The 71,935-nt window shown below is 40.3% G+C and overlaps 1 protein-coding gene across 2 annotated transcripts; it reads right to left on the bottom strand.

Moving 5' to 3' along the window:
* Positions 1 to 31,380: 31,380 nt before the first annotated feature.
* On the bottom strand, positions 31,381 to 48,437 carry LOC114053094 (arylacetamide deacetylase-like). 2 transcript variants are annotated; one of them, XM_027875976.1, is made up of 5 exons: positions 48,259 to 48,437; positions 40,120 to 40,342; positions 37,609 to 37,678; positions 32,398 to 32,569; positions 31,381 to 32,008 (listed from the first exon to the last, which is right to left on the bottom strand). In XM_027875976.1, exons 1-5 carry the CDS (start codon positions 48,394 to 48,396, stop codon positions 31,466 to 31,468), a joined length of 1,146 nt encoding a protein of 381 aa, XP_027731777.1. In that variant the 5' UTR covers positions 48,397 to 48,437; the 3' UTR covers positions 31,381 to 31,465. The 2 variants fall into 2 exon arrangements, with proteins under 2 accessions (XP_027731777.1, XP_027731775.1); XM_027875974.1 differs by having other exon boundaries at positions 31,381 to 32,074; positions 48,259 to 48,436.
* Positions 48,438 to 71,935: the final 23,498 nt, after the last annotated feature.

The following is a 71,935-nucleotide window of genomic DNA, read 5'->3' as shown; positions in this document are numbered from 1 at the left end:
AAGAAGAAGAAGAAGAAGAAGAAGAAGAAGAAGAAGAAGAAGAAGAAAGAAAGAAACAATGAAGGAAGGAATGAAAAAGCATTTGGCAAATACTGAGCAAAACTCATTTCTGGAGATAAAAATGAAAAAGAAAAGTCAGTTCCAGTCCTCAAGGAGTTTGAACATTGTAATAGGGAAGTCAACATACATAGGGCAGTGGGGAGGCCCTTTTTTCAGTCTGGAAATTTACTGAGATTGTAAATTGGGCCTTAAAGGAGTTGATTGACTCACCCTATCCAGGAACAATGGCAAAGTTGATTTGATCAGGGTTCTAGAACTGGAAGGGGGAAAGAGAGGACATGCTTTTATAGTGGCAAACCAATTGACAAAGGCTATGGAGGAAATAGTGGACGGTAGAGAACAGAATGAAGCCTGGCTGATCTTTCCTGGAATAAGTGAAACGGAAGTGGTGGGCGGAGAATGGTCTCTTTTGGACTAGATCACTTCTAGGGTCCCTTTCCAACTCTGAATCTACCATTCTATGATCTGTGCAGCTACCTACCTCATAGGGCTGCCCTAAAGGAAGGACATTGTCAACCGTAAAGTACTATAGAGGTGTAGGTAACACAAAAAAATGCTAATTTTTTTTTCTGTTCCTAGGCCAAGCCAACTGATTTTGGAAAGTTACTTAGGAAGTAATTATAGTTAAATGTTAATTGTTTGGAGAAAAGAAAGGAAACAAGCATTTATTACTAAGTGCCAGGAAGTGGGGATGGAAATGCAAACAAAAAAAAGTGTTTACCCTCAAAGATATATTCTAATGGGGCAGACAACACACAAGGGAGCTGTAAGGAGAAGGAGGGAAGATACCCAGCACTAATTGTGAAGTCTGGAAAGGAGCAGAGCCAGGAGAGGAAAGAAGCTCCTTCTCCTGGCACCATTTTCCCTATCCGTTCAGGTTACTATTCCCTATTCTCTTTGCCTCTGTGTTCCCTTCCCCTGTGTCCAATGAAACTCATTCAGAGACATTAAGCATAAGCATCCAGAAGAGGGAAGTGATGACTTGGTCTATCCGTGTCTAGGGTTCTCTTTTGGGTGCCACATTTTAAGGACATTGATAATCTCAACAATGTCTGGAGAACAGCTGTCAGGATGGTGAAGGACCTAGAAATGATGCTATCAGAGGATTCCTTGAAGGAACTGAGGCTGTTTGTCCTGGAGCAGAAAAGGTTAAGGGGCACAGAAGAGCTACTTTCTTGTTTTGACTGTCACCAGGAGATGGGATTCACTTTGTCATGCCTAGCCCCAGAGGGTATAGCTAGCAGATGAAAGACCACAGTGACTGGAATTTTTTATGCCTGAGGCCATCCCCACAAAGCACACCCAAAACACGAAAAAGTATCTCCTTCCAAGAGTAGGGAAGGAGTCTGCCCTGAGAGAGAGATGGAGACCTCAGTACACCAATCCAGGGCCACTGTGAGGTAGGGTTGGAGGGAGCATGGCAGAGCAGGAGCTCACCTTAGAGTTATACTTGGTAGTTTCCTATATTAGATTATTATTCTTACTAAGTAAATGCTTAAACTCTATTGTTTTTATGTTGCTGAAGAGTTTCAAGTGCTCTCAGCATCCTCTAAATTAGATACCCTCTCAATTTGGTTCCCTGGAGACAAAGCCCAAGTCACCCCACTTTAGTTATAATTGGGTGGATATTGAAGAGAGTCTGATCGGTCAATCATTAAGTGTTTATCAGCTGCTTTCTCCCTCACCAGTGTTTGCTTGTCATCCCCCATTAGATTGTGAGCACCAGAGACTCTCTTCTGCCTTTCTTTGTGTCCTCAGCACTCAGCACAGTGCCTGGCACCTAGGAGGTACTTGACAAATGTTTGTGGCCATACTGACCACTATGTGCCAGGCACCATACTAAGTGCTAGGGAAACAAAGAGTGGTAAGAGATGGTCTTTGCCCTCAAGGAATTCACAATTTAATGGGGGAGGCAACAAGTGGGCAAATGTGTGTACAAACAAAATAAATACAGAATAAAAAGGAAATAATTAACTGGGGGAAGGCACTAGAATTAAGAGGGCTTGAGAAAGGCTTCCTGTAGAAGGTTAGATTTTAGTGGGGACTTGTGAGATAAGGAGGGAGAGTCTTCTAGGCATGGGAGACAGCCAGAGACAATGCCCAGTGCTGAGCATGGAGTCTCTTGTTCTTGGAACACCCAAGGAGGCCAATGTCACTGGATGGAAGAGTATGTGGTGAGGAGTAAGGTGTAAAAAGATTGGAAAGATGTGGGGAGGAGGGAAGGAGATCTGGGCTATAAAGGCTTTGGTGATAGTTGTCCTTCATGCTCAAAGAGGAATGACAAACAGAGGATTTTATATTTGCTCCTGGAGGTGTCCAGAGAGACATTTGAGAGAGGTTGTAAAGGTGAAGTCAAAAGGCCTCAACAACAGATTGGATATGGGAGAGGGGAGTGAAATAGTGAAGAATCAAGGGTGACACCTGTATCTGAATCTGAGGGAGTGGGAGGATAGTGTTGCCCTTTACGGTAATAGAAGGTAGGGGTGTGCGTGTGCGTGTGTGCGTGTGTGCGTGTGTGCGCGCGTGTGCGTGTGTGTGTGTGTGTGTGTGTGTGTGTGTGGGTGTGTTGGGGGGAGTGTTAGGGGAAAAGATAATGTGTTAGTTTCGGACATGTTGAATTTCAGACATCTACTGGACATTCAGTTTGAGATGTCTGAAAGGCAATTGGAGAAGTGAGATTGGAGGTCAGCAGAGAGTTTCAGGCAAGATTGGAAGATTGAAGGTCATCAGCATAGGCGTGGTAATCAAATCCATGGAAGCTGATGAGATCACAAATGGTGACAGAGACAGAACCCTTTGGGACAGCTCTAGTTAGATGGCCTGATCTGGAGGAGAATCCAGAAAAGGAGAGAGAAGGCTCAGTCAAATAGTCAGGAAGAAAACCAGCAGAGTGGTGTCCCAAAAACCTAGAGAGAAGAGAATATCAAGGAGTGATCAGAGAGAGAGGTGGAGAATAAAGAGTGAGAAAATCCATTGGATTTGACAATTAGATCATCAGTAACTTTGAGAGAATGGGCTTGGTGGAATGATGAGGTCGGAAGCCACATTGTAACATCAAATTAACCTTCCTAAAGCATGAGACAGGTGACCCAGTCACCCCCTCTTCAGTAAAATCTAGTGCCTCGCTGTTATCTTCAGGATCAAATATAAAATGCTCTGTTTGACTTTTGAAGCCCTTCATGGGCTGACCTCTTCCTGCCTGTCCAGTTTTCATGTACTTTAACTCCCTTGCGCACACTCAATGATCCAGTGACATTGGCTTCCTTGCTGTTCTTGAACAAGACATTCTATCACTTGACTCCATGCTTTTTTTCCCTGGCTGTACCCCTTGCCTGGAATGTTCTCCCTTCTTGTCTCTGCCTCCTGGGTACCTTCAGGTCTCAGCTCCCACTCTACCTTCTTCAAGAAGCCTTCCCTATTCCCCTTTAATGCTAGTTCCTGCCTCTGAAATTGCCTTCAATTTACCCTGTATATGTCTCGTACGCTTATTGTGGTTTGTATGCTGTCTCCACAATTAGAATGTGAACTCCTGGCAGGAACTATTGCTTTTGTATACTGAGCACTTAGCACCATGCTTGGCACATAGTAAGTGCTTAATAAGTACTTGTTAAGATAACCAGTGTTTGTGAAATTAGGCCCATTTTGTTGTAATAATATGCTCTAATCCAATAAACTAAGGAGACTTAAAAAAAAATACTTGTTAAGGGGCAGCTGGAATCAGGAGGACCTGAGTTCAAATTCAGCCTCAGACACTGTGTGACCCTGGGCAAGTCACTTAACTCTGATTGCCTCTAGGCAAGAAAAAAAAAAAAGGAAAGGAAAAGAAAAAAAAAATACTTGTTGACTTGACTAGAGAGTACTCAATATTCCTACACATAGATCATTCCCTGACTGCCCAGGCAAGGACTAAATAGCTGTGCTAAGCATCTGAGATCTGACGGCTGTCAAGCCTCCTGAAGTTAGTCTAGGAGAAAAATGGAACATCGCTCAAAATATTAAAGTATGAAATCTTCTGTTCATAGTTCATGAGCCTCTACTCTGGTGGGGGAAAAGGGGGGAAGGGACCTGCGGCCTCGAGGCCACATGTGGGCCTCTAGGTCCCAAAGTGGGGCCCGTTGACTGAATCCAAACTTCACAGAACAAACCCCCTTAATAAAATGATTTGTTCTGTAAAACTTGGACTCAGTCAAAGGCCACACCCAAGGACCTAGAAGGCCACATGTGGCCTGAGGCTGAAGGTTCCCCACTCCTGCCCTACTCTATCTGGGTTCCATTCTCTCAGTTCACTGCTCACTATATCAATAGTTGCAGGAGCTTACCATGTTGTTATCACATGCTTTAGTATAGATGGAGCAAATTAAAGAGAGAAATCCACATAATACTCCTATATGCAGCATTCAGGACTAGTTGTCTCTTTGCCTTCTTCCTCCCAGGTGCCCTCCCCAATCTTTAGTTGAGTCCGGGAGAGGAATACCAAACAAATGCACCTATGGCTTGTAGAAAAGGAGAAAGTGAGACGGACCTCTACCCCTCATCTCAGGACCATAGAAACAGGAGAAAATGGGGAAGATGAGCAGGGGAAGCCATTTGTTCAGCTCACCACCTGATGGAATTTATGCTAGCTGGCAGGCTCAGTAACTCTAGGCCTTTTCTGTCCTGGCTCCCAGTTCTCATCTGTGCCAGAGGATCAGGTCCTCTTCTAGCTGTGCTGGTGTCTGGCCATCTTGAGTTTTGCTCCAGACTTGTACGTTTTCCTGGCTGCACTGGCTTTCACACTCTCGTGGTACTATAGCTTCTGGTAGGTGCTGGTTCAGCTAATTATGCCTTTCCTTGTGCTCTGCTTACTAACCAATCCCATCTTTCTTCCGGAAAGGTGAATCCAAGGGCAGTGGAATGAAGACCAGAAGTGAAAAGGGTTCAGATAGTATTCCTGTACCCGTGGGGTGGTTTTTTGTTTGTTTGTTTGTTTTTTAACCTGAAAAGGGATCTGTATTACAAAAATACCTGCCAAGAGCTGCTTAAAGGCCTCCAGTAAGGATGAAACCCACCACCTTCAAAGGTACCCCTTCCACTCTGGGACACTTTCATTGTTAGGAAAATTTTCCTTGCCATCCCACTGAAATTGACCTTTTCCACTTCCACAGTGCTCCCAGTTCTATCCTCTGGGTCCTACTCCCTCTTCCACATAACCCCTTTTGGACATTTACTTAACACAGTGCCTGGCACATAGTAAATACTTGTTGGCTGACTGATTGGAACATAGCTACATGTTCTCACTGACTCTTATGTTTTCCAGTCTAAACATTCCCAGTTTCAACTGATCCTTGAAAGAGCCCTGGATTAAAATCTTGTCTGTGATACCAGGTTAAGTCATGGGCAAGTCCCTGCAACAATCTGGACCTGATTCCTCTTCCATAAAATGGAGATCATCCTGCCTTAGGACCAGCCTCTTGGGGCTGTTGTAAGAATCTCATTAAATAAAGAATGTAAACATTACAAATCTAAAACCCGGCTAAGTGTCTTGTTATTTGACTGACCGTGGCTAACAGAAGGCCTTTACGATTTCCTCACCCAGAAAAAAAGGAATGTTCTCATTCGTTTAATTCAACAAGCATTCATCAATTATATTGCTATTATAGCATTTTTCTTTTTTTAGTTTTATTTTGATAATTAATTAATTTATTTTTAGTTTTCAACATTCACTTCCATAAGATTTTGTTTTAAATTTTCTCTCCCTCCCATTCCTCTCCCCCCTTCCCCCAAGATGGCATGCAATCTGATATAGGCTCTACTTATGCATTCATATTAAGCTTATTTTCTCATTAGTTATGATGTAAAGAACAATTAGAACTAATGGGAGGAACCACGGGAATGAAGCAATAAAACCAAACAACAAAGGAAAAGGAGAGCAAATAGTCTGCTTCCACCTGAATTCAGACTCCATAGTTCTTTCTCTGGATGTGGCTAGCATTTTCCATCATGAGTCTTTTGGAGCTGTCTTAGATTCTTGCATTGCTGTGAAGAGCTAAGTCTGTCAAAGTCAATCATCCCATAATGTGGCTTTTACTATATACCATGTTCTTGTGGTTCTGCTCATTTCAGTCTGCATCAGTTCATGTAAGTCTTCCCAGGTTTTTCTGAAATCTGCTTGCTCATCATTTCTTATAGCACAATAAGTATTCCGTTACATTCATATACTACAACTTGTTTAGCCGTTCCCCAACTGATGGGCATCCTCTCAATTTCCATTTCTTTGCCACCACAAAAAGAACTGCTGTAAATATTTTTGTACCTGGGAGTCTTTTCCCCATTTTTATGATCTCTTTGGAATGAAGCCCTAGAAGTGCTATTGCTGGGTCAAAGGATAGGCACATTTTTATAGCCCTTTGGGTATAGTTCTAAACTGCTCTCTAGAATAGTTGGATCATTTCACAACTCCACCAACAATGCATTAGTGTAACAATTTTCCCACATTTTCTCCAGCATTTATCATTGTCCTGTTTTGTCATGTTAGCCAATCTGATAGATGTGATGTGGTACTTCAGAGTTGTTTTGATTTGCATTTCTCTAATCAATAGTGATTAGAACATTTTTTCATATGACTATAGATAAGTTTATTTTCTTCCTAACAGAAAACTGCCTGTTCATATCCTTTGACCATTTATCAATTGGGGAATGACTTGTATTCTTATAAATTTGACTCAGTTCTCTATATGTTTTAGAAATGAGGCCTTTATCAGAGACACTGGTTGTAAAAATATGATAGCATTTTTCATCATGGGTCCTTTGGAATTGTCTGGGATCATTGTGTTGATCAGAGTAGCTAAATCTTTTACCACTGATCGTTCTTACAACATTGCTCTTACTGTAATGTTCTCCTGGTTCTGCTCACTTCACTTTCTGGGGACATCTTTAGATGAAAGATTAAGGTCCCACATCCCACTTGTAGGTTTTGTCCTTAAATGGAGAGGTCTGCCAATATGGTCTTTTGGTCTTGAGCCACTTTGAGAGTGCTGAAACTTGTTGAGAAATAGGGCTGATGGGACTGAGAGAAGATCGTGGTAAATTAGCCACAGATCGGAATGTTAAGATTTAACTACTTCCCTCCTCCCCTCCCCACTATGCCTTTCAGTGAATTCTATTCCATCTTAGTTTCTCTTCCACTGAGAGCTGTTGACAGAGGGGGTGCCAGGACCACAGCCTCAATGAAGGTCTTGGGATCCTCACGACCAAACCACATCACTCTCAGCTTGTGACTGAATTAGTATTTGAACCTAATATAAACTTAGCCCTAGCACACATGTAAATACAGCAAAAGTTAATGAAATTGACTGGTTCCTTAAAAATAAGGTATAATTTGAAGCAACTGCTATTTCCCAGGAGACAAAATGGAATTTCTCCACCCCACCTCCACCCCTCTCCCCTCTCTAGGTCTCTTCATTCCAAATGGAGATCCGGATGACAACGCATCTGGTAACATGAACTCCCCAGGTCATAAAATAGCCACCAGTTCCTACAAAAGTTACAAAAGACTTTCTCTTTCTCCCTATGGAAATAAAGCAAGAAAAGTGTCAAGTTTAAAGAAACAAAGTCACAGAGGAGGGTATATTGTGACAGCCACAGAATGGAAATACATTTCTTTATTTACAAAAGCTAAAGATTTAGCTGGGGTGGTGGATCAAAGGTGAGCCTGGAGCTACCCTCTCAAATTTTTGCTCTTTGGCACTGCGTTTGTACCCATTCCCTTGGCTTTGATAACTATCCGTTTGTCAATCTTGAATTTTTCATTAAGCTCCTACGGTGGGCCACACTGTATCACTTAATTTCTCCCTTAGTCCCAGTTCTTTGAAGTTTATGCAAGTGAATGTTACTTGGCAAAGACTGTTAAAGATAACAATTTGTCAGCCTCCCAAGCAGTGAATTCTCCACTTCTAATCCATTGTTTGAAAAACCAGTTGCAAGTTGTCTCAAAACAAATCTACGTCAGTTACTTTCTACCTTAATGAGGCAAGTTGGTTGCATGGAGAATTAGAACAGATTTTGGACTTTGCGAAAAGCTTTTTTTTCTTTTTAGGCAATTGGGATTAAGTGACTTGCCCAGGGTCACACAGCTAGTAAGTATCAAATGTTTGGTCTGAGGTCACATTTGAATTCAGGTTCTCCTGACTTCAGGGCCTGTGCTCTATCCACTACATCACCTAGCTGCCCCGAAGCTTTTCAATAGTTCCTTGAGACTCGTGAACCATTATGTCTAAGCTTAGAGATCTGAATAGCAAGGTGGACAGTGGGGTGGTGTATACCAAGAGGAAGATCATTGGTTCCCAAAAGAGTCAGAGAGATCAATCATCAGTTCGTCTCTCTTCCCTGGTTAAGTTCATTACATCAATTCATTCCCATAGGTGTCCAGGGCATTTGGTGAATGGTGTTCTGGGGATTCAGGTATTGAGTGCATCAGTAAAGTTCTTTTTGACTCTAAAGGGATGACCAGGATCCAAGTCTCCTTCTCTTCTTCCTTTTTCTCTTCCTCTTCCTCTTCCTCCTCTTTCTTTCTTCTTCTCTTCTTTCTCTTTCTTCTCTTCCTCCTCTCCCTCCACTGTGGGATCATATGGGTGGTTCAGGAGGTCTGAATTTTGAAAACAAGGAGTAAGAACTACCCCCAGCTATGATATATTTGAGGATAGGGGTGATCATGGACCTTGTGTGTCTTATGTCTGGGAAGAATCCTGTCTTTTGTAGGGCTGTGCAGATAGGATACTCATTTTTCTAGTTACTGAAGTTTCTTTTGTTCTTATCTTTATTTTTATATTTCCTATGAGTCTCTGACCAAGGTCATGTCCTCTTTGAAGTTCCTGACTATGATTGTGCTCCTATTTTCATGCAAGGCCAAGTCCAGAGTGGTTATTGTTCCCGTAGCCAGGGTCACATTGCCTTCAGTGTCCATGCCCATGGCCTGCACCATGATCTTGTCCTTTTCCTGGTGTCCTTTCCCTTTCTATAGAATGATAGATAGAATATAGATAGATAGAATGATAGTGGTGCATTAGAAGTTTGTAGCTCACTTGACAACTAATACCTTCTCCTCCTTTGGCTTTCGTGACAGTGCTCTCTTAGGGCTCCCTTTTGGATCTGCTTAGATTTAGATCTGCCACCCACAGTCTGCTTAACCATGCCAGACTAAAGGAGAAGGTAGCCTCTGCAGAGCTGCAGTTGGTCTTAGGGCCCTTTTCAGCATGGCGCCTCATGCCTCTAAATTGTCCCAAGTCACACAGGTAGGCTCACAGGATCTCAGATCTAGAGCTGAATGGGGCTTCAGACTTCAGATAGCCTGCCCCACCCTCTCCATTTTGTTTTATTTTTATATTTTATTTATTTATTTTTAATTTTCAACATTCACTTCCATAAGATTTTGAGTTCCAAATTCTCTCTCTATCTCGCCCCTCTCTTCACCCCAACACGGCATGCAAGTTGATATAGGCTCTACATGTATATTCATATTAACCTATTTTCACTTAGTCATGTTGTAAAAAAGAATTAGAGCTAATGGGTGAAACCATGAGAAAGAAGAAACAAAAAAAAAGAAAGAAAGAAAAAGAGAGAGAGCAAATAACATGCTTCAATCTGCATTCAGACTCCATAGTTCTTTTTCTGGATATGGATAGCATTTTTCCATCATAAATCTTTTGGAGTTGTCTTAGATCTTTGCATTGCTAAGAAGAGATAAGTCTGTCAAAGTCAGTCATGGCACAATGTGACTGTTACTGTGTACAATGTTCTCCTGGTTCTGCTTACTTCACTCAGCAACAGTTCATATAAATCTTTCCAGATTTTTCTGAAATCCGCCTGCTCATCATTTCTTATAGCACAACAATATTCCATCACATTCATATACCACAACTTGTTCAGCCATTCCCCAATTGATGGGCATCCCCTCAATTTCTAATTCTTGGCCACCACAAAAAGAGCTGCTGTAAATATTTTTGTACATGTGGGTCCTTTTTCTGTTTTTATGATCTCTTTGGGATACAGACCTAGAAGTGTCATTGTTAGGTTAAAGGGTATGCACATTTTATAGCTCTTTAGGTATAGTTCCAAATTGCTCTCCAAAATGGTTGGATCAGTTCACAGCTCCATCAACAATGCACTAGTGTTCCAATTTTCCCACATCTTCTCCAACATTTATCATTGTCCTGTTTTGTCATGTTAGCCAGTCTGATAGGTGTGATGTGATACTTCAGAGTTGTTTTGATTTGCATTTCTCTAATCAATAGTGATTTAGAGCATTTTTTCAGATGACTATAAATAGTTTTAATTTTTTCATCTGAAAACTGCCTGTTCATATCCTTTGACCATTTATCAATTGGGGAATGACTTGTAGTCTTATAAATTTGACTCAATTCTCTATATATTCTCCCCTCATTTTATAAAGGAGGAAACTGAGGACCAGGGAGATAAAGCCCGAAGTCACACAGAGTTAGAAATAGACTGAGGTTAGAGTCCAAATCTTGGCTCTTTCCATGCCTGGCTCACGTGCTGTTCCTGACTGTCTTGCTTGTTAGAGTTCTTCTCTCCCTACCCCACCCCTCAATTTGTCTGCGTATATGTATCTCCTTGGTAGAATATAAGCTTCTTGAGGGCAGGGACTTTTTTTTTTGTCTCTGCATCCCCATCCCTGGTCAGAATGACTTGAACATTCTAGTCACTTAATAGGTAGTTGTTGGAGTAGATTGAATTAAATTTCCATGATACCACACTACCAGATGGAGTTTTCTTGTGATGGTTCTAAGGTCTAGACTAGAGGCAGTCTGAACTCAGGAAGATCTAAATTAAAATCTGGCTTTTGTTTACTAACTAGCTATGTGATCCTGGGCAAGTCACTTAACTTCTGTCTGCCTCAGTTTCCTCAACTGTAAAATAGGGATAATTAAAGTACTTACCTTTTAGGGTTGTTGTGAGGATCAAAGGAGGTGTTTGTAAAGTATTTATTGTGGTGCTTGGTACATAGTAGGTGCTTAGTAAATGCTTTCCCCCTTCCCCTCCTTAACTTTTTTGTATTACAGACTTTCTTGCAACCTATTAACCCCCCCCAATAATGTTTTTAAATGTATAAAATAAAACACGTGGGATTGCAAAACAAACCAATTATACCAAAATTCAATTGTCAAATTAAAAAAAAAACTCAAGTTTGTGGACCCCCAGTTAAGAACTTCTGGTCTAAAGTGAATGTGGACATTTGGGTCATGGATTCTAGTCTCCCTCAGAAACATGTAGAAAAGCAATCCCATAATGACCAAGTTCCTTAAATGCCCAATCTTCAGAAAACTTGTTTTCGTTAGAGCATTCATTGTTTCTGATAGCAAATTCAGTGATGTATTTAATTAGTTTCAGTCACTACCTTCAAAGTAAATTAGATGTGTTTTAGGCTTTTTTGTTCTTATCTCATGAATTTTACGCTATGGATTTGTAAAACCTCAAATAGAAAATTATCTACAGGCCAAAAGAGGCTTGCCCAGAAAACAAATATTAGTATGTGAGAAGAGGCTCGATAGAATGGGTGAATGTCCGACTCTTGCCTTTATCTGCTATTCACATTGTGACCATAGGGACAAGGAGAGGAAAATGAAACAGGGTGAGATCCCCAGGTCTGTGTCTTATCAGACACCAGCCAGCTCGGATGTCACCCGTGAAAGTAAAAGAATTCACTGCAAGAGCCAAAGAAGAAATATGAGAAGGCATCTCTCATCCCTTCCTTCTTTGAGAAGTGGGGGACTATGGGTATGGAATGCTGCATGTAATGTCAGACTTTTTTGGATGTGTTAGTTTTGATGAACTGGGTTTTTACTTTTTGTTATAATGGTTATCTCCCTGGCAGAGGAAAGTGAGTGGGTTTATTGGGAGATGTAAAAAAAAAAGATGTTGAAATTTTATTTAAAAAATTTTCAAAAGATGACATGGAATATCCTTATATCATCATCCTCTACATAGCACTTAAATATATCATCTCATGTGACCCCTGGACCCCACCCCCACCCTGACTCTATGAGGTGGGAACACCTATTTTATCTCCACTTTATAGATGAGAAAACACAATTTAAGAAGGATTAAATGACATTCCCAGGTCAAGAGCTAGTAAGTGTTTGAGGCAGGATCTGAATCCAGGTCTGAATCCAAGTCCAGAGTTCTACTCACTGTGCCATATATATAGATACATCTATATCTGCCTAACTACCTATTGATAGATATAAAGATAGAGATCCAGATATAGACATACGTCAATACAGATATTTACATATGTATTCTATATATATAGTGACCACACATATGTAGTCATTTCTCCTCCCCTCATTTGTGTAGTTTATGTATGTGTACACATACACACACAAAACGCACATGACTTCTCTGAAGCAGGATATACATACATGTCTATGTGTGTATATATACATATATGCATATCTGGATGTATATATGGATAATAGTAGCAACTACTTCCCAGGGTTTTTATGAGGATCAAATGTGATAATAATTGTAAAGGGTTTAGCACAGTGCCTGGTCCCTAGTTGTGCTTGTCTGTCCTTTGTTTTCAAAGAGGACCAGTGCCATCACGGGTTATGTCTGACTTGCTCATGAATTGGATTTAAGTGAGGCAGAGTTGCACGAAGTCTCTTCCTGAGTCATTGAAGTCAAGGGGCAAGACAAAAGTCAAAGTGACTGGTGGTGGCCTCCAAAGCAGTGGATGAGCTTGGCATCTTTGATGTCTGTCTGACCAAGCACTAAGTGCTCCATAGCACCTGCTTCAGCCACCTTCGTGGTCATTGGAACAGATTGTTCTCATCAGCCCATTCTACTGAGGAAGTCTCCACATGCTTGGGGTAGACATCCCCCTACCTCACTGACAGGTGTGAGGCCTATTGGGTACTCTCAACCTGGTTTAGCCCATCTGCCAAGATGGTTTTTACCAGGGTGTGACCATGAATATGATACAGCTTCTTGGAGCCACAGTTGAGAGTTGGGTGATAGGTGGATATCAAAGGTGGGATGAGCATCCCTGAAAAGGGCTCGGCAATCCCTCACACCGGAGGTGCTAGTTTTCTCTGAATACCCCATACACCCCTTGGTACACAGTGAGTACTACATAAAGGTTAGCTATTATTACTATTACCTGTAAAATAAAGTCATTGAACTAAATGGATTTCTAAGGTCCCTCCCAGCTCTAAATCTGGGATCCTTTGATCATAAGGCATCAACCATTTCTGATAGTAGATGTAATATTTCACCCTCATAGTCCCATATCTCTGCAAAGACTAGAGTGAGGTGCATTTTCTCAACTCTTCTCCAAGGTCATAACTTGCCTCTTAAAAAACAGATATACCAAGAATGAGATGCAGACAAGCAGAAAAGCTTGAAAACTAGCATATTGAATTTATTATACATATTTTAAAGCCAGTGGTTTTATAATAGGATTTTTATTTTCATATACAATCTTCTTTTTTTTTTTTCATTCTTCATTACTTTCTGTCTAGACTTTCTCCACTATGCCACAGCAGGCCTCTAGCCCTGGAAGGTCATTCTGCCTGTGTGGCCCCTTCCTCTTAATGGTCAGTTCCTCTGAGACCTCCAGCTATGTTCACTTCCTCATTTCTCTCCAGGTTCTGCTCCTGTTTCTCTGGACTTTCTCCGCTATACCCCAACATGGTCCCCCCTCTCCTACTCTGCAGCTCCATTTTATGTGTTCTCTTCCTCAATTAGAATATAACCTCCTTGAGGGCAAGGGTATCTTTCTTTTTGCTTGTATTTGTATCCCCAGCACTTAGCACAGTGCCTGGCACATCCTGAACACTTAATAAATTCTTCTGTTTTATTCTATATATGGAAATGTTTGTGTCAATTGTAGTTTGTCAAGTACAGAATAACAAAAAATAAATATTTCAAAATACCGAATTCAGAGGATTTTAATCTCCCAACATAACTTTGATCATGGTTTATAGTTGACCTTGAAACTTGTTCTATGATAAGTGCTTTTAGGTTGAACTGCCAACTAATACCTTTGGTACTCAGTGCACAGCACTTAGGTAAGAAGATCGAATTCATTATGACATCTTCTTTTGGAGATCATGGGAAAAGCCTCCCCTGGATGGCTGGTCTGGAGAGAGCCTAGCAGTAGGGAATACTTCTCTAGCCAGGCCTGGTAATACATTTCTATGGTTCCTGCTTTGGGGAAGGCTAAAGTTAGTGGATTTCTTAAACTCTAGAGTTCTGAGCTACAGTGGTCTAAGCCTATTGGGTGTCCACTAAATCTGGCACCATTGTGATGAGCCATTGTGTAGAAAGGCACCAGATTGCCTGATGGGCACATTGACCTAGGCTGGAAATGGAGTAGGTCAGAATTCCCATGATCAGTAGTAGGGTCAGGCAGGTGAGTGGACACTGTACTTCCAGACCGGGCAGGATAAGGAAACCCAGTATGCCCCCCACCAAAAAAAAAAAATCTCTCCCCGCCACTGTAAAGTATTTTAAGAGTTGATAAGTGAGGCAGCAATGTGCAGGTGCCATTTACAGTTGATTCTGACGGTCAAAGTTAAAAAAAGATATCTTTGGATGAAAAGGGGAGAGTAGACTATTGCTTCTTTTGGTTAATGGTTGTCAGATTTATTTGTTGGGTCAATGTTGGCCCAAATCCCTTTGCAGTAGGTCTGGAGGCTGGCAATTCTTCGGCTCAGCCTTGTAGGATCCAGAGCTCCTTCCAAAGCGTGGGTCAGTGGCAGTGTGCCACACGAAGCCTCTCTGGATCCCCAATCGTGTACAGTGTTCTCCCTCTCCTGAAATCCCTCCGTGGTTTATTTTCTATTGCCTTGTTTGTGTACCAGTCACACCTTCTGTATCCTCCCTCTCCCCCACTGTCTGTGTCTGTCTTTTGATTCCTCAGGACCCCAGCACAGTGCCTGTCACGTAGCAGTCTTGGATTGTGTGTAGGTGGAGGTACCACATAGGAATGTCTTAGCAGCCTGCTCAGTTCAGTTTAGAGGGGAGGCGGGGAGCCAAAGGTGGGAGCCCTGACTTTCAGGCCCACCCACTGAGACTTGAGCATCTGAACATAGATTTTGATGAGGAAGGGAACTCCAAAGGCTTCGAGTTCTACGTATTCCTTTCACAGAGCAGGGAAGCGAGGCCAGGGGGGTCAAGGAACATGGCTGAGGGGACATAAGTAGTAAGGAGCCATTCTGGGGTTTGAATCCAGGTGCCCTGTGATTGTCAGATGCTTAACACAGTGCCTGGCACATAATAGGCACTCAATAGGTGCTTATTCCATTCCACTTCGTCTCCCTAGGCCTCAGTTTCCCCATCTGTAAAATGAAAGACTAAGGTTCCTTCCAGATCTAAATTTATAATCTTATGATCAGGTTCCAATGGATGGGGCATGAGCCCCACAGTCAAGATTCCTTCCTTTGGTTCTCTGCTTCTGCTGTGAGACCTTGGCCTCCATGTCCATTCTGATGGAGGAGAGAAATAACTTTTCCTGGATCAATATAAATGCAACTCTTGTATAAGGGGACCTCTTAGTGCCCATGGAGAAACCACAGCCATGATAAGCAACAGAAGCCTCTTCAAGTGAAGTAAAATAAAATCTCAAACATTCAGAACCCAAATTAACGATGAAGCCATGAAGGGAATGGCTGAGGTCAATAGGCCAATAGACCTTCTGGACAAATAGAACAGGGTTGTAACTACTCTGTTAAACTTCATATATATTTAAACCCAAGGTATATGTAATACATTAACAGTGTCATATGCAATCCTTCTTTTTTGTTCTTTGCATAAGGAAATGTTTCTTTGTTGATATTTGTCAGATTCATAATAATAAACATTTTTAAAAGTATATAAAAATTTTCATTAACATTTTTAAATTTAAATTTTTCCTTTAAAGAAAGGAAAAAGTATCAAAGAAACCTTAAAACCAAAGTTCCCATTTTTGTATACAATTCTCTTTTCTGTTCTTTGAATATTGAAATGTTCATGGTTGTTAAGTTCATGATAAAAATAGAAAATTTATATAAAAACAAGACTCATTCCCAAACCTGAGACTCCACTTTTAGCATAATGCCAGTCTTGAAATAGAAGTTGAGATTCTTTTTGCAACTCAGTTTCTCAAGAGAATAGCTCAAAGGCTCCTTCAGCTCTGGGCTTTTCGCAAACATCTTCAGGGGGCAGCCAGCATGAGCCAGAGGAAGAGGAAGTATGGAGTCCTCCCTGGGAGATGAAAGTTTAGATCAGAATAGGAGATTTCAGATAAAAATAGGCACCTGATGGACAGCTAGAATTCACCAACTTTGGAAAGACCATAGAGCAGGGCTGAGAGCAAAAAGCAGAGTAGATCAAGTTTGTCTGGGAGGGGGTCTGCTGGTAGCTTTAACTAAACCTTTTTTCCACTCGCATCTCAGTGAATTTAGCCTCCACTCCTTCTGTGTCTTTATCATCTTTGTATGTCCAGCACAATGTCTAGAGCATTGCAGGTGATTTATAGATCCTTGGGCAATGATGTTCTGTTTAAGTGCTAATGAGATTGGGCTAGATGCCACTGAGGTCCCTTCGGACCTTGAGATGCTGAGTCTGTAAATGGATACAGATTGATTTTAACCATCTTATAATGAATTGATGTGTCGCCCCTCCCAGGATTATTTGCATTTTAAAGGAGGGCCAGGTAGGAAGACCTGATATTTAGGTTAAAGGAATACATCTGTATGGTAAGATAACAAATGCTTGGGTGGACACCTAGAATCAGGTCACCGATTTTAGGCTGAGAGGGACATCTAGTCTAGTCTTATTTTACACAGAAACGGCAGTCCAGAGAAGTAAGTTTCTTGCTAAAGGTTGTAAGAGTATAGCTCTAGAATGGAAGGAGATCTCAGAGGTTGAGTTAAACCCTCTTATTTTACAGAGGAGGAGAATGAGGCCCGGAGACAGAAGTGATTCCCCCAAGATTGTCATGAACACAGATCCTCCAACTCCACGTCTGGCACTTTTTCCAATCCAGAATCCAGAATTTCCCACTTGGAGGGGACCCCTCTAGCTCTTTGGTACCACTCATGCCTGAAATGAATCTCCTCTTTAACTTTATAGGTGTATAACCCTCATCCAGTCTTTGCTTGAACAACCCCGATGAGAATAACCTACACTGTCTTTGTGCAGCTCACTTCACTTATAGACAGTCCAAACGGTCAAGGAGTTTTTCTCTTGTTGTTGTTTCAGTCCTGTCTGACCCTCTGTGACCCCATGTAGGGATTTCTTGGCAGAGATAATAGAGTGGTTTGCCATTTCCTTTTCCAGCCCATTTTATAGATGAAGAAACTGAGTCAAACGGGTTTAAATAACTTGCCCAGGGTCACACAGCTAGTGTCTGAGGCTGAATTTGAACTCAGGTCTTCTGAATAACTCAACAACAACAACACATTTGGCCTTTTTGCAAATTCTGCCCATTGCTCCTGATTCTGCCTCTGGGACTGAGCAGAACAAAGCTAATCCTTCCATCTCACAATGCTGCAAATATGCTCTAAAAATGGCCGTGTCTTAGCTTCTCTGGGTTAAATATCTCCCAGTTTCTTCAGCTGATCCACGCAGGGCACAAACTTGAGTCCCTTCAGTATTCTGATTGCCTTCCTGCTGATGAAGGTCCTTTATAAAATACATATTGCACCCATGACAGAACACAGTACTCCAGAAGGGGCCTGACCAAAGCAGAGTATGCTAGACTATCATTTCCTTATTCCTAGATGTCACGTTTCTCTTACAATTCCATTCACTTTCCCATTGGGCTGCCTTGTCATACTGTTGGTTCATATTGAGCTTGCAGTCCACTAAGACCCCTAGATCTTTTTCTCCTCCAGATGTATTACTCTTTAGCTACACCTCCCCCATGCTGCTGATTGTTCAAGCTCATGTGAAGAACTTTACGTTTATCTCTACTCAGTTTATCTTAGGTTCAGCCCAAGTCTCATCAAACCTTTTATTTGTCAACCCACAGGTGAAAATGAACAGCCTGGCTGTGGGCAAAACTGATCTACTGGGATTTTTTTCCCCACCCCCTTTTATCCATACTAAAAGCAAAATGATGTTAAGGATTCAACACAGGGTACTGGACTTCATGATGGGAGGGAAGGATTTAAGAGACTGAGGGGAGGGGAGGAGACTCAGAGAAAGTGCTCATCCTCTCATCACTGCTGCAGCTGTGCCCAGGAGCTTCCTTCAGCCTCGAGGGAGAGCCGAGAGGCTCTGGGAACAGGCCTGAGAACCACCAGACAAGCCAGAGAGGGATGAGTGAAGGAATATGGTCAGAATGTGGGGAGCTACAGTGGAGGTAACTCAACCAAACTGATTAAAAAAAAAAAAGTTGTTATGCTAACCATTTTTTCTTCTTCCAGGCTCCCAAAGCCTTTCTTTCCAGATAAAAAACTCTTTAGAAACTAACCATTACACACTAGAATACCAAAAACCCATTCTCAGAGATGCTGGCACCCGAGGCCTGGAAGGATGATTTGCAACAGCCGGTCAAGTGACATTTATTAAGCACCTACTATGCTCCAGGCAATCAACATTTATTAAATGCCTACTTCTTGCTGGATGAGAGCTTAGAGTTCATCTCTAATCCACCCTCCTCACTTTACAGATGAGGAAAATGAGGCCCAGAGACGTGCAGTGATTTGGAGAATACAACTTTTGGGGTTTTAGGGGTTCTAGATATCATCCATTCCAACCCCCTCATTCTACAACGAGGAAAAACTGGGATCTACGGTGTTGACTTGACAATTTGACAATCCAGTGTTGGAAGGGACGTTGAAAGTTGTCTAGTCAAACTTTCTCATTTTACACATGAAGAAACCAAGGCCTAGAATGATAGAGTGATGTGCCCAGGGTCATACAAGTAGTAAGTGTCAGAGACTGGATTTGAACCCAGGTCCTCTGCCTCTAAAATCCATCTCGTACTGGTTCTCAGATGTTCATGGCTCTCATAAAGGATTTCAGCTCCGTTGTGGACTCCGTGGCTTGTCCGGCCTTTGTAGGTAACATTGTCTCTTTGAGATAACGTCCTCAGAGATTCACACAGGGGATGTAGCTTATTCCTGAGTCAAGGACTGACTGTCTAAGTTGGTATTACCGGGGTTTGTTCTTTGGAAGTATCAGAATTCACATGGACACTTTATTATGTTGGCAAGGTGGCTCTTTCATCTTGTGGCCTCCTCTTATAAAAACTATCAATGAAAGAGCCGTAACATTTGGTCATCAATGAACTGTCAGTGGGCTGGGAAAGTGTCACAGTTTTACTCGAAGGTAGAAATTGTCACCTGAAATTCTTCCAATGCATTATCTTGGCACTCACCTATATCCTGGTTTGAAAGAAGAAAAAAGAAAAGTCCACAAGGGCAGCAGCATTTTTTTTGTCAGGTACAAGGACTGGTCCAAGAGCCCTATGGCTACTTTAAGCTTCTATGCTGAGATGAAGCAGAGGGTCATACCTAGGGATGAGGAAAGATGAAGCAGAGGAAGAGAGCACCACTCAGTGTTGGAGACTTGGGAACTAATCCAACTCATTTTGTTTTACAGAAGAGGAAACTGAGGCTCAGAGAGGGATTTCAAACTGGAAGAGACCCTTGAAATTATCTAATCCAGCTATCTCTTGTGAGGAAACTGAGGCCCAGGGAGGTTGTGACTAGACTGAAGTCACTCAGGTAATAAGTGGAAGAATCAGGATTTGAACCCAGGTTTTTCAGCCTCCAGATCCAGCTCTCTTCATTTTACTGCATCATCTCTTAATAAATCATAAATCCTGGAAGATGTTCATAGATTCTAGGCCTGGCAGAAATCTTGAAAGGGCAGATTGCACTTGAATTCCTCAGTATTCAAGATGGATTGTAGCTTATGCTTTATAGTCTTAGAGATTCTCAAACAAGACAGAAAAAAAGAATTTCTACAACCTTTCCCCCATTAGACATTCCCCTTCACAGCTTTAAGACCATTTGGGAATGTCATTCTTAGTCCACCAGCCTCCCTCTTTGCTCATCCCCTCTCCCAATGTATGGGAAGGGAGAATAAGCAAAAAAATAAATCTGTTCAGTTATAAAAAGCACCCCTTGCTTTGTTAGTGTTCTTGGACATGCCCATTGTACAAGTCAGAGGCCCTTTTGATTTCTTAGCTGCAAGGTGATGTTGGTCACCCACCCTGGTGAGCTGATGATAAAGGAGCTAACGTCCAGGAAGAGTCATGGCCAACTGGGACAAAAGACCAGATATATGAAAGCTCAGCCCAGTTAGGACACATACTTTTATTTCTGTCTGTTGGGATTTGATAGAAAGAGCACAATTTGACTACTGCCTATTTCATGCTTGGAACTTCCTAGGTTGATTGAAAAGCATCTAAAAACCAACCAACCAACCAACCTATAAGAACCTTTTATGGGCTTGTGAGTTTATTTTTCTTCTTTTGCTTAAAACTTTAGAATTGTAAACTGGGAGAGAATTTATTCCCTTCTGTGTAGTTCCCTCCTCACCCCCTACCCCTAGCCTCTTTTGACCAGGATTCCTTGAGAGACATGGCTTTAGGGAGTAGATGATGAGTCTTACTGCAGTTAATTTGATTTCAAAGGTGTCCTAATGGCCGTTTTCCCCTAGACAGAACAAGTTTTAGCAAGACAAAGAATCTGTTATTTGGCAGCTTCTGGATGAATCTATCCATTTACCTATCTATTATCTATTTATCTATCTATCTGTCTGTCTGTGTGTATATATATATATATTATATATAATACATATATACATATATATGTACACACACATATCTATAGTTTATTGCTATTTATAACAGGAATTGAAGTCCAGAGAGAATGAGGATGATGACTTAGCACAACTTTGCCTCACTTAAGTCCAGTTCACTTGCAAGTCAAGACATTGTGATGTCATTTGGTCCCTTTGAGAATGAAGAATGAACAATAATAACAGGAATAATGACAGTAAAATATCACTACCTTTGGTTTAGGATTATGTGACCATAATTAAATAAGCACATCTATGTAATACATGTGTCTAATGTGCACACACAATACCTATCTATAGAGATATATTTGGTCTAGACCTGTGATTCTATGAAGTATAGGGAAGTTTGATGTGGAAACTCCCCCACCAATGCAGACCAGTAACTCTTGTGTAAATTAGGATCTGAAAAGAGTTATATAGGATAATGCAATGTTAAGTGACCTGCCCAGCACGAATGTGTCAGAGGTATGATTTGAACTCAGGTCTTCCTGCTTCTGAGGCCAGGTCACATCCAGTCTATCAAACAGCCTCTCAAGTCTATAATTACAACATTAGAGAAAACTTTTTTCTTCTGAGGCATGTGGAAAGAGCACTGAATGCAGAGTCAGAGAACCTGAGCTGGAACCCCAGTTCTACTACTCATAATGTGAATTTGGGGTGTGTCACCTCCCCTCTGTGTGCCTCAGTTTTTTCATCTGTAAAATGAGGGGGCTAGATCAGAGGTTCTTAACCTTGTTTGTGTCATGCATCCCTTTGGCAGTTTGGGGAAGCCTGGGCACCTCTTTTCAGAATAATGTTTGTTGCCTATATTCATAATTGAAGGATATGCTAAATTTCAGATCAAGTTAGTGAAAATAAAGATGTATTTTTTTTTTCTGATCCAATTTCACTGCCTGTAGGTTAATAACCCCTAGATCAGGTGATCCCTAAAGTCCGTTCTAACTCTGAACTCATTTAATCAATCAATCAACAAACCAATCAACATTTATTAAGCACCTACTACAAGCCAGGCATTGTTTGAAACCCTGGGGATTAAAAAAAGAGAGAGAGAGAGAGACAAAAGACCATCCTTGTCCTCAAGGAATTTATAATCTAATGGGGTGGGGGAGGGGAGAAAGACAACATCCAAATAAACATCTGCAAAGCAAGCTATATGCAGGATAAATTGGAAATAACTAACCAAGGGAAGACACTGGAATGAGTTGGGGAAGGCTTCCAGTCAAAGATGGGATTTTAGTTGGGACTTAACAAAAGCCAGGAAAGTTGGTAGGTAGAGACAGTGAAGAAGAGTATTTCAGGCATGGGAGAAAACCAGAGAAAATGCCCAGAAGCTAGAGATGGAATGTCTTGTTTGCGGAATAGTCAGGCCTGTGTCACTGGGTTGAAGGCTACATGTGAGGGAGTAAGGTGTAAGGAGATGGGAGAGGTTGGAGGGGGTGAGGTTATGAAGAGCTTTGAATGCCAACAGAAACACTTCATATCTGATCCCTGAGATAATAAGGAGCCATTGAAGTTTATTGAGTATGTGTGTGTGTGTGTGTGTGTGTGTGCGCGCGCGTGACATGATCAGACCTTTAAGCTGCTGTTTCCTTGATGCTCTATGAGTGATAGAAGAAAACAGATCTTCTTAGTGTAAGAAATAATTCACTTGGACTCCTACTCTATTCCAGTCAGTATTAATCAGTTTGGTATTCTACATAAATCATATAGGGATAGATGGGTTCTTATAGTGGTCTGCAAACTTTAATGTAATGTTCACTAGCTGTTTACCAAGTCATGAAGCTCACTTGAGCAACCATGAGGATGCCGACAAAGATATCGCCATTCTGTTTTACTCAAATTCCATGTTCTAACCCAGCATGGGTGGGATGCCTTGATGCTTTGGAAAGTTCCCTAATTTATTTTTGTACCTCCAGACCACCCTCTCTTGTCCAACATGAGCAGGTGACCATCTTATGACCATCTTATAATTACTTAGTGGACTAAATGCTCCATAGCTCCTGCTTCTGCTGCCTTCATGGCCATTGGAACAAATTGTTCTCATCCACCCACTCTAGCAGAAGTCTTCACATGCTTGGGGTAGACACCCCCCTTACTCACTGGTAGGTTTGAAGCCTGTTAGTTACCCTCAACCTGGTTTAGCCCAACTGCTGAGGCAGTTTACCGGGGTGTGACCACTAAACATGCTGCAGCTTCTTGGGGCCACAGGTGAGAGTTGGGTGGATGAGGTGGACACCAAAGGTAGATGAGCAGCCTTGGAAAGGGCTCAGCACGCCCTCATATCAGGGTGTTAGTCGTCCCTGAATACCTGTGATGTCCCTGGTCCTCTTCAAAAATGAACAAACAGCCATAACCAGGGGCTGAGGTTAATTTTCGTAAGACTCCTCGTTGGTGGAGAATGATCGCTCAATCTTCTATGCCTAGATGAGAAGCAGAATTGGTGAAAATTTGAGAGTAGAGATCTTAGTTTTTTTTGCTGTCTAGTTTTGAGAGAGAAGACTCAGGATTCCAGATTCTCTTCAGGGAGGGAAAGACTCGGAAAAAGCCAAGGAGTTGGAACCTCAATCATGTCCCTATCTCTTGCTTACCACACTAGATGCTTTGGAGAATTTCCCCTTGTGTGAGATCTGGGACTGTCTCTTTCACTTAAGCTGAGATATCTTGCTCCCAATGGGAGAATTTACTTACTCTGTGTATTGTCTATCATATTCTTTGTGTAACTTCTCTGATTTCTGTATTCTGTTGACTTAAATAAATAGCCTTGGAGAAGTGGACAACCCACCTCCCTTTCCCGAAAACACTTCTCTGCCCATGACCCTAGAGACTGACCAGTATGCTTCTCGAAGTAGATAGTTTTCCATGAGTAAGCTCTTACTGCCCTTGCCTTAACATCCCTTACCAAACTCCCCTGGTATCACACCATGAATTTCCCTGTTGTGTTAGTGTAACACAAAGATCCCCTCCCTTCCCCTCCTTGGAAGCAGCCTTTTTTCAAAGCATACTGATGTAATTTTGTCAGTAATTTTATTGTAAGTGAGCTGAAGGACACTAACTGCTGCAGCGGTGTCCTTTGGCATCTCGTTCTAGCCCCTTATCAGGACAAGAAGAATTAGTTGTTGAAGGTGGAGGATTCCAGAGTCCAGGGAAAAGTTCTGGTCTGACCTGACCTGCAGATTTCTTTGTTTTAATGAGATTAACTATATTCAGATGATAAATCCCTTTTCTATCTCTTGTAGTTAAGAATCTCTCTCTCTCTCTCTGTATATATATATATATATATATACATGTATATTCAATGAGATGACTTAATGGAGAGAGAACATCTCTCTCTCTCTCTAAATATATATATATTATATACATATATATACATCCAATGAGATGACTTAATGGAGAGAGAGAGATACATATATATATGTATATAGATACATACACACATATATATATATATGTAGAGAGAGAGAGAGAGACAGACAGACAGACATATCTATATATCTCCAACAAGAATACTATACTTTTTTGTATGACCACTTGTGTTTTACAAACAGGCTCCTTTTTTTTGTTTCACACAATGTTACTTTGAATAATTTTTACCTTATGAATGTTGTTCTAAAAATTTGTATTTAAGGAAGCTTTTATGTCAGACTCAGGGTAGATTGCTGTCCATCTTGTGATTTGCCCCAGCTGGCCAGAATAAATGGCACTTGCCTCACTCTTAATTGACTCCTTACTGCTATTATCTGACTCCAGCCTCAAGAACCCAGATTGGTGACAGATGACTCTCTTGAGTCCCTAAAAAAAATTCCACTACAATAGGCTTGTTTGCTATTCACTATATGTGGTCTTTGTGTAACTACCATTTCGTGGGAAGGGAGTCAAACTTTGGATATATAGCTTGGGGGTGTTCCTTCCTTGTTACAGGATAGTGATCAGGAACATAACTTGAGACTAAAATTATTGCCTCTGCCTAACATATGTGGATGGGAGGCATAGATATAATTCCAGTTGGCTACCCCCTTTCTGAAGAGAGCAGAGTAGATCCAATTTCCTGCTCTCTTTTTTGTAGGAATTAAAGTCTCCCTTGAGAGAAGGTGGGTGGAGAAGACTTTAGAGATTTCTATTCATGACTGGACAGACACACGTGAACACACATAACCTTCATGGGACACACACACACATACACACACACACACATCCCTTTCACATCTCTTCCCCTCCCTTCCTATCCATTCCTTCCCTTTCCCTTTTCTCCCCTCCTATCCCCTTCCTAGTAGAAAGGCTAAATTGTCCAATATTTGCTCTTTGGGTCAAAATCATTGAAGCCCCAGTGGTTTCCTGTTCAAACATTAGGTCATTTTTACAGTAAAGCATCAATTAGGTTCAGATAGCTAGCTGTCACTGAAGAAAGAGTTTTGGGAAGTAGGAAATAGGTAGGTTTTGATAATGGAGAAAATGGAGTATTTTCCAGGACCAGGCCTTGATGGGGTGCAGGGAGTGGGTGGCTCTGGTCAGAGAGCAGTTACTATATTGAGGTGAGGGTGAAGCTGGGGAGGGTAAGAAACTTGGCCTACACCATGACCTTGCCTAGTCATAGGCCTGGATTCTGGTACTAACCTGTAAATATTGACAGATTAGAACCATAGCCAGAATAGAAAAAGTAGGGTGGGGTCCTACATCTACCAGCTGCCCATCTGCAAGTAGGGCCCAACTCTGGACTGCAAAAAGAATCCTCTCTACAATATCTCTGGCCGGTGGTCATCCAGCCTTACTTTGAAGAACTCCAGCGTGAGCTTCATTGCTCATTCCCTCTTTGACACTGAGAGAGTTCCAGTTGCCAGGAAGCTTTTGCTGATGTAAAGCCTAAATTTGCTTCTGCATCTTCTACCCACCGATCTTAGTTTTGTCCTCTGGGGCCCAACAGCAAGTCCAATCTACCTTTCACATGACAGCCTTTCCAATACTTGAAGGCAGCTACCTTAGCTGCCCTCCTCATCTGTCTCCCTGGTCTTTTCTTTTTTTTTTATTAATAAATTTATTTATTTTTAGTTTTCACCATTTACTTCCACAAGATTTTGAGTTCCAAATTTTCACCCCATTTCGCCCTTCCTCCCATCCCAAGATGGCATGCATTCTGAATACCCCTTCCCCTAGTCTGCCTTCCCTTCTGTCTCTCCCCCCCTTCTCTTATCCCCTTCCCCTTCAATTTTCCTGTAGGGCAGGATGTATTTTTGTACCCTATTTCCTGTATTTCTTATTTCCCAGTTGCATGTGAAAACATTTTTTTAAACATGTGTTTTTAAAACTTTGGGTTCCAAATTTTCTCCCTTCCTCCCTCCCCACCAATTGAAAAGGCAAGCAACTCAATATAGGTTATACATGTGCAGTCATGCAAAACACTTCCATAGTAGACATGCTGTGAAAAACTAACTCTATTTCCCTTAATCCTATGCCATCCCCCCATTTATTCTATTCTTTCTTTTGACCCTGTCCCTCCTCAGAAGTGTTTGCTTCTGATTACCCCCTTTCCCAATCTGCCTTCTCTTTATCGTTCCCCTGCTCTCTTGTCCCCTTCTCACCCTGTTTTCCTGTAGGGTAAGATACAGGATAGTGATCAGGAACATAACTTGAGACTAAAATTATTGCCTCTGCCTAACATATGTGGATGGGAGGCATAGATATAATTCTAGTTGGCTACCCCCTTTCTGAAGAGAGCAGAGTGGATCCAATTTCCTGCTCCTCTCTTTGTAGGAATTAAAGTCTCCCTTGAGAGAAGGTGGGTGGAGAAGACTTTAGAGATCTCTATTCATGCCTGGACAGACACACGTGAACACACATAACCTTCATGGGACACACGCACACACACACACACACTCACACACACACACCCCTTTCACATCTCTTCCCCTCTCTTCCTATATGTTGAGTGTGTATGTTATTCCCCACTTAAGTCAAATCCTATGAGAATAAGATTCACCCATTACCTCTCACCTTCCCTGTTTCCCCTCCACTGTAAGAGTCTTTTCTTTTCTGTTTTTTTTTGTGAGATGGTTTACCCCATTCTACCTCTCCCTTTCTCCTCCTAGTATAATCCTCTCTCAACCCTTAATTTTATTCTCCAGATATGACCCCTTCATTTTCAACTCACCCTGTGCCCTCTATCTATCTGTCTATCTATATATATATTACATATAATTTTTTCCCTCCAAATACCCTAATACTGACAAAGTTCTCATGAGTTACTCACCAGTCTTTTCTTCTCCAGGCTAAATACCCACAGCTTCTTCAACAATGAATCCTCATCAAGCATGAAGCATCCTGGTTGGCTTTCTCTGCACACTCTTCAGCTTATCAACGTCCTTACTAAATTGTGATGCCTGGGACTGTCCATACTAATCAGACGGGATGTGACAAGGAGAGAGTGCAGAGGGTGCTAGCACCCCATTTGCTGCCTCCTGGCACTGCCCAAGAAAGATCTCATTCACTCTTTGGGCTCAGAATGAGGAAATTATCCTAAGGGCTTTATAAACCTCAAAATGCTATGTCAACTTCGTTTAAAGCTATTCTTATCAATCACAGAGAAAACACTGTGTTTGGACCTGACAGGCAATGCTCAGCAGATAGTAAGTAAAAAGAGAGAGTATGAAGGATGCTTGAGAAGAGGCATTCAGGAAAAGTGACTGGACCTGATGAGACATCTGCACAACATGTACATCTTGGAGAGGTGTGCTATAAAGTTAAAGGCATTCAGGGAATAATTTTCAAGTTATATCAAATGTTGGAAGATTCCCAGAGGGTGGAAAATAAAAATAATAAATAGCTTATATTAATGTAGCCATTATTTTGGTACTCCATTAAGCTCTTTAAAATTATTATCTCATTTGATCCTCAGAACAACCTTGGGTGGTAGGTGCAATTATAATCCTCATTTTATTTGAGGAAACTGAAGCAAACAACAGTTAAGTGACTTGTTCAGGGTCAGCTAGTAAGTGTGGTCACATTTGAACTCAGGCCTTCTCAATTCCAGGCTCTGGAGTTCTGTCCCTTGTACCTCCTAGCTGCCACTGAAAGATCATGAGAGGCGCCATTATTAAAAATGATAACTGGATGGAAAACAGTGAATGGGGAAACATCAGCAATTACATTCTCATATACCCATGTTCATTTCCCCATGTTCATAAAATCTTTGTAGAATGGATTAGGAGGAACGTTGGTTCAGTGGGAGAAGTGCTGGGTTTGGAGTCGGGGGACCTTGGTTTAACTCCAAACTCTGACACTTTACTTGCTCCCTGGGGCAAGTAACTTCACCTCTTTAAGCCTCAGTTTCCTCATATGTAAAATAAGAAGGTTGGACCAGAAGACCTGTAAATTCTCTTTCAACTCCAAATCTATGCTGGATGACAAGGGAAAAATTGAGCTTTTAGAGATACAAATTTTCTACAGTAGATTACATTTTCCCAATCACTTAGTTGACTGAAAGATCCAGGAGATATTAGCGTCATCAGTATTTATTGCTTAGTTCAAGAAAATTTAAAAAAAGCAAATATTTGCCCGAGTACAGCAATTAAACATTGACCTCCTGGATGAACATGCTAATAGCATGCAGATATTGTCATTTGGAAACTACACCACTAGGTGGCAGTAGCGTCTCAGTCAATAATGCAGACCACAATGATTTCCCTTCCTTTCTGTGGTGGTTGTCTGGTCAACTCCATACTGAAACATGAACTTTCTGTTGGTTTGATATTAAAAATATGGTTTTCATTAATTAGAAAAATAGAACAAGGAGTTTTCATTGTAATAAAATTTTATTGGTATCTTTATTATTATTATTATTTTATATCACCTAAGTTTCTCACTCTATTCCCCTGGCTCCCCAATCATTCCCCCACCGTTGGCACCCCATCGAACCAGCCACTATAACAAAGAATAAAAAAGAGGGAAAAATAACATTGACCAAAACCAACTAATACATTGAAAATATCTGATTTCTATGCAGCACTCTACACCTATAGTCTTAAGAAAGGGAGGAAAGTTCCTTGCGCATCTGTTCTTTGGGGTCAAGCTTGGTCATTTCAATTTCAGACCATTCAGTTTCTACTATCTTTTTGGTGTTGGCCTTTCTATTTACATTGCTGCAGTCAATGTGTACGTTATTTTTCAGGTTCTGGTGACTTGTCTTTTCCTCAGCTGTGCTGAGAGTCAGCATGATGCGGGAGAGAGATTGCTCAGGAAGACCTGGTCTTAAATGCCTCAGAAACCTCAGACATTTATTAGCTGTGTGCTCATGGGCAGGTCACCTTAACCTCTCTGGGACTCAGTTTCCTGCAGTTTTTTCAGTACAATGAAGTAGCTGGAATGCATGACATCTCTTGAAAAATGATCTTTCTACATTTCCCTGCTTCTCCTGATTTTTCACAGTCATCATTTGTTTCTTAACAGAAGAGATTCAAAGATACTCCATTCAGAGATCCTTCCCAGAAGTCCTTCTGTGATACTGCATCGTAGCAGGGAGGTGACCCAGAATCATTAAAGTCTATTCCAGGGGAAGCAAGTGCTGTCAAGTTCTACAGAGCTAGAGAAGTTTCAAACAGGGGTCTAGTAACACATTTGCTCTGGATGAGCAGCCCAGCTATGCCAAGAGAAACTCATGCACAGAAGCTTGGTCTTCACCAGGATGAATTTGTTTCCAGAGAAGCTCCTTCGGTTGTACCTTTAGGTCTTGGAGCTGTATCACTAGAGGAAGTAGCTTTAGAGATGAAATCATGTGTCCTTGAGGTTTTCATTCAGAGATGAAATCAGTCTCCCAAGCCAAGTACATGGCTTAGTCTTTAGTGAAGGTCATCTTTCATTTGATCAAAGAGGAAATTGAAGCTCAGGGATAGAGAAAATGTCATTAGAAAATGTGAAAAAGAAAATTTAGATAAAATGTCATTAATATTACCAGTTGAGACTCAATTTATTTAGACAGCTTTAAGCAGCTTTTGGAAAGTTTGACTGAAGAAGGAAATAACAGTAAGAAGAGCTGATAACATGCAACACATTTTTCTACAAATTCATACAGCATCCAGGGGAAAGTGAGTCCGAGCTCAGCAAAGGGGTAACTCACATTTTCCTAGTGGCCAGAGGGCCTTTTCTCCCATTCATGGGATGTTCCAGAAGTTCCCCAAAAGCATGATTAATCTTTGGTTCCCAAGGCCCCTGGCCACCCTCAGATTACTTGGGGATATCTCCAGTATTGCTTCTCAACTTGCTTGATAATTTATCAACAATCCCAGAGGCCCGGCCAAGTTAGGACTGTTTTAATAAGATTCTTGTAAAACTTCATTCCATTTTTAAGAAGTTTTCACACTTATATGATTTTGAAGCTGATTGACTGAGCATATGATTAGTTATTTTACATAGGGTAGGGTTGGTAGAAATTAATCACCCAATCCTTATAGCAGCACAGTATAGTAGGTTGGGGTATATGAGGTGTTCAGGGAGAACTAGCACCTCTGATGTGAAGACTTGCTGAGCCCTTTCCAAGGCTGCTCATCTACCTTTGGTGTACAGCTTCACTCAGCTCTCACCTGTAGCTCCAAGAAACTGTAGAATGTCCAATAGCCACACTCTTTTTAAATTAATTAATTAATATATATATATATATATATATATAATTTTTCTTGTTAGCCACACTCTTGTAAACTGTCTTGGCAGACAGGTTAAACCAGGTGGAGGATAAACAGGCCCTAACCCTGTCAGTGAGTTAGGGGGATGGCTACTCCAAGCATGTGAAGACTTTGGTGAACGAGAACAATTTGTTCCAATAGTCCTGAAGGCAGCTGAAGTAGGCACCAAGGTCATCCACTGCATCCTGGGCCATTGCCAGTCATCTTTGACTTTTGTCTTGTCACTGGTCTCAGGAAGAGAGGATGAGACAGATGACTCTGTGCAACTCTGCCTCACTTAAATTCAATTCATGCATAAGTCAAGACATCACCCCTGATACCATTGGTCCTCTTCAAAATGAAGGACGAAGAAAAACACCAATAACAACAACATAGTAGGTTACATCACTAACTGGGAACCATCATAGTTTGCCACGTAGGGGAATGACATCATCAAACTTTCACTTTTTAAAAGATGTGGAAGACTGGGCATGATTATAGGCAGCGATGAAAGAGTCAATAGGGAGAGACTAAAGATTAAAAGAAGGGTAGATGACATTGCAGAAGGTTCTGAAGAAGGAGATGGGAAGAGATTTAGTCAAGGATACAAACAGAGGGATTGACCCTGGTCAAGAGAAGGACCTAATAACTATGGACAAAATTGTTTCTAAGGGGAATTTCAAACAAATGACTCAAAAGTCAGCTTTTAGAACATACATTATATATAAGTTAGGGACTACATGGATATAGTAATGCCTTTTATTTTTACATGATACATGAGCTCTTTTTTTTTAAAAAAAGTATTTTATTTTTTCCAATTACACGTAAAAAATTTTAACATTTGGTTTTTAAAAATTTTGAGTTCCAAATTTTCTCCCTCCCTCCTTCCCATCCCTCCTCCTTGAGAAGGCAAGCAATTTGTTATAGATCTATATTATATACATATAGATGTATGTGCAGTAACTCTATAAATTCTTATCTATCCAACTAATTAGATTACCTATTAGTCTCCAACCAAGATCTAAATCAAATGGCCAATGAATGGAGAAGAAAGACCCATGGAATCCTTTCTCAATGTGTTCATGGAACACTTGGACTCCATTGCTGCGTAGGCGGGAAACATACATGAGCCCATCATCTCTTAAGATATCATGTTGACATGTGAGCATGTAAGTTAGTGGCAGAAAGCTCACTGTCGAATCATTGGCCAACAAAGGGTTTATTATAGGATCTATAATCCCTGGAAACTTTTCCACTATTTCAGAACTTCCATAAATTCGCTTGGTGTAAAGATGGCCTTTTTTAAATCTCTCAGGAAGCAGGGTAGTCCAGTTGACAAACTTCAGGAGATGGCTATATTCGGCAGGTATATGTTGGTTAATCTTCATGGCTTGCTCAAGGGATTCATCAGTGGTATGAAACTCCCTCATCATTCTTATTAGTAAGGCCTTGGTCAACATTATGCCGTGTTCATATTCCCTATAGGATGGCAAGTCTGTATCAAGCATCTGCAAGGTAGGGTAAATTAAAGCCTGAATTTTAGGTTTAATGGGAATTTCAGGGGCACCCATGACCTGCAAAAACCAGAATATTCATTAAATCAGAATAGTCCCATACCACATACCAGCAGGAGAGAAAAAGTCAATTTCAACTTTTGAATCATCTCAAATACTAGGCATAAAATACTCATTTGAGTCAGCAGGATTAACTTCCCAATATGGAGGGTCTTCCTAAGAATAAGTGACTAATATGGTCATACAGCTAGTAAGTATCAGAAACCCAGGTGTTTGAATTTCAAGTCCAAGGCTCTGTCTTCCTCTTCAAAGCAGTCACAGTACAGACATTCATTGCAATAAACACCGTAAAGCAATGGGATAAAAGAGGTATAACATCCTACCTGTTGAGTCATGGCTGCTGCTAAGCCAGCCCCAGAACTGTCTCCTAAAATACAGACTCTGGTTGGATCCACACCATATTTGGCAAGAGTTTCAGGTTGTAGGAAGGACTTCACAAAATCATAAGCATCATTCCACTGAATTGGATGGTGATATTTAGGAATTTTTCGATAGCTTTAAAAGAAAAATGTTATTGTTCAGTTATGCCTGATTCTTCATGATGCCATTTGGAGTTTTCTTGACAAAGATACTAGAGTGGTTTGCCATTTTCTTCTCCTGCTCAATTTATGAGGAAATGAGGGAACTAAAACAAAGAAGGTCAAGTGACTTGTCCAGGGTCACATGGCTAGTAAGTGTCTGAGACTGGATTTGAACTCATGAAGCAGGCCAGGCTCTCTATCCACTGTGCTACTTAGCTGCCCAAAAAAGAAGAAGAAGAAGGCACTTAACATTTGGCTCTAGCTGCATCTATGCTGGCATGTCAATACGCTTACTACAGAAGAAATGGAGTACACAAAAAGTGCCTCCAAAAAGAAATTCTACCCATCAACCCCCAACTTCCCAACAATTCTCATTTTACAATTGACTATTAAGGGAGATGATTAAGATTTTGATTCAACATGCCTTTATGAAGCACTTGCTATGTGCCAGGCACAGTGCTTGGTGATGAGAATACATAGACAAAGATGAAATGAAGCCTGCCTTTGGGCATTTTACATTCTGGTGAAGCTGGATGTAGGCCTTGAGATCAAGAGGATCAAGGCTGAAAAGCCCATGGGGTGGCACCAGGCACCTTGAAAGGGGCAGATCAGGTCAAAGAACAAATGTCAAATGAATTAAAATTATTTTTACTTTTTAATTAGAGGAAATTTCCAGGATGGGAATGGAACTGACTATCTGCAGTTGAATAGTTTTTATTTGATTGTCTTCTCCACCAATTTCTATTCTATCAAAATAATTATCTATTTTGGTTTGGAGCTTAAAACACCTCGCTTGGTCTTACCTATTCTTCGTTATGTAACTGAAGCTTCTGGTTTGATACATGATTTTATAGAAGAGAGGGCAACACTGCTTATTGTTGTTTAAACCAGATTTAAATGTAATTGGGAAGTATTTAATCAAATAAATAAAATTAGAATAGAGCATAGATAATGTCAATATGTGGTTTCTAAGTTTTTACACAGCCTGCAGGGATTCTAATGTAAATTTTAGTGGTCCCCATTTCTATTTCAGTGTAACACCACTGATCTAGAACAAATTATAGAAAAATTTCACAAATTCAGATTATAAGACCCATAGGGAAGGATAAATGTGTTTAACAATTTCTTAATGGCACAGCTCTATAACAAAGCAAATCACTTTTTATATTATAAGCATGTTCCTGACATATAGCTTCCAAAATAAAAAAATGAAATAAGCTTATTTCTACTTAATTCTTTCATAACTCAAAATGGGAGATGTCTTCCCTTCCACTAATATCCCTATTTTTCCATCCACAAGTACTAGTCGGCCTAAAGAGTTGATTTATAGTTAGTAGCAAGAATGATGTAAGAATGGGGACCTCGCTTCCTCATTCACATCCATATTCCAGTGAGTATAGATAGAAAGGAGCAATTTGGCAAGACTTTTATTGAATGTGCATTGTTTGTCTTTGTGTCATGGTGGCCAAGAAACTCTTGGTTGTATTCAAAGTATGGGTTGTTCTAGAAGAGAAAGGCAAAATGTTTCATTCTAGAATTTTTGCAGAAACAAAAGTCAAGATCATTGGCCCTTTTAAAAAATATTTTTTAAAAAGGACATTTGTTGTCCGGCTTTGAGGTTAAGAACCAACATGGTTAATGGAATTTTAAAACTCAAATGAAGTAGTTTGATAGTGAGAGAGTAATTAGTTTTCCTAGATGAATTCAAGTTACCAAGGCCAGATAAACTCCATCCAGAGGTATGCTGGTAAATGTTTAACAACCTGGGGTTTAACAACCCCAATCCCCCAAAAGATGTACAACACACTTTTAAGTTGAATCTGCATCATTAACCTCATTTCCATCATTTTCTTAAGTCTAAGCTTTAAACAATAAAACAATAAATCAAATCTTGATTTGTACTATTAGCCAATTTTCAAGGCATAAATGCTCCTACTTACAATTCCTGTTTTTTTTTTTTAAGGCAATCAGGGTTAAGTGCCCAGGGTCACACATCTTGGAAGTGTCTGTGGCCAGATTTGAACTCAGGTCCTCCTGACTACAGGGCCAGTCCTCTATCCACTGCACCACCTAGCTGCTCCCCTACTTACAATCTCTGTGACATCCCTGGCAATAATCCACAACATCCCTTTTCACAATTACATTTTAGTCCTCTAGCAGAGTTTTCTGGCGGGCATATTGCCCTTGGACTGCAAGTTTGGTATCTCTGGCTGAGGGTGATGCTTTTTATGCATGAATGAGGATGATTGGATGATAATGAATTTATTAAGTGTGTTCTGTAAGCCAGGCACTTTGTTAAATATTGAAGGTACAAATACAAGCCAGCAAGACTGTCCCAGATCATGCCTTCAATGAGGTTACAAAAAGGAGAGTTGTATTTAAGTTCTATTTGTTCTTCATGCCTAACACAAGTCTGAACAACCCTACAAAACCTTCTATACTGATGTGACCTTATACAAACCTAAAATCCTTATAGTCAGTAATACACTGTTCGGTAGATTGAAGTGAATCCCACTGGTAGTGTAGTGATAGTAATCAGGAGAGGGTATTAAAAGAGATGTATCCCTTAGTCATCAATTTCCATCATATTCATGCAAATCAGAGTTAGGGTCACAGATATAGACCTGGAAGGGATGCCAAAAGCTCTCTATTCCTGTTCCTTCATTTTACAGATGAAGGATGCTAAGTGATTTGCACAAAGTCACAGCTATTGAGATAAGATTTGAATCCAGGTTTTCTGACCCCAGAGCCAGAATTCTTTCCAGTATCCCACTCTGACTAACTGCCATCAGTGAGAAAATTCTTTGAAGTGCTCAAGGAAATGAAGAATAATTTAACAATTATTTTATACAAGCAAATAAAATAATTATATATGGTTTCAATAAAACATACTTCCACCGTCCCCTTTTCTGTATAGGCAACAAGTCAGGGAATGTCATTTTGTCAGGGTGGGAACTCTCTCCAAAGATTTTGTTAATTTAAGAAATTCATTGAGATGTCAGAATTTTTCTATAGCTTAGATAAATCTTAGAAAGTGGTCTGAGGTTCAGAGAAGTTATGCTATTTGCACAAGGTCTTAGTGCTGCCATAGGTCAGAGACTAAATGAATATAGGACTCTATTCATGGCATCACAGTGCCTCTTTCCTATCTTACAGGAATTGAATAACAGAACCATTCTGAGCTTTCATGTCAGGGAGTGCCCAAGCTCCCAGCATTTGTGTAAATTCCTTGAATCATAAGACCAATATGCTACTGGCGAACAGCCATGCCAGAGAATCTAGCTTACTGAGGAATGTTCCCACCATTACCTTGTGACCTGATGCTGATTAGACTGAACTGTATTCAATAGATGGGCCTGCCTCACCATTTGGCTAATGTGACATACAAAGGAGATAGTTCAGCATCATGGGATCAAAGATTTAGAGCTGGAAAGTCCAATAATGGTTCAGAAAAGTGTCTAAACTCAAGGTGAGTGGGACTGGTGCAGGATGCTTCAAATACTCAGAATCATTTCCCAATGGCTCTGAGAAGGATGTCTGAGGAGAGTGAGTGAAGTGTGGTGAATAGGGAGTTGAACACGAGACCAAGAGGTCACGTGTTCAAGTCTTGTTTCTTGATCCATATTGGCTCTATGAGCACAAACAATTCTTTTAACCTCTCAGGGTGCTCTAGATCAGTCAAACTCATATAGAAAGAAGGGCCACTAAGTTTCTATAAGGATCCCTGAAGGTGGCATATGACTTAGAGACCAACATATCAACATCATCTATGTTCTATTGTATTGTTATTTATTTTGTGAAATATTTCCCAGTGACATTGTAGTCTGGTTATGGATGCACTGGGGATGCTGTGTGTTTGATATCCTTTCTCTAGAAAACAAGATTAAAAGAAAGTACCTATCTGCATTGGTAGGGGTAATTTCCTTACCTGGGAATATCCTAGACCAATGAAATCACAGTTCTTATCAGAGGAATCTAAACAGAATATAACCAACCCCCTCCAGATCCTTTCCCCAAAGACAATTTAAATTTCTCAAATTGTCCCATTCTTCCCCTCTGGTGTTCTGGTCTACCAAATCAGGTGTCTGCTCAGCATTAAAAATTCCCCAACTCTGCTTACCAGAATGGACAAGGACTTTTAGAAATTCTACAAGTTTAGAAGGGGAAGCTAGGTGGTGCAGTGCATAGAGTATCAGGCCTAGAGTCAGGAAGACAAGTTTTCATGAGTTCAAATCTGGCCTCAGACACTTAGAAGTTGTGTGACCCTGGGCAAGTCACTTAACCCTGTTTGCTTCCGTATCCTCATTTGTAAAAGGTGCTACAGAAGGAAATGGAAAACCACTCCAGCATCTTTGCCAAGGAGAAGCCCCAAATGGGTTCATGAAGAGTCAGACATGATTGAAACAACTGAACCACAGCACAAGTTTGAAAAAGCATCTCAAGTAGATCCTGGGACCACGTCACTGAAAGCTTTCCACTTTCTAAGGCTGACATAGTTGTTCATACTAGATTGTAAGTCGCTGGCAACTATTGCCACTCTTGGCCCCATGACATGATACGGAACGAAATTGGATGATGACAATTGACATATATACCTAGCACTTAAATGTTTCAAAAAGTTGGACATAATGTGGTATAGTGTGAGAAAAAACTAGAAATGGGAATCAGAGAATCTGAGCTCAAATCCTAGCTCTTCTAGTTATTCTCTGTGTGACCCTGGGCAAGTCACTTTCAATCACTGGGCCTAAGTTTTCTCATCTGTAAAATAAGGGAGTGGAGTGAGTCCCATCCTCTGCATTCATGATCCCACATATATAATCTCATCCTTGAATAATGTGGGATAGTAATACCCCAGGTATACAAAAGGACTGATAAAAATGGTGGGAATCAGGAATCATTGGGAATGTGGGTCATTTGAATGGTGTCCAAATTCATCCCAATATGACCAAACAAAAAATAAACATCAAGTGTATCTAAAATATTGCCAAAATAACTATTAAAATTTTTTCTTACTCAGGTCCTACAACAACAGCATCCAACTTGTTCACTGCCATTCTTGCAAAGGTGTCGTAATGGAGAAGGGCTGAAAGAAATGAACCAAATTAAAGATATTCAATGGAAATTAAAGATAACAAGTACAGATGTGACCTCAGGGACAGATTTCACTCATGATTCACCTTGAAATAGTTGCCCAAACCATATGCATACTGTATTTTGTTTCCTCTTATCGATGATAACAATAGTAATGATAAATATATTTTTTTAATACCTGGAGTTCAATTGACTAGCATTTATTAAGAATCTTCAAGAATTAAAAGAGTAAAAAGTATTTTTCCCCACTATCTCTCTAGTTAAGTACCAATCTCCTTCAAGAGAAGATAGCTTAGATTTTATCCAAAGGTCACTGTGGGAGTAATCATGTCTCATTTTTCTTCTCAGTGTCAGGGAGACTAACCCCAGAAACATGCCCATCAAGGAAGCCTTTAATCTGGGAGTTAGGATAATGGTAATGGGATTCTTGGTATAACTAGTGCATTTATACACACACACACACACACACAAACACACACACACATATATACACACACATATATGCACATATATACATATCAAGTATCCCTATATTTACATTATATATATGCACAAATATGTATATATATGTGTATATCTTTCAATATTTACATATTACTTATGCAGCACCTTTATTATTCACATTTTCTCAAAATTTTCTTATCTCATGTACGTGAAAGTACCTTTTACTCATTGGCATTCCTTCTCTTCTTTAAATCATTCCCCAAGTCCAATGTCTTCCAAAAAATCTACACAGATAGTATTCCAATAGGATCCTAGGATTTTCCTTTAGCACTGTTCTATCATTTTGTTATAATTGCATAGGAGAATGTAGGTAGCTAGGTGACACAATGGTGCTGTGGTGCTGATGGTGAAGTCAAGAAGACTCATCTTCCTGAGTTTAAATCTGGCCTCAGACATTTACCAGCTGTGTGACTTGGCCAAGTCTCTTAATTGTGTCTGCCTCAGTTTCCTTTTATCTAAAATGAGCCAAAGAAAGAAATGGCAAACCACTCCAGGATCTTTGCAAATAAAACCCCAAATGGAGTTATGAAAAGTGAGACATGACAAAAATGAATGAAAAACAACAAATAGGAGAATGTAAGCTCCATGAGGACAGGGACAATTTCCCCTTATTCTTTCAGTGCTAGACACTATGACATAGACATAATAAGGACTAAATAAATATGAATTTATATTTCCTCTTTATCCCGTATATAGCTTGCTGTGTATATATTTGCTTGTAAGTTATCTCTCTTGTTTGATTGTAGGCACCTTAAGGGCAGGGACTGTCTTTTGCCTCTTTTTGTATCCACAGAGCTTACACAGTAGCTATCACATAGTAAGTGCTTAATAAATGTTTACTGATTGAATTATTGATTGAACTGGGTGAATTCCTTATGGGCAGGGATCATGTCTGTTTTTACAATGTATCTCCAAGGTTAAGTGTAACTGCTATAGACCCACTGGACATTCAAGAAAAACTCATTGATTGTATCAATTAGTAAGCATTGCACAGCAAGTACTGTGAACCCGGAGCCATGTTAGAGATGCAAAGACAAAGATGAAATGGTTTCTGTTGTCAAGGATCTAAGCCTTTTTCATGGGGAAACCACATGTGGTATACCCATAAGATGATGACTACTCCTGAGTCTTGTCTCCATAATAATAATAAAACTACAATGCATGGCTTAGAATAAGTAAAAGGCATGCAGAATGCATATTCTGGGCTTGGACATATAATTAGTCAATTGGTCTGGCAGCTGCAGTAAATTCAGGGCATCACCCCAATCTCCATAATTCTTTCTACCAATAGAACTGGCCTTCATTTTCATTGTCCTTATAGAAACACACAGCAAAATACATCAACAGTAGCTGTTACTATTACTAACTTGTCATAGCTTTGGGACTGGATCTCCACATAGAAAATTAGTGTGGAATGACTTTCTCATTTCCCTTTTAATATATCAAAGTCAAAACTGGAAATATTCACAGTAAGTACTTCTTTAAAATAGAAAAAAAGGAAAATAATTCAAAATGTACTGACTAGGATCTTCTCTATAAAATAACAAATTAAAGAAACTCATGCCTTAATCTTATTTATGATAGGATTTAATACTTCTTGGTAAAGATGCATACTCTCATGATAGAGTCTTATAAATAAAAAAAACAAACAAACCTGGTACTAGAAAAGTTAGAAGCAATATAATATAGTGAATAGAGTACTGGGTTTAGTGTGATCAAGATCTATATTCATATGTTGCATTTTAGACTTCTTGGCACGGTGACTCTGGTCAAGTCATTTAACACCAGAAACCCTCACGCAGCTCTCCAACATTATGAGTTTAGCTGGTTTGGGATCTTGTCAGAAGAAAGTATTTCCAGAGAGATGAAAGCCCAGTTCCTTGATGTAAGAGAAAATGCGGACTTTGTCCTAGGGATGGATCTACTTACCAATGCTGCCAAAACTAGAACCTCCTCCATGGAAATAAATAATTGCTCGTTTCAGCTCATGTGATTTCCTCTTTGGCACATAATAACGCACTAAGATGTCATTGACTATTGTGTCAGTCACTGTGACATTTTCATCAGAAATGGGAGCTGTTATTTGCCCTTGTATTAGAATATCAAAAAATTTCCAATAGCTCATTAGGCCCAATTTTTCCAAAGCTGTACCCTGACAGAATAAAAAGAAAGAAGACATATACATATGTTAACACTATTTTATATTTACACACACTTAAATAGATCATATTAAATGAATAACTGGCCTTGGAGTTGGAAAGATCTGAGTTCAAGACCTGCCTTGATTTGAAAAAATACCATCTGTGTGACTAGGGCTAAGTCACCTGAATTGTATGGACCTCTGGGCCACTCAGAGTATATGAGATCATTTATTTTAGTCTTCGACCTCGATGGGGCTACACACTTACTAGTAATGTCACAAGGTCAAAGGGCACATACAATTTAGTGACTGTTTCGATATGATTCCAAATTGATTACCAGTTTGCTTGAGCCATTTCACAGCTCCAACACCCCCACAGACCACTTGTGTGCACATCTTAAACTCAATAAGTCCAAAATTGAATTCACTATATTTCTTCCCAAGTCCTCCCCCCATCCTATTTCTATCAAGGACAGCACTATCCTCTCAGTCACTGAGGCTCACAACCTTGTTATCATCCTCACCTTCTTACTTTCACCCCAACATTCGCTCTGTCACCATGCACAGTTGGTTGATTTTACCTTCATAACATCTCTTGTATATGCCCCCTTTCTCCTATGATACTACCGTCACCCTCCCCTTGCTTCTTGGACTACTACAATGACCTGATATCTCAAATCTCTTGCCCTTCCAGTTCATCTGCCGCTCTGCTGTCAGATTCATTTTCCTAAATCATAGGTTTGATCATGTCACCTTCCTATTTGATAATCTCCAATGACTCACTGTTACTTCCAGGATCAAATATAAAATCTTCCATTGGGTATTTAAAGCCCTTCATAACCAGGTTTCTTCCTACCTTTCTAGTCTTCTTACATCACACTCTCCATTACCTTTACCCTGTACTCTATAATGCAGAGTCTAACCTCCTTACTGTTCTTCCAACAAGACACTGTGTCTTAATACTGAGAGGTTTTTTTTTAATGGGCTGTCCCCTATACCTGGAATTCTTTTCGTCTTCATTTCCATCTCCTGGCTTTCTCAGCTTCCTTTTAAGTCTCACCTAAAGTTCCAAATCTACAAGAAGATTTTCTTGATTTCCCCCTTAATGCTAATGCCTTGCCTCTGTTGATTGTCTTCAGTTTATCCTGTACATATCTTTGTTGTCTGCATGGTGTCGTTCCTAAGAGCTACTCAAAGGCAGGGATTTTTTTTTTGCTTTTCTTCATATATATAGCACTTAGCATGTTGCTGAAGAAAATTCTTATTGACTTGCCTTGACAAATTATTAAAAAGGAAAACAAATTTGTAATAAAAATACTTTGGACTCAGGGGTGCTCAAGACATAAAGCCAAAGGAAAATTCTCAGTCTCTATCTTTTATAAGAACCTCAAATATTTTCACAGACTTGCCACCATTGTAATGGAATTCTAAGAACAAATAAAGATTTAAAGATGAGAATATCTAGGAAAAAACTGCCACAGAGCAAAGAATGGAAAAGGAAATGAAGAAAAAATTAAAAGAATAAACAATTTGTTAAGGGAGGTACAAAACCTTACTCAAGTGACCAACTTCTTGAAAATGAGGTTAAGGGGGCAGCTAGGTGGCACAGTGGATAGAGCACTGGCCCTGGAGTCAGGAGGACCTGAGTTCAAATCTGGCCTCAGACACATAACACTTACTAACTGTGTGGCCCTGGGCAAGTCACTTAACTCCCACAGCCCAACAAAAAAAAAAAAAAGAAAATGAGGTTGAAACAGACAGATATCGGTGACTGCATGAGACAACAAGAAATAAGAGAACGAATTCAAAAGGCTAAAAAAAATCATAAAATGTACCACCTATCAAAAACCATTGACCTCAAAAAGAGGCTAAGGAGAGACAATCTAAGTCTTGTCAAACTACTTGAAAACCTTGACCATAAAGAGCTTAGGTACCATATTTCAAAAAATCATGAATGACAACTACCCATTCCTATTAGAACTAATGGGCAAAGTGAAAACAGAAACCAGCCACTGATCATCTCCTGAAAGAAGCCTAAAAAAAGAAAGCCCTCAGAAACAGCATGGCCCAAATCTAGAGCTTCCAGGTCAAAGAAGAAAATACCATGAGGAGTCAGAGAGACTTTAAGAAAGCAAGGAGACAGCCAAGATCACGCACGTAGCTACCACTATACTGCAGGGAGCAAAAGGTAAGCCTTACATGCAAGAAGATCTTATCCACAAAACTAAGTGTAATCCTACAGGGGAAAATTGGACCCTCCAGTAAAAAGAAGACAACCAAGTACACTTGCTCAAGAAAGTGCAGAATAGGTACTTTGAAATGCAAACACAGGACTCAAATGTACAAAGGTAATATAGTTGGGAAATTCAAGGGACTACGCAATGATCAACTGTGTTCTAATTAGGAGAAGAAAGAAATATTCTCTCAGAACCTAGCTAATATCTTCAAGGAGTAAATTCCCCCTCCAAGCAGTCAGAGACCTTTCCTTCCATGGAAGACAAAGAGTAATACTGATGCTGCCTTCTCTCTCTTGAGTTATGTGAGATGAGGGTCCACTGAGGAATCTCTGATGTAGTCAAGAGAGCAAGGAATTTCCAAATCCCACGGTATAAGTTACATGACCTCTGAGGTCTCTTCCTAATTGTGGGGTATGTTGACCAATCCTCTACAGTAACTAAGGCTTTCTTTCACAAAACCTAATTTGTCTTACTTGCTTTTTTAAAATAAATTTTTATATCTTTTGTTTTTAAATTGCCCAATTTTTCCCCGCATCCCTCCCTTTCTTCCCAATGAGAGTCATTCCATAAAACAAAGGCTTTTTTTAGAGACAAAAGAAAAAGGGATAAGAGAAAAGCACAATCAACAAAATTAATCCATACATTGAAAAAAATCTCAAAGTATATTCAGTGTTCCATGCCCATGGACTTCCCACCTCTGCAAAGCTCTTCTTTGGAGTCATGCACATTGTTTGAAATTTTGGAGCCTTCACTTACAAAGGTTTTGTGGTTGTATTTCAGGCTGTACTCAGAGTTCATTATTTCTCTCTCTGGAGGTAGATAACATTTTTCATTGGAATTGTGCTGGGTTGTATTGCTCAGAATTACTAAGTCTTTCACAGTTGATTATCTTTAGAATATTGCTGTTACTGTGTAAATTGTTCTATTTCTGATCACTTCACTTTGCATCAGGTCATATAAGTCTTCTCAGGTTTTTCCCAAAACAATCCTGCTCATTATGTTTTTTTCATAATACAGTAGTATTACATCACGTTCACATACCATAACTTGTTCAGCTATTCCTCAATTGATAGGCATCCCCTCAGTTTCCAATTCTTTGCCACCACAAAAACTTCTATAAATACTTTTGTACATATTGATTTTTTTCACCTTTTCTTTGATTTTTTTTTTGTGGTATAGACTTAGTAGTGTTATTGCTGGGTCAAAGTTTATAAACAGTTTAAATGCTCTCTGGCCATAGTTCTACATTGTTCTCTAGTATGGTTGGGCCAGTTCATAGATCCACCAATAGTGCATTAATGTACTTATTTTCCTACATTTCCACCAGAATCTTCCATTTTTCTTTATTGCCATTCATTTGGTTGTGAAGTGATACTTCAAAGTTGTTTTTATGTGCATTTTTCTATATATTAGTGATTTGAAACATTTTTTATCTGACTATTCATAACTTTGATTTCTTCCACTGAAAACTGCCTATTCATATCCCTTGATCATTTATCAGTTGGGAAATATCCCCCATTCTTATTATTTTGATTACATTTCCTATATATTTGAGAAATGGGACCTTTATCAGAGAAACTTGCTGCAAAGATTCCCGCCCCCCCCTCCCCCAGTTTCCTGCCTTTCTCATGATTTTGGCTGCATTGGTTTTGTTTGTGCAAAACCTTTTGAATTTTGGAGTCAGAAGACTCATCTTCACGAGTTCACATCTGGCCTCAGACACTTCTTAGCTGTGTGACATGGGCAAGTCACTTAATCCTATTTGTCTCAGTTCCTCTTGTATAAAAATGAGCTGGAGAAGGAGATGGCAAATCATTCCATTACCTTTGCCAAGAGAATGCCAAAAGGGGTCATAATGAGTCTATTCATGACTGAAAACAATTGAAGAATAACAACAATTAATATTATCCATTTTATATCTCGTAGGTGCCTCTACTTTCTCTCCTCTCATTCTCCTCCTAACTCCTTACAGTCTGGTTTCTGAATTTATCATTCCACCAAAACTGCCCCCTCCAAAGTTACTAATGATCTCTTAATTATCAAATCCGGTGGCTTTTTCTCAATTCTCATTGTCCTTGACATTTCTGCAGCTTTTTGATATTGATGATCACTCTCTCCTCCTTGATGTTTGGGACACCATTCTCTCCTGGTTTTCCTCCTATCTGTCACGCCTATCTATCTATTATAACTAACTGTAGGTGTCTCTCAGGGTTCTGTCCTGGGTCCTCTTCTCTTCTCCCTCTATACCACTTCACTTGGTGATCTCATCAGCTCCCATGGATTTGATTACCATCTCTCTGCTGATGATTCTAAAATCTACCTCCCTCAATCTCTGCTGACCTCCAATTTCACATATGCAACTGTCTTTCAGACATATTGGACTTGATGTATAATAGACATCATAAACTCAATATGTCTAAAATGGAACTTATTATCTTTCCTTCTAAACCTTCTTATTTTGTTAGATATTTTGGAGCTTAGGAGGTAGTTTAAAAACATTTTATTATTATTATTTTTTTAAAAGCTGGGACAATTTACTTTTTGTCCTATGCAGTTTTCATTTATGATTTTTTGAAATGTAGTTCTGGAAAAACAGTCTTTAAAAAAGCCATTGTGTTTTACATGGCGACTCTGTGGCTCATTGTTTAGGTTTTTATGTAATGTAAAAGTGTAAAAAGCAATTTTTTTCTGTTTTGGCCGGAAACTTTGAGGGTCTTCCCTTCCCAGATTGATATTTTGTGATGGTAAATTAGGCCATCTTTTATCTCAATTCTTACCTAGCCCTTAGACATTGAATTGGTGTTGACTCAGGAAAATTGAGACCTGCAAAAGACCTTAATTTAGGAAGGCCAAGGTAACCCACTGCATCCTGGGCCATCTTCAGTCATCTTAACTTTTGTCTCACCACTAGACTTCAATGACTCTGGGGGAGAAAAGAAGGCTGACACTTTTGTGGAGCCATGCCTTAGCTAAATATAATTCACATGCAAGTCAAGACATCACACTTGTGCTATCACTGGTCCTCTTCAAGAACAAAGGACAAACCATAATGATATAAGGAGAGATCTGTTCACTTCTTACCAGGTCTGCTCCCTGCAAATTCTGACCCAGTTTGGGTTTATGGTCTTGTTTGTGGCTTGTTTTCATATACCATTTCTGGACTCAGTCACAATCAGCCTGGTTGGAGGTTCTGCAGGTTCAGAGCAGCTGAACTATTGGATTCACCTTGGTTTTGGGCTCCTTCTCTGGTTTATTCCGCTGCAGTCCTATGTAGGACCTATAGGTTAGAAGTGATGCTCACCTCAGCTCTCGTGCTCAGAGACACATAGCTTTCATTCTGGAACTTGTTCCTTGGTCCTTACAGAGATGGGGTCCCTTCTCCCTTGTAACTTTGAGAAATCACTCCTTTCTACTCTGAAACTGTGATCTGGAACTGGGTAATGGGCTATCGAACTATCAGATGGCACCTGTGCTAGTACAGGGGTCCTCTGGGATCTCCTTCTGCTGAGGTGTTCATTTCTCTTACCACCCCCAGGTGCTTGTCTGCTTCTCATCACTGCTGCCACCACAGTCCATTGCCTGTGCTGTTTCTACCTGCTGCAGCAGCTACAGACCACTCCTGGCCACCTCCACCCCAGTGTCTCTATCTTTCTAAACTTCCTGGAGCAGGGAAAATGACTCACTGAGACTTTTTCTTGGCTTTCCCAAGCAGCACTCAGCTTGGCACATTTTCTAGGTCATTGTAAAGGAGGTTTTAGGTGAGCGAAGGCAAAATTGCTAGCTCTCACTCTGCAATGATGACTCTGCCCTCCATATAAGTATGGCCATGCCTCTTTGTATTCGTCATATCCATTATTTCTTACAGCACAGTAAGATTTCATTACATTCATATACCACAACTTGTTTAACCATTTTCCAGTTCATGGACATCTACTTGACTTCCAGTTCTTTGTTACCCTTAAATTTGCTACTAAAAATATTTTGTTGTTTTATCATTTCTGATTCTCTTCTGTTTAGTCTGTTTCATTGATCTACTTCACTATTTATTTACCAATAGCAAATGGTTTTGAAGACTTCTGCTTTATGATAAACTTGAGGTCTAGGAGTGCTATGCTCCATTAATTCCTACCTTTCCCCCTCCCCTACTATTTTTCTTGATGTTTTGGGTTTTTGCTTCTCCAAATTAATTTTGTTGTTGTTTTATTGAATTCCGTAAGGTATCTCTTTGATAGTTTAATTGGTAGAGCATTAAAATTGTAAATGAATGTCAGTAGTATTCTCATTTTTATTATATTGTCATAACCCAGACATGAATACTCTTATAGCTATTTAATATTTTTTAAAGTTTCCTTAAGTATCTCTTTGTAATTGATTTTATATAAGGTAGTGGGTATACTTTGATAGATTGATTTCAAAATATTTTATGTATTTTGAAGCTAATTTGAAGGTGATTTCTATTTTTCTTATTGTATCTTAAATTTGATTATTACTATATAGAATTGTGTTGATTTTTGTGGGTATATCTTGTATTGTGCAAATTTGCTAAAGCTATTAATTGGTTCAATTGATATCTTTGCTGATCCTTTAGCATTTTATAAGAAATCCATTATGTCATCTGGAAATGGGGATAGTTTTTGCTCCTCTTTGCCTGTATTTACCTTCAATTTCTTTCTCTTGTCTTGATGCAATTGTGAACATTTCTTGAATTACATCAAATACTTTCATTACTACTTACATAGTTTCATGTCATAAATTTAAACAAGCCAATTTGAGGGCTCGTGTGCTGTTTGCCTTGTGATTAGTTGTCCTGGGAGCTCAAACTGCTCCTTATAGTTCTGTGGTCAAGAAATGTGTCACTTATGTTTGGTAGGTTGGAACAGAAATGTTGGATTGGTGGAGTTGTATGCTTAGAGAGAGAGAGTGCATTAGAGTTAAGTCCCTGAAATCTCTTGTACTGAAAATGAACAACGTGGGAATATTCAAATGAAAGGATATCATGCATTTGGAAAAAAAAACCATTAACATATCGATTTGAAAATTTATAATGAATTGAAATAAAGTACAGGAGAATTTGTGGGACAATGAGTATGGGTGATGGTTGTGGCCTTCCTAGGATCTTAGGTGACAGATTTTTATTTCACTCAAACTCCATACTTCATGGATTGGGAAGTGGAGGCTGAGAAACGTTAAGTGACATTCCTAAGGTCAGACAAAAATTAAGGGAAAGAGACAAGATTCCAACCTAGTTCCATTGACTACAAATCTAGCATGCTCAAATTATGGCACACTACAGGGTCGCAGTGACCCCATGATGCGGGGACATGCAAGGAGGAAGACAAGATGTCATTAGGATTTTGCATGTAATCAAGATATCAAAATGACAGTAAGAGAAGAGGAAAATAGATGAGAAAAAAAAGAGAGAACTCACAAAATATATTTTATGTTAAAAAATCCAAATGTCTCCTTTAATCACATAATCTACACCATCCATATTCCTACATCTAGCTGTCAACTGCTAATAGGCAGTTGTGTCTCCCACTGCTGTAAAGATGATATATAGCAAGTATTATCTGATTGATATAACCTAAAAGAAAATTAACTGCATTTTAAAAGTGGAAACTAATAGATTTTGCCCCTTTATTTGAAATTAGTAATGAGTAGAAAATACATAGAAGGAAATTCTTATCTTACCGTAAGTTGACAAATTTTAGTAAGAGAATGAATCATCATTATCTTCCAGGGTTGTTCAAAGTTTGCTGAGAAAGTTGTATGCATATACCAAGCCAGAAGAGTGCAAGAAATCATAAGGCACATAACTTTGGGCCCCATAGTGTTATCCCGTTCTTTCCATCCAAATGAATGTACTGACTTTTATATATCCTAAAGAGTTGTAAGAGGTTGAAGGTTTTATCTTTAGAACACTCTGTCCTTGTAATTTAAACTTGTCACACATCCAGCTATTATTATCATATGAATAATAAGTATCTTCTTAGTAGAAAGGTGAGGCAATCATCTTACTGAGAAACGTATAGAGTATGCTTTAAATCACACAGTTGTAAGACTGTCAGCCAAGTTTTATTTAGCTGATGGCACACAACGTGTGTCCTCCATGTGATTGCTAATAAATAGACGTATTACTCAAGGAAATGAACTAAACCCATATTGACATTCTACCTATAAACAGAAACAGAAAATGAAAATGTTGTAGCTATAAGAGGGAAAATATGGCTCACAAGTTGTCTTCAGAGAAGTGAATATAGCAGTCAGCAGAACTAGTTTCACTGCAATTCCATAGACAAAAGGAATGCCTCATTTCATAGAATGCTTGGTGGTCTCACCTTGCAGGATTCACTAGTGAAGATCACTTAAAGTTACCCTTCAAGGCTCTGCATTTACTTTCCTAATTCATGTGTACACTGAGAGAATCCTCAAGTGTGGCTGGCTACATCTTCCCATTAAGGTTCTAGGGGTACCTTTGAGAGGTAGGGGATGGATGTCTTTCTTTTTTGTTGGTTTTTGAGTTTTAAATAAAAAATTATATTGATTTTTTTTGTTTTTTTAATTTTATTTTTCTTTAGTATTTTATTTTTCCCCAGTTACATGTAATTTTTTTTTAATATTTAAAACTTTGAGTTCCAAATTCTCTCCCTTCCTCCTTCCCCATCCCCTCCTTCATTGAGAAGGCAAGCAATTCAATTTAGGTTATACATAGGTCATGAAAAACATTTCCATAATAGTCATATTGTGAAAGAAAACATAGACAAAAATAACCCCAAGAAAAATAAAGTAAAAAATAGTATACTTCAATCTGTATTCAGACACCTTCAGTTCTTTCTCTGGGGATAGATAGCATTTTTCATCATAAGTCCTTCAGAGTTACCTCGGATCGTTGTATTTCTGAGAATAACTAAGTCATTCACAGTTGATCATCTTACAATATTGCTGTACGTTCGTACACAGTATGTTCACTTTGCATTAACCTGTGCATGTCTTTCTGCCTTTTTCTGAGAGCATCCTGATCATTGTTTCTTATAGTACAATAGTATTCCATCATAATCACATACCACAACTTGTTCAGCCATTCCCCAATTGATGAGCATCCTCTCAATTTCTAGTTCTTTGCCTCCAGAAAAGAGCTACTATAAAGATTTTTGTATATATAAGTCCTTTTCCTTTTTTTTTTAATCTTTTGGGATATAGACCTAGTAGTGGTATTGATAGGTGAAAAGTTATGCACGGGGTTTTTTTGCCCTTTGGTCATAATTCCAAATTGCTCTACAGAATGGTTGAATCAGTTCACAACTCAACCAACAGTGCATTGATGTCTCATTTTTCCTACATCCCCTCCAACATTTGTTATTTTCCTTTTCTGTCCCATTAGCCAATCTAATAGGTATGAGGTAGTATCTCAGAACTTTTTAAATTTTCATTTCTCTAATCAAGAGTGATTTAGAGCATTTTTTTCCATATGGCTAAAGATAGCTTTGATTACTTCACCTGAAAACATCATATCTTTTGATCATTTATCAATTGGGGAATAGCTCTTATTTTTTGAAATTTGACTCAGTTCTCTATATGTTTGAGAAATAAGGCCTTGATCAGAGAAACTTGCTTCAAAATTTTTTCAGTTATTATTGCTAATTGTATTTCCCTCCATCCTATTCCCCCCCTTATTCTATTCTCTCTCTCCTTTCACCTTGTCGCTCCTCAAAAGTGTTTTGTTTCTGAATACCCTTTCTCCAATCTGCCCCACCTTCTATCACTCCCCTGTCCCCTCTTACTTTCATGTAGGGTAAGACAGATTTCTACACCCAATTGAGTGTGTATGTCATTCCCTCTTTGAGCCAATTCTGATCAGAGTAAGGTTCACTCATTCCCCCTTACTTCCCTCTTCTTCCCCTCTGCTGTAAAAACTTCTTCTTACCTCTTTTATGTGAGATAATTTACCCTATTTTACCTCTCCCTTTCTCTTTCTCCCAGTACATTCCTTTCTTACCCCTTAATTTTACTTTTTAGATATCATCCCTTCACCTTACACCTGTGCCCTCTGCCTGTACATATATATATATATATTCCTTCTAACTAGCCTAATAATGAGAAAGGTCTTATGTTACAAATATCATCTTTCCATGTAGGATTGTAAATAGTTTACATTTATTAAATCCCTTGTGATTTCCCTTTCCTGTTTATCTTTTTAGGCTTCTCTTGAGTCTCTATTTGAAAGTCAAATTTTGTATTCAGTTCTGGTCTTTTCATCAAGAATGCTTGAAAGCTCTCTATCTCATTGATTATCCATTTTTTCCCCTGAAGGATTATACTCAGTTTTTCTGGGTAGGTGATTCTTGGTTGTAATCCTAGTTCCTTTGCCCTTTGGCATATCATATTCCAAACCCTCTGATCCTTTAATATAGAAGCTGCTAAATTTTGCATTAACCTGACTGTTGCTCCATGATACTTGGATTGTTTCTTTCTGGCTATTTTCAGTATTTTCTCCTTGACTTGGGAACTCTGGAATTTAGCTATAATATTTCTGGCAGTTTTCCCTTTGGAATCTCTTTCAGGAGGTGATCAGTGTATTCTTTCAATGTCTATTTTACCCTCTGGTCCTAGAATATCAGGGAAGTTTTTTTTTTTTTTGATAATTTCTTGAAAGATGATTTCTAGGCTCTTTTTTTGATCGTGGCTTTTAGGAAGTCCAATAATTTTAAAATTATCTTTCCTAGATGTATTTTCCAGGTCAGTTGTTTTTCCAACAAGATATTTTACATTGTCTTCTATTTTTTCATTCTGTTGATTTTATTTTATTATTTCTTGATCTCTCAAAAAGTCATTAGCTTCCATTTGCTCTATTCTAATTTTTAAGGAATTATTTTCTTCAGTGAGCTTTTGGACCTCTTTTTCCATTTGGTCAATTATGCTTTTTAAGGCACTCTTCTCCTCATTAGCTTTTTGGACCTCTTTTACCATTTGGCCTAGTCTGGTTTTTAAGGTGTTATTTCTTCGCTGTTTTTTTTTTTTTGTGTCTCCTTTACCAAGCTGTTGACTCATTTTTCATCATTTGCTTGCATCACTCTCATTTCTCTTTCCAATACTTCCTCTACCTCTCTTAATTGATTTTCAAATTTTTTTTTGAGCTCTTCCGTGGTCTGAGACCAATTCATACTTTTCTTGGAGGCTTTGGATATAGGAGCATTGACTCTGTTGTCTTCTTCTGAGAGTGTTTTGATCTTTCTTGTCACCATAGTCAGTTTTATCTATAGTCAGTCTTGTCTACCATCAGTTTTTTCTGTTGTTTACTCACATTCTCAGCCTATTACTCAACTTCTAAGTCTTTGTTAGAGTAGGGCTCTGCTTCTAGGGTGGCAGATGCACTGTCTCAAGCTTCAGGGGATTTTTGCATCTGTTTTCAGAGATACTTCTAGGGAGCAGTTAAGTTTTCAGTTCTTTCAAGGTGGTGTGATTTAAGGAGAAGGGTTTACTCCTCTCTTGGTCTGTGCTCTGGTCTGTGAGGGACCACAAGTACTCTTTTCTGCCCTGGAACTGTGAGGAGGGTTCCCCTCTTCACTCAGGTCTGCAACTCAGCTTTGAGTATAGGCAAAGCAACAGAGTCCTGCCTCAGAGATAGCAAAAAGACCCCTGTAATCTCTTTCTGACCTATTGTTCAACTCCCTTACTGTCTGTGGGCTGAGAGCTCTGGAAGCAGCCAGTGCCACTGCTGATTCAGTTACTTCCTAGGCCTGCTCCTGGTTTGCTGTGGCCAGGGTTGTGCTGGCATGGCCTGTGCTCCACTGAGCTCTATTCTCACCCAGGTGGACAGACCTTTCTTGTTGATCTTCTATGTTGTCTTTGGTGTCTGTGGGCTGAGAGGTCTGGAAACTACCACTGCTACCAGTGATTCAGTCACTGTGAGGCCTGATCTGGATTTGCTGGAGTCCCATCTGCACTGGCCCAGCTTGGGTTGCTCTCTGTGCTCCTCTCTCACCCTAGTGTAAGAGACCTTTCAGGCTGACTTTCTAGGTTGTCTTGGGCTGGAAATTTGTCTTTTTGTGGGTTCTCCTCCTCCAGAATTTGTTTGGCGTTATTTTTAAAGGAATTTGTAGAGGTTTGAGGGAGAGCTCAGGTAAATATCTGCCTTTACTCTACCATCTTGGCTCCACCTCCTGAGGTGGACCTTGATGTTTTTTCTTTCTTACATTACCATAGTATTCCATGTATCTCCCTGGCCCCCACCCTCCTTGAGAGCCATCCAATATCAATCAATAGATGTCTTTCAAATACCATTCAATCAAGCACCCATTTTGGTATGTTTACCTCTCATATCAATTGGCAAAATTTTCTTCAACATTATCAATTATTATCAATTAAATTTTTTTTTACAAAGGGTTACTTACTGAAAACATATAGCGAGGCCTGGAATATAAAATATCTCCTAAACTGGAGAACACTGTTTAAAATACCTGGATCTTTGGAGAGATTGAGCTTAAAGTTAAAGAATTTGTTACAAAACTTGCCCTACCATGTTCACTGCTGAATGGGCTATAGCCACTGGATGGGTCCATTCCCTTGCTGCAGGGCACAGAATCCCTGAAAGGTCAAGGAAGTCTCACTTTGCAGCTATATTGGTGACTCTTCAGAATTGCCTGCTTGCAAATTCTACTTCCAGATCTCTGGTTGTTTGTTCTCTGGAACTCTCACACAGCCTTGTACCAAAGAGAAGGAGACACAAACAGGAGGCAGTGCCATCCTAGACCTTGGCTTGCCCAGATGGCCACTCATTCACTAGTTTCCTGGTACTCCAAGGAGGGAGAGAACCCAAAACCCTGCCCCTGATAACTAGTGGGTTGAAGTTGGAGAGGCAGAATAGTAAAGCCAGAGTAGAGTAGTGTTATGAGAAGGTCCTGAGGATTGGAGGGAAAGGGGGTGACTAAGGAGGTGTGGAAGCAGTAGGAAGGGTGAAGCTTAGGGAGAGATGAAGTGATAGATAGGGAGTTATGGTCAGACGGGGAATGTCAGAGTTTCTACTCAGGGAAGTTGAACACTTATAGTTGATGGAAAGATCTACCGTATGACCAATCCTATGTGAGATAAAGGTGGAAAGAAATAGGAACTCATGGAACATCAAGAGGTTAGAGAACTTGAAAAAACATCTACATGAATCTAAAAGTCTCCTGGCATAAGGTGAGGCAGGATTGGGGAGGAGAAGAACATGGTGGATCTCGTGGAGAAAGCAAGGAGAGTGATGTGGGGGTCAGCATACTATGGGAACCACAAAAATGTTTATTTGAGTGAATCTCATCTCAATAAAGGTTACCAAGTGAAGGAGGAAAAGGCTGGAATCTGGGAGTGACAACAGGGGGCAAGATCTACTTGACAAGGCAGTTATGAGGAAAATACTTTATAAATCTAAAAGTGCTACATAAATATGAAATATTACTTATATCCCTACACTTCCCTTTCTTTGCTCCCTGATAGTACACTACCTTTAACTATCTATTTCAATATCTATTTCAATATTTTAATACAAATCATTACAGAGAAACTAACAAAAAAATAACAGCACTACCATGAAAGCTGAACTTTTTTTTTCCAGAAACTGTGACTTTAGATTTTAAATTTGCCTTCAAACACCATCTACTCACCCTTGGCCTGCTAGGCTTCAATCCAGACCTGCTCAATTCTTATGGAGCCATATTCTTGCATTATTTTGCTATAAATTTGGCAGTATCTCAGAGTATTATGAAATTTATTTCTACACCTGTCAGTCATGACTGTGGGAGTGTGCCCTTAGGCAGGTATTTCTTAATCTTCTGCTGCCTCTCATCTAGTCACTTATTCTAGGCATTATTCATCCTAGACCTGCAGGCCATTACCTGATCAAGTCCTTTCTACTTCCCTCAGAAACCCTAGTGAGAAAGATTCTTCTTTCTTTGGGCCACCAAGCTAACTTCCTCATTTGGATGTTGACCTTGGCTTTATGTCATTTCACTTTTCATGGGAGGGGCCTCAACATTCTGGCCCTCAGACAGTATTTGACATTTTGTTCTGACCCTTCCCTCTACTCTCATGGGTTCACTGGATGGCAGTCTCATAGAATAATAGAATTTCAAAGTTGGAAGGGACATTGGCAGCCCTTCAATTCAACACATAACAGAAAAAAAATCCTTACCAAACTATACAAGAAAGCTCTGCTTAAAATCTTACACTGATGGGGAATCCATTATCTATCAAGGCACCCCATCCCATGTAATAACAACTCCATTTATTAGGATATTTTCCCTGATAATCCTAAATTGACTTCATTGCACCTTCTACCCACTGCTCCTGGTTCTGACCTCTGGGGTCAAATAGATCAAGTTTAACCTTTGTTCCCCAAAATGACCCTTCAGATACCTAGAGATAAATAACATGTCACCCCCATCCCCACCATTCCAAGTTTTCTCTTCTCCAATGTAGACATCTCCAGTTCTCTCAACCAATCTTCATGTTATTTAAGGTCCTTCATCATTTTAATTGCCCTTTTTAAGACTCTATAGCTTATAATTTTCATTCTTAAACTATGTACCTACAACTGAAGACAATACTCTAGGTGTGGCATGGTCATGTCAGAATGCAAGGCACCATCACTTCCTAAGCCTTGGAAGATATGACTCTCTTAAAGATCGCAAGAGGATTTTGTTTTGCTGTTTTGTGTCTGGCTACCATAACATTATAGTCCTGATCTATATACATCCTGAAGCCATTAAAACCCCTATGTCAACTGCTGTCTATTCTTGTCATTTCTTATATTTGTGAAGCTGATCTCACATGTAAGAATTTATGTTTATTCCATTATATTTCATCTTATTAGATTCAGTCCAATGTTCTATGCCACAGGTGTCAAAGTTTCTGGAGGTTGCCAGATGTGACTCATCACCTGAAACAAATTAAAATGTCATTGTAAAATGTTGAACAAAATAAATAAAATACACAATACAAAATAGACAATGTTAATTTGTAGTTTTCTAATTCAATATACTGATGTAGGAATCCATTTCTTTTTATATTTAATATCACTATTCTAGGTTATAAATTTTTTTGTATACAACCCTGTTGTTCAATGTGTCACCTGCCCCTCCCAAATTTGTACCCTGTACAATTGAAAAGCATGCCATCTATTCCTTTATCCAAGTCATTGATGAAAAATACTATACAGCACAATATTAAACACTGAACCCTGAGGCAACTTTATGGGAGGAGATCTATCAACTTGATAATCATCCATTAAATGACTACTCCTGAAGTCCAATCATTTGTAGAGTTCCAAATCTATTTGTATTACTATCTAGCCAACATCCCTTCTTTCTCACATAATAAGACAGATTTTTATGAGTTGCTTTGCTTAAATTTAGGTAGATTATAACTAAAGCTTCCTTTTACTTTAGGATTCTTGTCAAAAAAGGAAATAAGCTTGCTTTGGCCTGACTTAATCTTCATTTTCTCACTTCACAGAATCACAGAATTTGAGAATTAGATGGGTCCTCAGTAGCCATCTAGTTCAATCCATCTATGAAAGGAATCCCCACTCTCATATTCCCAGTAGGTTGCCATCCATTGTTTGCTTGAAGACCTCCAAAGCTGGGGAACCTCCTACTTCTGCAGGTCATTCTACCTTTGGACAGTTCCCATGGTTTGGGAGGTTTGTTTTTCCTGATATCAAAACTAAACTGGCTTCTTTTCAACTTCCATCCATTTCAACTGGTTCTTCCCTGTGAGCCCAAAAAAGACCAAGTCTAATCCCTCCTTGCCATAATGGGCCTTCAGATATTTGAAAACAGTTATCATGTCCCTTCTGAGTCTTCCTTGCTCCAGGTCAAACGTGCTCAGTTCTTTCAGTCCATCTTCTTGCAATATGGATTCAAGGTCCTTTACTATCTTGGTTGCTTTCTTCTTGGTGCTAATTTATCACTGTTCTTCATAAACTATGGTGCCCCAATGTGAAGGCAATGCTCCAGATGATGTCTGATGAGAGTAGAATACAGTGGGACTCCCACCTCGATACTCCTGGAAGCCATGCTCTTTGTAATTGCAGCCCAAGATCCCATTAGTTGTTTTTGATGGTGTCTCTCATTGCTGAATCATGCTGAACTAAAACCCCCAGATCTTTCCCAGAACAATTTCAAACTGTTTCCTTCATTATATACTTTTGAAATCGATTTTTTTTGTACCCAAACACAAGACTTTACTTTTGTCCCTGCTGAATTTCATCCTACTGAATTCATTCCAAGGCTCTAGTCAGTCAAGATTCTTTTGTATAGGGACTGCAATCCAGAGCTTTAGTTATTTTTCCCAGTTTTGCTTTATCTGCAAAACTAATGTTTATTTAATTTCTGTCAGTCAATCCTTGAGCATTTATTAAGCTTCTACTGTATGCCAGGCACTGTATTAGATTATGGGGTTAAAAGGAAAAGTAACATTCAGTCCTTGCACTCCAAAATTGATGGGGAGACAATAGGTAAACAACTATGTAAGACAAGTTATATACAGTATAAATTGGAGATAATCACTAGAGAGAAGGCACTAGTATCGAGGGGGATTGGAAAAGGCTTCCTATAGAAGAGGGATTTTAGTTGAGACTTGAAGGAAGCCATGGAAGTAGAGATGAGGAGGAAGAGCATTTGCAGGCATTGAGGAGAGCCAGTAAAAATACCTGAAGTTAAGAGTAGTGTATTGTGCCTCAACTTTGGGCTCACTCATCGCCCATGGGGCACTCTCCTCTCACTCTCCATTTTCTCTCCTCTCATTTTCTTCAGAACCCTTTAGCATCTAGCTTCCAATGTTATCATTCCACTGAAATGGATCTCTCCAAAGTTATTAATGATCTGTCAGTTGCCAAATCCAGTAGCCTTTTCTCAATCCTCATTCTCCTTGATCTCTTTACAGCCTTTGACACTTTGGATCACTCTCTCCTCCTTGATACTCTCTTGTCCCTAGGTTTTTATGACACCGTTCTCTCCTGGTTCTCTTCCTACATATCTCATTGCTGCTTCTCTGTCTCCTTTGCTTAATCCTCTTCCAGATCATGACCTCTAACTGATGGGGTGCTTTGGGTGCTTGTACTCTGACCCCAATTCCAAGACCATATTTCCCTTTAACCTCAAAACACTATTCCTGACAGTTTTCTCCCCAGCTCAAAGACCCTCTCTGGCAATAACTCATGAGTGGGCCCAGTGAGGTAAATTATCTCACTATCTCTCCCTGTTACAAGAACACGCTGACCTCTGTAGAATTTCTGTTGTACTATCTTTTATCAACAAAATTATCATGTACTGATTCCCACAGGTATCGTGTATGATCCAGAAGTCAAGTTATAGACATCAACTCCTGAAGCTCTCTTGTCACAGAAATAACGGACTAAAATATACCCCTTAAAGACCCCCTCTCTCTGGTTTCCAGTACTGAATGATGCCTGTGACCCATGTTGTATGTTATCGCCTAATTAGCATTCTTGGCACGTAATCCACTATTTTTCCTATATAAACTTTAGCATCATTCCTGTTAGGTTGCAGAAGTCCTTAAGGAGCTCTCCCCACCATATTAACATTATAACCAACCTTTGCCAACCTGACTTAAAGAATGCTTGAATCCATGAATTCATTCCAGATGACCCCATCCTTTACTTCCATCCTTGGGGCAGGGGGAGTCCCTGAACTGCTCAAAATGCATCATAACTGTCGAGGTCTGTCTGGGTTCTGTGCTGGATCCTTTTCTCTTTTCCTTTTATACTACTACATTTAGTGATCTCATCAACTTCCATAGATTTAATTGCCATCTTTGTACTGATGACACTCAAGTCTACCCATCCTGTTCCCATCTCTCTGCTGGCCTTCAATTTCACATCTCCAACTGTCTTTCAGAAATCTCAAACTCAAAATGTCCAAAATGGACCACATTATCTGTTCCCTTAAACCCTACCTACTTCCAAACTTCTCTATTACTATTGAGGGTACCCTATGTCAGGAGGGTTTATCCCCCCTTCTTTTTTTAGCTTGTTTTTGTTTAGTTTCTTTGTTGAAAATTAATTAAAGATCCTTCCTTTCTTACATTTCTAACCTCCCTAGTTCATTGCAGCTTATGGGTTGTAAACAGTCATAACATTGGTTTACCTCTATCTTGCTCCTCACCCTCTAGAACAGTGACCCCTACTTTTGATGCTCTTCTCCCAGAGGCTTCCAGACACTTTTTTTCTGAAAATTTCCTTTCACAAAAAAGAGCCCTTTCAACCCCAAGTTTATAGAAGACTTTTAAAAAATTTCAAACTTGTTTTAATGATTAAAGAGTAATGTCTATTTAACTAATTGAAATGTTTTAAATTACTTAATTTTTAGAAATCAACATATTAAATGAGTGATGAAGTTAATCTATCCTTTTTGCATTCTTTAGGAAGGTATTCCCAGGACTGGGATTATCATCTGACATCAAGTCCCTGGGCCTGATTTTTGAGAATATGCAAAGTCAAAATTATCTTTTTCTCTCTTGGTGATATGAAAGCCTTCTGAGTGGGCAATTAAAAATTGCTTGAATACTGATGCCCTGAAGGGCCAGAGGAACAAGGGTCCGGTGACTCTTTCTCTCCAGACAAGAATGTGGAACTGCTGTGTCACGTCTGTCTCTGATTCCCTCTTCCCTGTCAGAGGGTCTGCAGGTGGTTCCCCTAACACTTCTCATATCGGACACTGCTGCTGTCCTGACCCTCTCTCCTCTCTGTTCTTTCTTGTGTTTTCAGCCTTTTGTGCTTCTCAATGCTGAGGCTTTCCCATGAAAATCCAGGCCTGTCCTAATGCCTTCCCTTTGTTGATGACCTTCACTTTATGTTGTCTCTATCTTGCTTTTATATAGTTACTTGTACGTTGTCTCCTCCAATGGATTGTGAGCTCTTGGGGAGCAGGGACTGTCTTTTGCCTTTCTTTCTATCCCCAGTGCTTATTGCAGTGACTAGTACACAGTAGGCATTTAATAAATGCCTGTTTGTTGACTAATTATCAGAACACCCAATTAAATTAAATTTCTCCTTTCATTCTACACAAGAAATTGACTACCCAATCATGTAGCAAGTAGAATCTTCAGGACTTGAGCCCTCCTTTGTTAGACTTGTTGCTGTTGAGTGTTCAGGAATAGCTTTTTGCCAAAAAAAAAAAGCTTTTTTGGGGTATGTGTACTACTTCTGGGTTCCAAGTTGTTCCAGAGTCATGGGAGTTTGAGGAAGGTTGGGTGCAGTTAGCTGACCATGTTTTGTTTTTCATCTGTATCAATGATCTTCATAGGTGTGGGCAAGTCCCTGTGTGGAAATTCCTTGCACCAAGACAGATCAACAACTAATATGTAATTTGCAGCATAAAAAATGAGAAGGATTGATTACATAACCCCAGACGTTCCTTCTCATAGCAATTCTCCCGCTATGATTGTCCCTGACCACTGATCCTTCCTAGCTCAGTTATCTTGCACCTGTCCTTGGTCCTTAGCTGACCCCCATAGCACTTGACCTCACTGGATTGTAGTGAGGATCAGATGAAGTAATCTTTGTAAAGAGTTTAGTGGTCCACGGCAGGCACTTAGTGGATGTTTATTCTTTCCCCTCTACCCTCACCCCTACCCCCATGTGCAGTGCTACCTTACCTGGAATATAACTTAAGCCCTTTGAGGATGAAAACAATTTGACAGGACAGATTTCTTCTAAGTATGGGTGGTCTAGTTACTAATTAGAGTGAATAGGGTTAATTAGGGATAATTAGGAAGCAATTCCTCTAAGAGTGTACATAAATGTCCTTTAAGTTGTAAGAATGGGTTCCCAAAGTGAATCATTTCCTTAAAGCCAGAATTCATTGAGTTTATTAGTTTCTCAGTGATTGATGCTATGCTCAGATCGCAAGCTCCTTGAGGGTAGAGGCTATATTTTTGCCTTTTTTTGGTATCTCCAGCACTTAGCATCTTGCCTATAGGGGTGGGGAACCTATGGCCTCGAGGCCACATATGGCCCTCAAGTGTGGCCTTTTGACTGAATCCAAACTTCACATAACATATCCCCTTAATAAAAGGATTTGTTCTGTAAAACTTGGACTCAGTCAAAAGGCCACATTTGAGGACCTAGAGGGCCACATGTAGCCTCGAGACCACAGGTTCCCTACCCCTGGCCTACCACATAGTAGGCATTTTTTGAATGCTTGTTGACTATCTGTGCAATCTAAGGAGAAATGGCACAGTTCTATAGAAAGAATGCTGCACACTAAACCTTCTGTAGTACCTAGCAGAGTATAACACACAATAGACGCTGAGTAAATATTTGTGGAATTGAATTCAACATGGTCATAAAATTAAGGAATAGAGAAAGAAGATTTGTTAAAGTCTTCCACGTCTTTTCTGTCAACTCACCAACCTACTTGTCTACAGTAGGCAAACTTGACTAATGACAAAGATAGGATACGTTGGTTCTCTGTATCTGTTACTTACAAGTTTGGACAATCATAGGACTCTAGAGCTGAAAGGAACCAAATACTTATTTGGGTCAGCAGTTCTCTAACTTTTTGATCTCACGACTCCTTCAGACTCTTTTTTTTTTTTTGGCTAGGCAATGGGGTTAAGTGACTTGCCCAGGGTCACACAGCTAGTGAGTGTTATGTGTCTGAGGCCGGATTTGAACTCAGGTCCTCCTGAATCCAGGGCTGGTGCTCTATCCACTGTACCACCTAGCTGCCCCCTCCTTCAGACTCTTAAACATTATTGAAGCCAGTCCTCTCCCTCAAAGAACTTTTGTTTAGGTGAGTCATATTTATTGATACCATATTAGAAATGAAAACATCCTAGTAATATTATGAAAATAGTTTTGCCCTCATGGACCCTCTGAAAAAGTTTCAGGAATCCCCAGGAGTTCCTGCACGACACTTTGAGAACCACAGATCTATTCCAACCACCCTAATTTTCAGATATGGAAAATGAAGCCCAGGCTGGTAAATGACTTCTCCAAGGTTATCCAGATGGTAACAGATTTGAAATTTGAACCCAGGTCTTCTAATTCCAAGACTAGCATTCATTCTACCTTATCATTATTGTTTAAAATATAGTATGTTACTAAAAGTGATTCCATCTGGAATACTTCAAAATTAAAAAATGCAGAGCATCCTACCATTTGAGTCAGTGATGCTGTTGTGTGTTCCCCAACACTGTCTCCTGAAATGCATACTCTGGTGGGGTCCACACTAGATTTTGCCAGAATTTCTTTCCGTAAACAGAACTTCACCACATTGTAGACATCTTCAAATTGAGATGAAAAATGGCATTGTGGTGTAAGTCTGTAGCTTTAAAGAGAACAGAATATTGATCAGATGATTTTCATCATGACTATGTAGGCATCTCTCCATAAAAGAAAAGATTCAATAGGGAATGATCAGAGCTCCATGGTGAAATTCTTCATGTAAAACTTCTGTTTCTCATTGGCTTCCATTTTCAAGGGGAAAATGTGTTATAAAAGAGCACCAAAGAAAGTGGAATCTAGACACTTTGAAATCAGCAAATAAGGAGCTTCTGAGGCAGCTGAGGGTGCAGTAAAAAGAGCACTGGACTTGAAATCAGGGAGACTTGAGTTCAAATCCAGTCTCAGATACTTCCTAACTGTGTAACTCCGGCCAAGTCATTGGTCTTCCTCAGTTTCTTCATTGGTAAAATAGGGGTAATAATCATAGCTACCTCTCAGGGCTATTTTGAGGATCAAATGAGATAATATTTTTAATGCATTTGTAAACCTTAAAATACTATATAGATGCTAGTTATTAATATTGTGAGGCTGCAGGTAGGAAATGGCTTATAAATTCTCTGTTTTATGAGTTCCTTCAAGTCAAAATTCCACAATTAAGTATGCTTTATGTCTCATTATAGTCAGATTCCCCCAAAGTTGTTTTTTTACTCAAATATATATAAATTCAAGTAAAATTTAAATGCTTGGAATAAAATTTGCTCATTTATTATTATCTTTTTCAAAGCAAATCAGCAATCCTTACTATCAATTGATAAATAAACATTTATTAAGCACCATTCTATGCCAGGTACTTCGCTAAGTACTGGGGATACAAAAAGAGGCAAAAGAAGTTCACTGCCATCAAGGAGCTCACAATCTAATATAATCTCATGGTAGCAAGTTCTTTTGATCCAGATATTTCACACATAGGGCTGGCATCAAAAAGGGCACACCTTGACCAGGTTGCATAATATTGATGGCTATTGATAGGAGGAATCTCATTCGCCTTCAGGCCAGCTGGGGCTAGCAAGCATCTCTGCTCATGTCATTCTGGAGCTAGATTGGTCTACGCTAATCTCAGCTTTTCTGGGGGTTGAGATGATGGGAAAAAGAGCTCACATTTACATGGCATTTCCCAGTCGTCAAAGCACTTTTTTTGCTATTATTATCTCATCAGACACTCATAATGATCTCGGCAAATAAAGGATCTCTTAAGAGGATTTAGACCTGAAGGCTGCTGGAGGATCATCAAGTCTCATCTCCTCATTTATATAGGGCTGGCATTCCTCGGTTGAAGAAACTGAGGCAAAAAAGGAGTTAAATAAGTTGCTTAAGGATATACAACTAATTAGAGGCACAGCCAGAATTTGAACCCAGATATACTGACTCCTAATGTAATCTTCAACTCTACCACTGGATACAAATTATGTAACTCCTCATACCTATCATATGTATGTATATACATACATGCACATATGAATGCCTGAGTATGGAATAATGGAGAGACAATTGGTTTCAGTTCTATATAGGTAGAGGCAAGTCAATGACATGGTTTGCATATGTTATGTACTACTCACACACATATGAGAGGTACCCTACTGTGGTGGCTACACATCTGATGTTAGCTGAGAGAAAATCTGGGGGAAAGTATGGTCTTTGACATATACTTGTATAATCCTGGGAAAATCACTTACCCCCTGTGCCTCAGACAAATTTCCAAAGAATATCACCTTCAGAGCATGTACTGACCTGTTGAAAGAGTTTTTCACCTAATTTTACTTTCGATAATAATAATGACTCACATTTTATAACATCTTGAGGTTTGCAAAGCAACATACATGAATGCATGAATGCATATATGCTTGTATGTACATACATACATGCAAACATACATGTATATGGTGATCAGGGTGCATGTTAAGTTGAGGAGGAAAGGCATTGGAGTCTGGGTGTAGATTATTGTTGTTGGTGTTTGTCCTTTGTTCTTGGAGATGACCATGATGTCATGGAGATGATGCCATGACATGCAAGTGAACTGGATTTAAGTGAGGGAGGGCTGTGCAAAGTCACTAGCCTCACTTTCTCCTCCAGAGCTATCTGGGTCCAGTGGCCAGATATAGATCAGGACAACTGGGTATTGCTCTCGGGTGTTGATTAGATACTGGAGGAAACTTTTGCCCACCATGTTCCTCCTGGAGCTGTCGGTCAGGTTTTTCTGAGTTGTCCTGGCATCGAAGTCTGCTGATTCAGTTCAAGTTTGAACACTGGGGACACATGGCTTCATCTGCAGACACGCTGTAGGGGCAATACCTGAGCCATTTGTCACACTCACTGGTGTTTTCAGAAATGTCACACAGTGTTGCGCTGCTGGGCTAAGGTAGTTCATGGACAGTGGCTGACAAAAAACCGAAAGGGGTTTTTTCTTCATCTGGCTGCAGAGTTTTAGTGAGGTTAGGTATGCAGGAGTCAGTGGTGGTGGTGAATTGTCTTCCACATTCTAGTGGGTTGTAGCATGCCCAGCACTGGTTCAGGCTCTGGGTGGAGGTGGCGACTTTGGCCACTGCCATGTGGAGATCGCTCCTTGACTGGGAGTGCTTATAGCTGGTCAGCCAGACAGGTGGCAATCCAGCCTTTTCAGGACACTGTTGTAGGACAAGCACAGCAAGTTTCAAAACATTAACACAGTTGGGTTTTCATGTACCCTGGCTAACACTGTGCGGCGCTTGCAAAATTCTCCCAGGCATGTGAAGGTGTCCAGGATGTGGGGGAAGATATGTGGGTCTAGATGACCTATTAAGGAATGGGTCAGGCAGTGATGGAGGGGCTGTTTGTCCTGTGACCAGTGGCTTTAATGGGGCTTGTGCCAGCCACTCATATAGATTGCTGACTCCCAGGGGGTCCATGTTAGCTCTGTCTTGCAAATGCCATTTCCATTTTAACAGGGTGGCATTAGTGGCCGACCCCAGCTTTCTAGGGGTGTTTCTCCTAACTCAGGGCAGTATGGGCAATTCAGTCCTCAGGGGGACAGTGCTATCAGAGCCCAGTAGGCAGCCAGCACATATCTTTTCAGGGGTGAATACATAGTAGCACTATCCGGGAGCAACTTGTTCCAGAACTCCATTGGGAGTCTCTTGCTACTATGGTAAGTCCATAGTCTCCAGGAGGCATGAGTGGATGAGGCTGAGACCTCTGCCCGGAAGCCATCACCCGATGGCGCTAAAGGCAATGCTCGACTCTGCCAGCTTGACGGCAGTCACAGCTTTCTGTTGCTCTGAGCCTCACTGAAAGGCGGAGGACTTTTGCATGACCATGTAGATGGGAGCAAGTATGGCTGAGAGGTGGGGAATATATTGTCTCCCAAACCCAGACACACCTACTAGATGTGCTAACCTTAACATTAATGGAGGCTTTGAGGGACAGTAGCTTAGCTTGAACTGGAGCTGGGATATCTCTGCCTTTATGGGGTCATATGGACCCTAAAAATTTCACACACTCTGAGGCAGCTTGTATTTCATGGGGGAATATTGCCCAAATATGACTGGTCAGATGTCTGACCCTCTCCGTGAGGTGGCCTTGGACAGGGCTGAGGGTTATCATCCACATAGTGCCATCTGTAAAGTCCCTCTGGTACCAGGAGGTCCTCCAAGTCCTGGTGGCACAGTTCATGAACCATGGCAACGCTGTTCAGTTATCCCATGAGTAACCTGGTGAAAGTATATCGTATCCCCTCAAACGGGACTGGGAGTACGAGGATACAGGCACAGAGTAAAACTTATTAGCTGAATCAAGTACTTCAAACCAAGAGCAGCCAGATGACTGAATGCCTTCTGTCACTTCTACGATATTGGGTAGTGGGGCTTTCATTGGGGAATTCAAATTCCTAGTCCATAGTTAGCCTCCATTCATTCTTGCCCACTTTCTGGACCTACCAGATTGGCAAATCAAAAGGGAAGGGTATGGGGACAATCACACCTTCATAAGTAATTCCTTTATAGCAGGACTCAAGCATTCTGTCTCAAGCTTAAACTTATACTATGGGGTGTTAACAATTCTCCTGGCCAGGGTAATGCCACTGACTCCCACTTAACCTTACCTATGGTCAGTGCCAATTACTTAGGTTGGGGCTAAGGGGCTAGCTGATGTCTTAGGACATCCATAACAATTATAGGCAAGGGGATGGAGTGTTCAGGGGCTATAACTACTGGCACCTGGCATACTCTGATTGCTTCCTACAGTGGTCTGGGTACCTTGGATAGTGGCACCTCCCATTCCCTGTGTAGGGTTAGGGGGTCTTGGCGTATATCAGGGTTGCCTGGGACTTGGGTGACATGAAATCTGGTGTCCAGCAATATGCCAATACTGTTGGTTTCCGTTTACAGAACTGTAAGTGCTGTAATAGGGTGATAGTCCCAAGGGGGCCCGGTGTCTTTGTGACTGCTGGGTCCTTGTAGGGTCCTGCCAGACATGGAGGTCTGAGGACCACCCTGGCACTGCTCTGCCCTTTTCCCTGTGCTACATATATAAGGGCTTGAATTTCTTAGGGACTATAGCCTGAGACTACCCAGTTCTCTTGCTCCCCAAAACAGGGTGTCTTGAACTGTCTGGCACTGATCCCTTTGTCCTCTGTCATGAGGTTGCCCTGCTTACCTATTACCTTCCTCAGCTTGGGACTCGGGTCCCTTGGCAGTGCTCCCATCATTTATTATTATTATTATTACTATTATTATTATTATTATTCCACTTACCTCCCCCTTGTCTGATCCCCATTCACTTGGGTGCCAAGACCTGATACTCAGGCTCATTTTGGTGTCTCTCCTCAAAGTCCAGGTCATCCAACAAGGACTGCCCAACCTCAGTGCTTGCCATCACAGCAAGGGGGGTGGCATGGAGGTTCTCTGGGCCTCCTCTCAGAAACACAGCTTTGGCTTCCTCATCTAATTGGGCATCCTCTGGTCCCTTCCAGGGCTCCTCCATATTAATACTATGATAGAACCACAACATAGTGTTCATGGCCAGCACAAAAGCCCAGCCTTCCTCTAAAGCAGTGAATCAGGCTAGAGAGGGGTAAGCAGCCCTCCAAGCCCAGAAATCTCACCAGTATAAAGGTAAAGAGGGATTATCTCTGGGCATGGGTGTAATTATTTTAATAAGTTTGTTAGAGATTTTTAGGTGGGCTGCAATGCTAGCATCTTGCATATAGATGCCGGTTGTCTAACTTCCCCAGCATAAAGGCTCCAGCCCTTGCCAGTAAAATATAACCTCTGGGGCGTTTTACATCCTTAAGGATGGTTTATTTTTCAAGCCTAATCAAGGGTCTAACTTCATCAAGCAACTCCAGTCCTTCATCACTCTCCACCTTAGTCCCCTTTCCTAACTGTCTTTCTAGGGAAAGCTTGGGGCTGGGGCTGGGGTTGGGACTGGGCGGTGGGTTCTTTACCTATTCTTCATCCCCTTTCTCATCTCTGTCTTCTTGGGGGTGGGAGAGGGGGAGATGGACCTAAGGTAGATATTCAGCCTGTCTGCCGAAGGATTTTCCCAGAGTTCTCTATCACGGTGACAAGCAGTGTCTAGGAGATCCTAGCGCGTTTCCCTTGCGACAGGACAGTTGTCTAAAATCCAGAGATTTCTCGAGGGCCCCTAGTAGGTATAGGAAGAAAGGATTCCTTGTTTAATTTTCTGAGCAAAACTAGGGCTGGACAACCTATGGATTTGGTGGCCTATATCCTTTGGGCCTAGGGGGAACATTTCTGGCAACAACAGCAGCAGATTTGGTCAATGGGGTGCCACGTTCCTCTGAAGTGCCCCACCTTCCATGGATCACGTCATGATGTTAGCTGTGTCAGTTGCTTGGGACTAGGGCAGTGCTGCCGCATTCCAAAAAAAAAAACTGGAGACCCAGGAGCTGGCGTGGAGGGGTGTGGGGTCTTATTGGCTGTTCCTGATCCCCCCTAAGAGCCCTGGGGGACTTAAAGCTGTCTATCTTCTCTATCCAGCGGGGCAAAGGTTTATCCTTGCACGTGGTGGTTGGGGAGGGAGGGGAGTGGTTATTTCATCCCCGCTGCTTGCCAACAAGCTGCTTTGATCTTTTGGGTGGTGCCAGCGGTTCATGCTGAACTCTGCGCGTGGGATGGGAGGAGACGTCTCTCACTCCGCAGTAGCAGCCTGCTACCTGAGACCCAGGGGCCCTATCCCTTTAACTCAGGGACCCCGTGAAACAACTCAAGCACGTGCATAGCCCCTTTTGCTAGCCTAAAAGCTTTACCCTTTAACCAATATTTCCATTTATTAGTTCTTCCAAGGAGGGGAGGGAGAGGAGGCAGCCACATACTCACAGCCATTGGGTTGGGGTGCATCGGCCCCGCCCCCACCATCCCCCGGTGGGGCACTGCTGCAGGGGAAAGTGGGTGTGAGGCTCCAGCAGCCAGAACAATGGCCTGGAGGAGGCAAAATGCGGAGGTGGGGGGGGGGGTTGGGTAACTGTGAACTGCGTGGCCCCGAGGGCAGAAACACTTTCCCCCAATGTGAGAAGGAAGGTCAATGCACAGGGGAGAAAACCTGTGGGAATGCTCAGAGAGAGGGGGAAAGAGAAGAGGATTTGTATTACACAGAGACACCAAGGAAACAGGAAAACCCGGTCCGGTCACCATTCCATGGAACAGCTTTTATCCCTTATAGATACCTCAATGGAGGCGGTGCATACAGCTGGCAGGATGAGCTCTGGTGCTGTCCAGTATGAACATGGAAAGGGGCGTCTGTGCTTCACGATGCAGGCAGTATACTAGGTGGGCACAATACCTCTGAATAGATAAATAGTAAAGAATAGATGCCTGCTAGCTTGGCCACACCCTTTACAACTTGGATGGTCATCACTGTTTCCCAGAGAGTATCCTGTCTACTACAGCAATTGAATTGCCAACTAATTTATAGAATTATTAATTGTGACTGGAGGAATGGGTTGAGTGTAGGGCCCTCACACCTGGTTTTTTAGATACTTGCTGGGAGAGACCATGATGGCAGTTAGTGGTAAGTAATGCTCCAACCACACTTTAATAAGACACAGAGCACAGAGGCAAATGGCAAGGGGGAAGAGAGGGTACAGAGGCAGATAGCATTGGGATGGGGGATGGGGTGGTGGAAGGAAGCAGGGCAGCATGGGGAAGAGAATGGGGAGGAGGAAGGAAACAGAGTCACTTCTGAAACCATGGATCAGCGTTGGGAGCACTGGGGCATCATGGACTTGGTAGCAGATGGAGGAATTGGGGGAGGGGAGGGAGGCAGAAATTTGGGGTCTCATTTTTATAGGGTTTTGGTGGTAGGAGACAGAATCTTGTCCGTGTCATTTTACATTAGTTTATCAACATATCCGCATCATCTCAAAATCATCAACAGGGACAGCTAGGTGGCGCAGTGGATAGAGCACCGGCCCTGAAGTCAGGAGGACCTGAGTTCAAATCCGGCCTTAGACCAAACACTTGACGGGTACTAGCTGTGTGACCTTGGGCAAGTCACTTAACCCCAATTGCCTCACCAAAAAACCCCCCAAAAAACAAAAAAAAAAACAATCAAAATCATCAACAACACCTAGGGTTAGTTCATTAGCATAACATTGCTGGTGTTCTGCTGTTTTGTTTTTTTTTTAATTATCTCTCCCCCAATTACATGTAAAAACAGTTTTTAACATTCATTTTTTAAAATGTTGAGTTCCAAATTTTCTCCTTCCCTCCCTCCTCTCCCCTCTCATTGAGAAGGCAAGCAATTTCACATAGATTATATGTGTGCAGTCATGCAAAATATACTTTCATATTAATCATATTGTAAAAGAGAACACAGACCAAAAACAACAACAGCACTGCAAGTAAAATAAAGTTAAAAAATACTTTGATCTGCAGTCAGACTCCATCAGTTCTTTCTCTGGGAGGTGGATAGCATTTTTCATCATGATATCCTTCAGAATTGTCTTGGATCTTTGTATTGCTGAGAATAGCTAAGTCATTTGCAATTGGTTATCATACAATATTGCTTTTACTGTGAGTTATGTTCTCCTGGTTCTGCTCATCTTGCTTTGCATCAGTTTGTGTAAGTCTTTCCAGGTTTTTCTGAGAACATCCTGGTCATCATTTCTTATAGTACAATAGTAACCCATCACAACCATATACCATAACTTGTTCAGCCATTCCCCAATTGATACATATCTCCTCAGTTTCCAATTCTTTGCCACCACAAAAAGAACTGCTAGAAATATTTTTCTTTCTTTTCTTTTTTTTTTTGGCTAGGCAATAGGGTTAATTGACTTGCCCAGGGTCACACAGCTAGTAAGTGTTATGTGTCTGAGGCCGGATTTGAACTCAGGTCCTCCTGAATCCAGGGCTGGTGCTCTATCCACTGCACCACCTAGCTGCCCTAGAAATATTTTTCTACATCTAGGTCCTTTTCCTTTTTTAAAATGTCTTTGGGATACAGACCTCAAAGTGGTATTGCTGGGCCAAAGGATTTTATAGCCCTTGGACATAGTTCCAAATTTCTTTCCAGAGTAGTTGAATCAGTTGACAACTCCACTAACAATGCATTAGTGTCCCAATTTTCTCACATCTTGTCCAAGATTTGTCATTTTCCTACTCTGCCATATTAGACAATCTAAGAGGTGTGGAGTGTTAACTAAGAGTTGTTTTAATGTGCATCTCTCTAATCAATAGTGATTAAGAGGTTTTTTTTTTTAATGTGACTATAAATAGCTTTGATGATTTCATCTGAAAACTGTCTGTTCATATCCTTTGGCCATTTATCAATTGAGGAATGACTCTTCTCTATATATTTGAGAAATGAGGCCTTTATCAGACAAATTTGCTATAAATTTTTTCAGTTATGACTACAGTGTATTTCCCTCCACCATGTTTTCCCCTGATTTCTCCTTCCCTTCCTCCTTCCTTTCCCTTCCCACCCTCAATATTTTCCCCTTATCCTGGGAGCTCTGAAATTTGGCAATAACATTCCTGGGAGTTTTCATCTTGGGATCTCTTTCTGAAGGAAATCAATGGATTCTTTCCATTTCTATTTTACCCCCTCTGGTTCCAGAATATAAGGGCAGTTTTCCTTGATAATTTCTTGAAAGATGATGTCTGGACTCTTTTTTTTTTTTTGTCACAGCTTTTAGGTAGTTCAATAATTCTTAAAACTTATCTTACCTTATTTTCTAGGCCAGTTGTTTTTCCAATGAGATATTTCACATTTCTTCTATCTTTTCATTCTTTTGATTTTGTTTTATTGTTTCTTGATGTCTCATGAAGTCATAAGCGTCCACTTACCCAATTCTAATTTTTAAGGAATCATTTTCTTTAGTGAGTTTTTATACATCCTTTTACATTTGGCCAATTCTACTTTTTAAGGAATTCTTTTCTTCAGTGAATTTTGTATATCTTTTTCCATTTGACCAATTCTGTTTTTTTAAGGCATTCTTCTTTTTAGTAGATTTTTTTCTCCCTCTTTTACCATTTGGTTTATTCTGTTTTTGAAGGAGTTATTTTCTTCAACTTTTTTTTTCTGTGTTCTTTACCAAGCTGTTGACTTATTTTTCATAATTTTCTTGCATCACTTTCATTTTCCCCCAATTTTTCCTCTACTCTCTCATTTGATTTTTTAAAATCCTTTTTGAGAACTTCCAGAAATTCTTTTTGGGCCTGAGATTAATTCACATTTTTCTATGAGGCTTTGGGTGTAGCAGTTTTGACTTTGTTGTCTTCTTCTGAATCTCTGTTCCGATCTTCTCTGCCACTGTAGTAACTTTCTATAGTCAGATCACTTTTCTGTTGCTAACCCATGTTTCAATGCCATTTTTTACTTTTAACTTTATATCTAAGTTGTATTCTGCTTATGGGGTGGAGGGGGCACTGTCCCAAGTCTCAGGTTTTTTATCCAGCTGTTTCCAAAGCTAGTTCTGGGCATCCGTAAGTTTTCAGTTTTTCTAAGGTGCTATGATCTAAAGAGATGTGTGTTTACTGTTCTCCTGGCCTGTGCTGTCATCTGAGAGTGATCTCAAGCCCTCTTTTCTGCCTTAGAACTATGACCAAGGTCACCCCTCTCCTGGGGCTGCAAACTCTGCTGTGCTAA

This window comes from Vombatus ursinus, unplaced genomic scaffold (genome assembly GCF_900497805.2).
Source record: "Vombatus ursinus unplaced genomic scaffold, bare-nosed wombat genome assembly UNPS02014810.1, whole genome shotgun sequence".
NCBI classification, from domain to species: domain Eukaryota; kingdom Metazoa; phylum Chordata; class Mammalia; order Diprotodontia; family Vombatidae; genus Vombatus; species Vombatus ursinus.
The sequence above is the reverse complement of the archived record's forward strand: the minus strand, read 5'-3'. Positions and strand labels throughout refer to the sequence as shown.

Excerpts from the sequence above, each read along its gene's own strand:
- LOC114053094 (XM_027875974.1), bottom strand. The coding sequence starts at position 48,396 with ATGGGGCCCAAAGTTATGTGCCTTATGATTTCTTGCACTCTTCTGGCT. Across the intron at positions 37,679-40,119 it reads TTCTAGTTTTGGCAGCATTG|CCCTTCTCCATTACGACACC; the intron begins GTAAGTAGATCC and ends CATTTCTTTCAG. Across the intron at positions 32,570-37,608 it reads GCTGTTGTTGTAGGACCTGA|CTATCGAAAAATTCCTAAAT; the intron begins GTAAGAAAAAAT and ends TTTCTTTTAAAG.